Source organism: Malus domestica, chromosome 10 (assembly GCF_042453785.1).
Source record: "Malus domestica chromosome 10, GDT2T_hap1".
NCBI lineage: Eukaryota > Viridiplantae > Streptophyta > Magnoliopsida > Rosales > Rosaceae > Malus > Malus domestica.
This window is the reverse complement of record NC_091670.1, coordinates 35,059,122-35,127,691: the sequence shown is the minus strand read 5'-3', so window position 1 is coordinate 35,127,691 and position 68,570 is coordinate 35,059,122. Positions and strand designations below refer to the sequence as shown.

The window sequence follows — 68,570 nt, the reverse complement described above, 5'->3', positions numbered from 1 at the left end:
CTCCATTGATGAAGCTTTGTTGAATTTCCCTTGATGATGAAGCTTTGCCTCGATGGTTTGAGAATTGGAGTTGTCCTCCATTGATGAAGTTTTTGTTGGCACCATAATTGGTTTTGCTTCACACTGTCTTGATCAAGAGTGTGTGAAGCTTTTGAGAATTGTGGTTGCCCTCCATTGATGAAACTCTTGTTGGCACCATAAATTGGTTTTGCTTCACACTATCTTGATCAAGAGTGTGTGAAGCTTTTGAGAATTGTGGTTGTCCTCCATTGATGAAGCTCTTATTGGCACCATAAATTGGTTTTGTTTCACATTGTCTTGATCAAGAGTGTGAAGCTTTTAAGAATTGTGGTTGAACTTCTTTGATGAAGCTTTTGTTGGCACCATAAATTGGTTTTGCTTCACATTGTCTTGATCAAGAGTGTGTGAAGCTTTTGAGAATTGTGGTTGTCCTCCATTGATGAAGCTCTTGTTGGCACCAGAAATTGGTTTTGGTTCACACTGTCTTGATCAAGAGCGTGTGAAGCTTTTGAGAATTGTGGTTGCTCTCTATTGATGAAGCTATTGTTGGCATCATAAATTGGTTTTGCTTCACACTGTTGTGGATGCAAATTTTCTCCTCTTCGATCTTGGACGATTTTGCACCTACAAAACAACTAGCACCTTAGGTTAAGGCCAAAAGCCTCACGCGCCCACGATGAATGGGGGGGGCTTTGGCCAAAGAACCTCCGATGCCAAAGTTAGAAATTTAGAGAGAAATAGTGTTTAGAGTGTTTTGGAATTTTTGCAAGAGGTTTGGAATGAGTGTTTGGTAGAAATGGGTGACTATTTATAGGACCAAATTGGTCCACATTTTCAAGAAAAGGGCCGGCCCCTTTGTGTGCTTTTGGGTGAATTTTTGGTTTTATTAGCCACTTTATTGGCTAATAAAATACAATAGAAATAAATGGGAAGTTACTCAATTGAATGGTTATCATTATTTGGCTAATATAGTGGAAGAAATTTGAAAAGGTGTGGAGCAAAGAGAGGGAATGTGGCCGGTCTACTAGGTGGGATTTTAGGGTTTATTTTAGGTTTAATTAGCCAATTAATTGGCTAATTAAATATGAAAGGAAATGTTTTTGTGCTTTATGGTGTTAATTGGCTAATAAAAGGGAAGAGATGATGGAAAAGGTAGAAAAAAGGTGATGTATTAGGTTTTGAATGGGGTAGCCGGCCCTATTCTATTTTTTAGGTTTGAATGGATGTTTCAAATTGACAATTAAGGGATTGATTAGGTAATTAATTCCTTAATTAGTCAATTATTATGATTTTATGAAATATGAAAGGAATAAGTATATTATTTAGCTAATTGATTAGCTAAATAATGAAATGGGAAATATATGAATAAATTAGGCTTTAAGTTGATACCTATTTTGGGCACTTTTGACTTGGTTGAAAAAATGATTCTCTACTGCTCGCGTGTAGGAAATCCGGTATGCCTCGAGGGTATTTTTGTCCTCTTTTGTCCAAAAGTCCACGTGTCGCCTAGTGAATATTTTTGGCCCCACAAATGCCCCCACACCTGTTGGGCTGCTCGCAAAAAAGGGCAGCAGGTGTAGAGATCTTCTTGCTTTAGGAAACTTAAGACTGCTTCCTATTTTGATGTTGATTCTCTCTTTAATAGGAAATTAGATCCTTCTAGGAAAGGGAAATAAATTTCTCTCAAAGCCTATTTAAGTCCACCTTAAGTGGGTTATTAAATCAACTTTGGAGAGCGATTTATTCTACCCTACAAGAGAGAGATAGCTTAGAGGATATTTGTTCCCCCTCCTCTAGCAATCTTCTACATCTTGCCCGTGCAAAGGACCGTCTTTCGTTGCTTTCTTCGTCTTCTTCGTGCCGCACCGATGTAAGAAAAATTTAATTTTTCTTGCCTTATTCTTGGATAGTGCTATTGCGGGGCAGCCGTCGGGGTGGTGCGGCACATCGGCTGGCAGGGGCCAGGAGTTGGCTCGGCATGGGCCGAGGAGATGTTGTGGCAGGGACCACTGCTTGGGCAGCTTGGCTTGGCTTGAGCCAAAAGGCAGCTTGTGCAACTAGGGTCGCGGATTGTGGCGCTGGGGCGCAGTGCTAGGCGAGCCGCATGGCTCATGTCCTTTGGGCTCTTGGACCTGACTCGGGCCAGGCTGGTGATTGAGAGAAATAAGGAGATTGCGGGTCTCATGGGCTGCTGGAATGTTGGGCATGCAGGCCTCCTGCCTGTTGGAATGCTGGGTTGAGCTCCCCTGCTGAGTACCATGAATGTCGTTGGCTGCTTAGTCCTCTTTGCCGAAAGAAAGGTGGGCTGCTCCAGAAAGAGGAGGTAAAGAGGATCAAGGCGGATGCATTGGCTCGTCTGATCGCTGTCGTGGAGCTTACTATGAATGAAGATGGAAAGAAGAGATCTTCCCCGCCTGCTCATGAGATGCCAGTTAAGAAAAAACTGAAGACTTCTTCTGCTGCTCATGAGGGTCCGCTTGCTACCGAGAGGTATGTGATTGACATGATTTTCCAATGGGAAGAAATGTAAGGCTGCTAGATCTGAGCATGTGGCGTCTTCCATGTTGAGAATGGCTAGTTCAATTGTGGATAAGATTACTCAGCGTAAAGGTTTTATCATGCCCCCAGTGCCGAAGTCTGTACCAGGACGTTCTTTGGGAGCCAAGTCCGGTTCACCTTTGTAGAGACTTGCTATTATGAAGAGTGGTAAGGTGGACTCTGCTGCTAAAGTGGCGCCAAAGCCTGCTCCCTTTGCTGCTGAGATTGATTCGCCTCAGATTCAAGATCTTAAGCTTGCAATTTCTGAGCTTCGTTTCGCTACTTATGCTAAGAAGAGAGTGGATGAGCTTCTCTATTTCTCCGGAAGACTTGCTTGCTTTTACTTTTAAGGCTTCCATTGGTGAAGTAGTTGGAGAAGTTAGTGCCCAGACTGGGGCAGCCGGGGATGAAGCGCTGGATGATGCCGCTGCTAAGAGCGTTACGGCTGTTGAAGGTGTGGCGACTTAGTAGTCGTGGAATGTCCAAGCTGCTGTAGTGTAGTATTTTAGGTAGCCTTTAGGATTTTCTTTGTTTTTCCTTGTAGCTTTTGTTTTGCTTGAACTCCTTCAACCTTTGCTAGTTGTTTATAAACATGTTTTCCTTCGTTTTTCTTCATCTTCACTTCTTTTGTTCATGCCCTAACCTTTAGACTTGATAGACCAGTGGCAGGCATGCTACTTTTTTATAAGCAGACAAACTCGCGTAGCCTATGCAGCCGTAGGTGTTGGTGTAGAACTTTTGCAAAGTTGTTAGCCATAGGGTTGGCAGCCGGATGCCTTACTTACAGAAGCAGACAAGTCCGCGTAACCACTAGGCTGTTAACTTTGACTTTCTTCAATTCCGTAGGTTGCGTAGCAAGTATCACAACACTTTAGGACTTGGTGTAGGTTGTTCCGCGCTTGGTAGAGGTGAAGCTTATCGACTACGTAGCATGTCGGCAGTGGATAAAACTTCGTATATGCGCGCTAGCTTGTCTAACCTTTCACAAGAATGTGCGGTTGTATAAGTCTAGTGCGGCTTCACTGCTCGATGGGCAAGCCGTAGGCAGTCTTCCGGAATCCGTAGGCTACCTTAGTGCACTCGGTAGCAGCTTTAGGATTCCAGGGCAGCCGTCCATCGGATGTACTGCGTAATGTGCCCTCTCCGTCTCTAGGGCCCGGTTCCCCACGGATTAGGCCAAGAGACCCAAAATCCTTCAGTTAGCTAAACCTTGAAAAAGACCATTGCGGCTACTTCTAGGAATCCCGGCGCAAGCCATCGTGCATCTAGTTATACTAGGGCAGCCAGGCTCATCCACGTCTGGATATTCGGAGTGTAAAGTTTATCCTCCCGTCTTGGAGAGCTGACCCATATGGGTGTCGGAGAATTGGTTTACCCTCTCGCACTGGAGAGCATGGTTGGTCCCTCGGGGGGCGCAATTCCTACGATGAGTCCCTAAGAAGGGTGCAGTCTTCTTTTGAAGTGCAAGAGTGATTAGTTGTTGTAAGCATGCAGCCAAGCCAAGTTGTGATTACTTCTAAATTCCTCATTGAAAAACGAGTGAAACGAACGAAAACTTTAGCTGTAAGGTAGGAACTGCATAACAACTGGATAGTCCTCAGCTTGTGAGGTGGTGCCCGTCGAGCTTATTGAGTCTTCGGGTTTTGATGTAGCGGGAGGTCACACATGGTACTTCTTCAGATTGTAGGCTATCCATTTTTTTTTTTAATCTTTTTGCCGCTTCATGGTGGTGAGGGTGTAATTACTCTTGCTCCCTACTCTGCTGATCTTGTACGGACCTTCCCAGATGGGATCCATCTTTTTGGAGCCTTCTCTGCCGGCAGTGATGAAGGCTTTTCTACGCCGTCGACATGCAAATGCCAGAAGTCTCCATCGGGTGGAGTAGGCGCAGCTAGAGTGTGCTCGGCTACTTCTGAGGCATCGTTGGGCCGCTCTGTTGCGTCACCTAGGCTCGGCGTGAAGGCGCAGTAGGGAGCTGTGGAGATGGGGCCATGTTACACGCAACAGGAGATGCTCAACTGCCGGTATTGGGCCACTCTAGAGTTGAATCATTGAGCAAGGGTCGGCTAGGGCCGTGTGATGCGCAGCAAGAAATGGTACTCAACTGCCGTTACATGTTGCTCCTATGTAGAATCTTTCAGGGTGACGAGGACAAAACTTACTTTCAAGTGTGTCTTTCCAGTGTTACGTTCGTTAGAAAACTTTACATCCGCCAGGGTCTACGCCTTTATCGTCGCGCGTCTGGATTGGGCAGAATAGTACGTCATTAAGATGATTGCATGCGTTTGAAAGTAAAATTTATGTTTCTAGGTTGCAACAACTATCGCCAAAGTTAACTTTTGAATTTTTAATAACATCGATGAGAGCTTTTGAACTGTAGAATACAGGTAACTGTGGAATACAGGTAGTCGGGCCCCCATCTCTTCTCGCATGATGGTAGAGCTTATTGCTACTTTAGATAACGTCAAACATGTGAATAAGTCCTCCGCTGCTTCTAGGGAGGTGATGTCGGGTACTTCTTCAAGTCCTTGAATGTGCATTGGCGAGCCTCATCCCAAAGTGCATACTTCTCTGCCAAAGCAAAAGAGTCTGTCAGAGTTAGATCTTCTTTCATGATCAATTTTCCGAATAGCGGGTGGTCTGCTGGAAGTCCTTTTTGGAAGGCTGCTCTAGCTATCGAGTCGTTGCATCCGACTATTTTTGCCTTCTCTACTTTGAACCTCCTCACATAGTCGCGAAGCGACTCCTTTGGGTTCTTCTTGACGTTGAACAAATGATCAGACTTCTTTTTTATTGAGCGATAGGATGAATATTCTTTGGTGAAAACCAAAGAAAGTTCGTAGAAATCCCGGATGGATTGTGGCGGCAGGGTGTAGAACCAATCTTGCGCCTCGCCTTGTAGAGTGGTGGCGAATATCTTGCACATGAGCTCATCGTTGTTTCGATAAAGGATCATTGCGCTTCGGTAGCGCTTTAAGTGTCTCTCCGGGTCTTCATCCCCTTTGAAAGATGTGAAATGTGGCATGCTGAACTCTCGTGGAGGCTCTGCCTGCTCGATCTCGTCCGTGAAGGGTGACCTGCTTATGTTGGTCATGTTCCGTCGTAGTGCCTCGTTGGTGACCTCGTTGCGTTGGAAATCATGCAATCGCTTGGTCAAGAGTCTCTCTACTTCTTCCTGAATTTGCCTTTGTTGGGGTAGTGCAGCTCTCGGCTGCCCCCAGCCATGACTTGCTGGTCTAGGCTGCTCTTCCATGTGTTTGGCTCGTCTATGCCGCAGATGCAGTGCATATGGTGCATTCCTAGCAGGCGAGCGAGTTCTTCGCCGGCTGCTGGTTGAACTTGAGCTGGATTGAGTGACTGCTTCTCTCCGTCCGTCGTGCTGCCTACTCTGATGTGAGGTGGATGATGCTCCTTGTGGGCTTAGCCGCGATTGAACACTTTGTCTGGAAGGTTGCTCATGTTGACTATCGGAGTGTGACCCCAACCGTGAATGTATGCTCATCCGTGGGCCTAGTCGAGAGCACACGCTCCTCCGCGCGCTAAGACGGGAGTATACGCTATCTCGGGGGCCCAATCGGGAATGTACACTGCCTGAACGTTCAGCTCGTGGCTGGTCGAATGGCTGCTTGCTGGGATGCTGCTGGAAAGGTTCGTCTGCCCTTGTCCTACTTTGGGATACCTCATCCGGGGCACGTTGGATCCCGATGCGTTGCAAAAGTTGATTCACCAAAGTTGTCTGTTGTGCAAGGGTGCTCGTCAACTCTATGACTTGTCGAGACAAGTGTTGTTCGCCATTTGGATTGGAAGAGCTTGGAAGGAATGCGCCTCCTTGAGCAGTGGAAGGGTGGTAGACTCCGGGCGCGAGATTTAAGTTGGGAAATGTCAAATCCGCGAAAAAATGTGGTGAGAATGCCCCCGGCTCGATGGTAGGTCCAAATGGTTGAGATAGTTTTGGGCCGACTTGGGCTGCTTGGCAAGCCACGGGAGCAGTGTGGGCCTTGAGAGTGGGCTGCTCGTCGGGAGTGGGCTGCTCGTTGGGAGCAGGTTGGGTCACGAGAGCAGGCTGCTTGGCAGGAGCAGGTTGCTTGGCGGGAGCAGGCTGGGCCACGGAAGCAGGCTGCTTGGCAGGAGCAGGTTGCTTGGCGGGAGCAGGCTGGGCCACGGAAGTAGGCTGCTTGGCAGGAGCAGGCTGGGCCACGGGAGTGGGCTGCTTGGCAGGAGCAGGCTGGGCCACGGGAGTGGGTTGCTCGACGGGAGCAGGCTGGATCACGGGAGCAGGCTGCTCAATGCGCGGTGCATGTGAATGCGAGGCTTGGGCTTGGGTCCACGTGAACTTGGATGGCACGGCTTGGATCGTGGTCTTGGTACCGTGAGCCTTGGATGGCACGGCTCGGGCCGTGGTGAAGGCTCCATGGACCTCGCCACGAGTGGCTACCGAAGTAGCCATCGTGGTGGTTCCCATGGTGGCCGTGGTGAAGGCATCATGGACCTCGCCGTGGGTGGCTACCGAGGTAGCCACCACGGTGGTTCCCATGGTGGAAGCTCGTGGTGATGATGCCGCTCCCCTTATTGTCGCATTTTGCCTTACGGATCTCCGGGTCGTGGTGAAGGCTCCATGGACCTCGCCACGAGTGGCTACCGAAGTAGCCACCGCGGTGGTTCCCATGGTGGCCGTGGTGAAGGCACCATGGACCTCGCCGCGGGTAGCTACCGAAGTAGCCACCACGGTGGTTCCCATGGTGGAAGCTCGTGATGATGATGCCGCTCCCCTTATTGTCGCATTTAGCCTCACGGATCTCCGCAATCCCATTTCTTGAACATTAGAATTTTCACTTGTGGAATTTTCTAAATTTCTAGCCATTATATTTTGCTTATACGTTTTATCAAAGAACCTTTGCAAGTAAAAAATTCTAATAATAAGAACGTATGAAAAATATTCAAATGGACTAGAAAATAAAGAAAAAACCTTTTTTGTGCGAGAGTCTTCTACGAGTATGGATTTCAACTCTCAATGAAAGCACCAATTTGTGGATGCAAATTTTCTCCTCTTCGATCTTGGACGATTTTGCACCTACAAAACAACTAGCACCTTAGGTTAAGGCCAAAAGCCTCACGCGCCCACGATGAATGGGGGGGCTTTGGCCGAAGAACCTCCGATGCCAAAGTTAGAAATTTAGAGAGAAATAGTGTTTAGAGTGTTTTGGAATTTTTGCAAGAGGTTTGGAATGAGTGTTTGGTAGAAATGGGTGACTATTTATAGGACCAAATTGGTCCACATTTTCAAGAAAAGGGCCGGCCCCTTTGTGTGCTTTTGGGTGAATTTTTGGTTTTATTAGCCACTTTATTGGCTAATAAAATACAATAGAAATAAATGGGAAGTTACTCAATTGAATGGTTATCATTATTTGGCTAATATAGTGGAAGAAATTTGAAAAGGTGTGGAGCAAAGAGAGGGAATGTGGCCGGTCTACTAGGTGGGATTTTAGGGTTTATTTTAGGTTTAATTAGCCAATTAATTGGCTAATTAAATATGAAAGGAAATGTTTTTGTGCTTTATGGTGTTAATTGGCTAATAAAAGGGAAGAGATGATGGAAAAGGTAGAAAAAAGGTGATGTATTAGGTTTTGAATGGGGTAGCCGGCCCTATTCTATTTTTTAGGTTTGAATGGATGTTTCAAATTGACAATTAAGGGATTGATTAGGTAATTAATTCCTTAATTAGTCAATTATTATGATTTTATGAAATATGAAAGGAATAAGTATATTATTTAGCTAATTGATTAGCTAAATAATGAAATGGGAAATATATGAATAAATTAGGCTTTAAGTTGATACCTATTTTGGGCACTTTTGACTTGGTTGAAAAAATGATTCTCTACTGCTCGCGTGTAGGAAATCCGGTATGCCTCGAGGGTATTTTTGTCCTCTTTTGTCCAAAAGTCCACGTGTCGCCTAGTGAATATTTTTGGCCCCACAACTGTCTTGATCAAGAGTGTGTGAAGCTTTTGAGAATTGTGGTTGCCCTCCATTGATGAAGCTCTTGTTGACACTATAAATTGGTTTTGCTTTACACTGTTTTGATCAAGAGTGTGTGAAGTTTTTGAGAATTATGGTTGAACTCCTTTGATGAAGCTCTTGTTGGCACCATAAATTGGTTTTGATTCACACTGTCTTGATCAAGAGTGTGAAGTTTTCTACGAGTTGTAGTGTTTGCATTGTTACAGAGGGGAAATGTCTGAAGCAGATGCAAGAGGGCTGAATAGCTTGATCTTCGTATGCCATGCACTGAAGTTGTTGTTGACTTGCAATAAGACTTTGTTGGTGACTATAACTCTTGTTGGGCATAAGTGCTCCCCTAGTTGAGTTGTCAAGCTTGAAGGTTTTTTATTATTTGTGAATGCTAGGAGTTTACATGTACAAGTTGTACCACTCGTCTTCTGGTAGGTGAAATGAATGGTGAGTTGTTTTCATCACTTGGTTGGTGGTACGAAGGTGAGTTCCTTCATCACCTTTCATCACATTTCATCACCTGGTTGGTAGCACAAGGATGAGTTCCTTCTTCACCTGGTTGGTAGCATGAATGGCAAGTTGCCAAATGATATTAGAGTACGGGTTGTACATTTCATCACCTAGTTGGTGGCATGAAAATGAGTTCCTTTTTCACCTGGTTGGTGACATGAGTGGCAAGTTTCCAAATGATATTAGAGTACTGGTTGTACATTTCATTACCTAGTTGGTGGCATGAATGAGAGTACGGGTTGCACATTTCATCACCTAGTTTGTGGCATGAAGATGGGTTCCTTTTTCACCTGATTAGTGGTATGAGTGGCAAGTTGCCAAATGATATTAGAGTACGGGTTGTACATTTCATCACCTTGTTGGTGGCATGAAGGAGAGTACCTGTTGTACATTTCATCACATGGTTGGTGGCACGAAGATGAGTTCATTCTTCACCTGGTTGGTGGCATGAGTGGCAAGTTGCCAAATGATATTAGAGTACGGGTTGTACATTTCATCACCTAGTTGGTGGCATGAAGGAGAGTACGGGTTGTACATTTCATCACCTGGTTGGTGGCATGAAGATGAGTTCCTTCTTCACCTGGTTGGTGGCATGAGTGGCAAGTTGCCAAATGATATTAGAGTACGAGTTGTACATTTCATCACCTGGTTGGTGGCATGAAGGAGAGTGCGGGTTGTACATTTCATCACCTGGTTGGTGAGAATAAGGGCAAGATGTCGAGGCACATTGTAGCAAGTGTTGAAGACACAAAATATGTTGAACCCTTTCGAAGCACAGTTGGCTTATGTATGGATGCGTTGGAATGTATGATGTTTATGTATGAATGTGTTGGAATGTATGATATTTATGTATGAATGTGTTGGAATGTATAATGTTTATGTTGATTGATATGGGTGATGCTTATGAATGTTTTGCTATGCATGAAGGGATCCATGCTTTTGATATGTGAACCATGTTAGTTGTAACACTTAGTATCACATACTTTGTAACACTTCGTAAGCTTGTAACCCGATTGCCTCGGCATTGGCTTCGGTATCAGGTGTGCTATGCTGGGGTAAATGGCCACGCATGTGGTGTTCAAAGGTGTGTATGTCTCATACCTCGAGGTAGGGCCTGTCCTGACACGTGCTTGGCCCACTGTGTTGACTGCCTGGGGGCGGGCATTATCGTGGTGATTCCTTTGGTCATCGCAATAGTGTCTCTTACTTCTTTTACTAAAATGAGACTGGTGAGGATGTAAATCTTTCCTTTTGCTCTGAGATTGATATATCTGTTGACTTGGCGAAGTATTAAGTAAGGTAGAGGGAGGCACTGTTGCCCTTTGGAAGGTCTCGGTCTTCTCATTTGGTTAGATCTGGCTTCTACTCCCTACTTGCTAATAAGGGGTGGCTGTGGGGGGTTTCCCTTGGTATGTACTTGCCTCAACGAAAGCATGTTTATAAGTCTGGGCCATCACCTCAGAGTAAGTTTTCCATGTGTTGACTTTGATCATGTACTTAAAGAAACAGTCACGTAGCCCTGCCGTGAAGGCTTTGAGGGCAGTCTTGTCGTCTGCCTCAGCACAACGAGAATACTCATGGCTGAAGCGGCCATCATACATACGTAATGACTCATCTGGCTTCTAGCAAATAATGTACAAGTCATCCACGGAGTGCAAGCGATCGGTCTGGAAAATGTGTTGAGAAACAAACAGTTTCCTCAATTCCTCAAATGAGTCTACCATCTCAGGTGTAAGACGGCAATACTAGTTTAGGGCTCCACCAGAGAGGGTAGAGGGGAAGAGAAAACATCGCTCTTCGTCAGAGTGCATCCGGTATGCCATGGTGGACTCAAAAAGGTTAAGGTGTTCAATCGAGTCCTCATTTCCAGTATAGAGTTGCAAGCCAAGCTTCTGCTTTGTCTTTACTTAGAGGAGGTGTCGAGGATCCTCCTTGTAAGAGGGCCAGACCTAGGTTGGTTTCAATCAGGTATCTCAGCTTGTCGTTCGGCCTTTAACTTGTTTACTTCCTTAAGAAGCTGTAGGACAAGAAGGTCCTGAGTGGAGTCATGTACCACTTGAGCTTTATTTCGTAAATCTCCATCTCCTCTTGGAAGTATGAAGGTTTGATCAAGAGCATGTGATTTTTCCCTGGACTCGCCGTACTGACTTCCAAGGTATATCTGTCGGAACATCTCTGAGTCCCCTATACCTTCGTTTTTCTCTAGGACTTGTTGCCCATTCCCCAAATTGGTAGCCGGCCTGGCACATGGGAGGGGACCGAGTCTTTCAGAAACTCTTGGGTCATTGATCTTCGAGCTTATATGGATGGGATTGTCTAGACGTTACTTTAGGAAATCTCGACAGTCGCGAAAGACGGCTTTCGATCATTCCACTCCTTCTGTAAGGAGGTGTCTTCCTCCACTTCTCATGCTTCGGGTCGAAGCAGTTGAGTTGAGAGAAGTCTCATGTTGATCAATGTTTTAATGATTAGCTCGCTCCTCATCAAGGATACCCATGTCGAAGGAATGTGACCCTCCGTGTTGGGGGGCACCTAGAAGATGGTTGATGTCTACAGGGGTAACGAGCTCGCGTATTTGAGTACGTTTAGTTTCGTAGAGCGTCTCAAAGAGCTTCTCATACTGCTCATGGAGGACCTCATTCTTCATTGTTATCTTGTTGTTCTGAGCTTCTAGCTCATCGACTTTAGCTTGAAGAGCAACCATCTTTTCTTCCTTTTTTCATTGCCTCGCACCAAATGCAAGAGGGGTGTCATTCTGTGTGTTGTGTCTTCCTTAGCTCCCCATATTGGAGAGGGATGCTTGGTCAAAAGAGAGTGTACGAATGGTGGAAACCAGCTTGGCAAAGCTGAAGAGAGTGGGAATAAATGTCGTTCCTACAGACGGCGCCAAATGTTGATGCACAAAATCAGTAAGGACTTTGGTACAACAAAAAGTGTTAAGTTTGTGACCTTTGCTAGATTGCTTCAGTCACTAGTGTGGATAAGTATGTAAATGGATAGGGACATGGAAGCAAACACAAGATGTACGTAGTTTACCCAGATTGGCTACGTCTACGGAGTATAGGAGTTCTCATTAATTGTGAAGAGTTTACATAAGTACATAGGTTCAAGTTCTCCTTTAGTGAGTACTAGTGAATGATTTAGTACAAATGACATTCGGAAATATTGTAAGAGAATGATCTCTATTTATAGAAAAGAGTTTCTAGTTTCATTCTGACATTGACACGTGTCGTGTTGTGATTGGCTTCTGATGTTGACACGTGTCGCGCTATGATTGGCTTCTGATGTCGACACATGTCGCGCTGTGATTGGCCTCCTAGTTGGAGGGAAACTCTTCTGGGTCTTTGACGGTATAACGTTGACCGGTGCTCAATAATTTCGAGATTGGTTAAGTATGGTACAAACAAGATGTATTGTAGAAGCATTCATGGAATGCCCTTAGCAGAGCACCACTGTTCCTCCTAATTCAAACCATATTCTGTGAATTATAAATGAAAACTCAAACCATTATTTCTTTTCGAAAAAGTTCAAAAACAAAAGAATGGTGCATCAAATTTTTGTATTTACACAACTCGATTTTATATTACCCTAATTCTCCTTACATTATTTAATTTTCAAAAACTATAAGCATGAACTGTTTGAAAATAAAATAAAAACGCGTGTGAAAATTACTTCTCACCTCAAAGAAAAACAAATTATTTCCCACTCAAAAAAACAAAAATAAAAACCCACTAATAAAAAGCCAAACTTTCTTCCAATAGTTTAGGGTTCAGAAGAAAACCAACACCAAGATTCGACCTGTAAACCGCCAGCAAGCACGAATCCACCTCCCCAATCAACCACCGCCACCATGTCCCCAAAATCAAAATCCAAATCACGACGCAAAACCCCAAAACAAGATCAAACCCCAACACCCCCATTCCAAAACCCGACACCACCAGAGTTCCAATTCGCCATCGCCAGGATCGCGGTTTCTCAGATCACCCAATCGGTCGGATTCAAATCCACGAAGCCCTCCGCCCTCGATACCCTAACCCACATCGCCGTCAAGTACATCGGCGCCGTAGCCTCCGCCTCGGCCTCCTACGCAGCCATGACCAACCGCACCAAAACGAACGTCTTCGACCTCGCCAATGCCCTCCACGACTTGCAGTCGGTGCAGGGATTCCAGGGCGCCTCCGCCCTCCACGAAAGTGGATACTGCGTACTGGGTTCGAGTGTTTTGAGCGATCTCGCCGGCTTCGTGAGGCGGAATCAGGAAACCCCGTTCGCCAGACCGATTCCCCGGGGAGAGAAATTGGGTGCGGAGGAAGGTGGGACTGTGATTCCCATTCCGCGGGAATTGGATTCCCGGAGGGGTTTGCACGTGCCGAGATGGCTGCCGGCGTTGCCGGAGGTGAAGAAGGCGGTTGGGAAGAGAAGGAATGGGGAGGAGCTGTGGGAGAATGTGGCGGCCGGAAATGGTGGCGATGGCGGTGAAAGTGGGAGCGGGAATGGTAAGGGGATATGCTGGGAATCGGGGGTAAAAAGTAAGAGGGGGAGAGTGAGGTTTAGGATAGGAGGAGGGAAGGAGGAGGGAATGGGTGTGGATTTGAGGAGTGTGGTGCGTAGACGAAGGAAGAGGGTGTGATGGCTTCTCGACTCAAATAATCTTGTCTTCGTAGAATCATTTAGCCTAGGATGTATTTGACTTAGTAACTAGCTATTGGTCTTGGTGGGACTCTCTTCCAGATTTATAAAACAAATTTTAAGTTCGAATCTCGTGATTTTTCTCAAATAATGATTTGGAACAGAACCTTGATAACTAGCTCAAATACATTACTCTAGCCACTTGCAAAAACGTGTTGGTGGCCCAATGCTGCTTTCAATCGTGTCAGTCCAAATAGTGATATATATTCAGACCTCTAAATGGGTCTTGATTCAAATTTAGATTCATTTATAATTATATTAACAGATTTGATACTTATTTGGATCATCGGACATAACTTGTTGATTCAAATACTATTAGCATCAAATTTGGATAATCGGATTGAACCCTTATCGGATTTAATTTAAGACTTAAAAAAGATTAAAATATCATTAGTAACCTCATTCTTTGATTATATTTTTAGGAAAACTAATTAAAAACTTCATGTTGAACAATAAGAAAATAGGATAAAAGTTTATTTTTATTGTATAAAAATCTTAAACCACCATCACACAATCAGATTCAGATTAAATTCGAGTTAAAATCCAATCTATTGACAAGTCTATACATATGAGTTCATGTGGTGTCAAAAGAGATCTGCTATTCGTACGCGATAAAGGTTATTTCACACGCCTCCCTAACATATCCCTACCAAAAGTAGTGCAATCCATAGCCGCTCATGCGATTACGGCGCCTCGCATATGGATAGCAAGAAGGCGCTTATGCCCCAACGGTGCATAGCACGAATTCACCGTCACGTGGTGTCTCGTGCCAATACTGCAAGATCAATTGTTAGCTTTTTTCGACATTATCGGGTTCAAAGGTAGTAGGTTACAAGTTACAACCAATGAGTGAGCAAATAGAACTACGATCAGGAAACCAATGACTATCTGTTCACCCACTGCAAAGAAAATATCACTTCATTTATAAGCAACGCACTCATTTCTTATAACATAGTAACACAATATATGGAGTCCATTCGCACAAAAAATACGTCTTCCGACTCGTGCCACATCTGAAAATCACTACTTTTAACTAAGTACAGAGTTGCAACAGATATATGATCTTTCTCTTATAATGCTACAATATAATTGCAAAAGTTTGGTGACAAGGCGAAAATATTTTCTTAAGAACGGCAACGGGCTCATTTACCGCAGTTGAAACCGTGGCAGACAGACATGATTATGATAAGGATTAAGGCGATCAGGATTCCCAAAACAATCAGCTTCACCTTCATGTTCTGCAGCCACATCTTCCTCCGCATTTTAGTCCCCACAGTCCGAAAGTCCTGTGCCTGTAAGCAGGGAACACAGAATAACGATTCTTTCAACGTAAACAAATTCTTGAGAAGATGAATCAATTTAGAATGAGACACCACACATTGTACATTAGCAATGTGCTCGGACTTATGCGGGTGGCATGCTATCCAACTGGGAAACACTTTTACAAATAACTATTCAATTTATTAAACAAGGGCATGCCATTGTGAGAGAGAACGAGATATGACCTGTTGATGAAGGTTCTCAGTCTTATCGACTAAAAGCTCTATCTTTTCCCCCCTATCCAAAACCTGCATCAAAATGCAATACAAACATATGAGAAGAAAGATTATCCTACAGTGTGTATAGATCCAAGGTATGAAAAAGACACCGCGAGCAAACAAGTCGCAAGTATGACCTTTGTTCTATGTCTGTATGAGAATGGATGTATATATTATACACCCAAAATCAACGATGAATCAATGATCGAACATAGCCCATGTAAAATATAACACCTCAACAGACACATTGCTATTGGATACCACCAACATTATTATTATGAATTTATTCATATACACGAAGAATACAGAAAGTTGTGACCGGGAAAAAAGAGGGGCTCAACATTGAAACAAAGTTCAAATGAACCACTATCCTCAAGACTTATGCCACATCCCCTTCCCAAGTCCCAACTATCATTACTTGTTCCACATTGCCTGATCTGTTAGTAGTTTAGGTTCTAACAACACACACAAGATTGCACGTGCTCAATTAAGGACATGTGTCCGGATCTGTGTACAACTAAATGCTCAACAATTACTGAAGAGCATTTCTTCCTAAAGTCAGGGCGAAAACCCTCAATTCTATCTATATCCCATATTCGAAATAAATAAAATGGCCAAAAGACATAAACAATTAAGAAATAAATGGATGTGCGAAGCTCAGGCAGTTACTAACTAGAATCAATAATATTGTATCCCATCCATATCAACCAATCGTATACAAGCCAGGTGAGCGATACAGATAAACCAATGCTGTCTACCTTTTCGATATTCTCCATCATAACACCTTTAACTTCTGAAACCTGGGCCTTCACCTTTGCGAGCTTACTTATTTCTTCAGGATGATCAACACAGTATTGCATATGCTCCTTCAATTTTGACCTGCAATTAACGGAAGAACAAAATTAACAATGTCAACTAGATACAATTCAATCAGCCTGCATTTTACATGATCTGGTCGGGTATAATACCCAAATTCCTTGTTCAGGCTGTTGGCAGCAGCCGTAGCAGCCTTTCCACTGCCATATTTTGCAACAAAGTCATCCTTGACACGCTCCAGAAATGCGATAGGTACTTGTCGTCCACTTGATTCATCCGCAACCACACAGTATGCTGCAACAAGAAGAAACTTCTGTCGGTATGACAATTAAATAACGTAACTGCAACCTTCGAACCGACACTAAAAAGAAGTTAAAAACACTCCAGATTTTAGATACATAGGATTTCAAATATCCTAACAATTCCAGCATCCACGAAATCAAGGGATTGGAAATATTTTCGACATTCGAAATGCAATAAGATGTAACTACAATAACTACAGTAGAATCACATTTGATAATTGGACAAAATTGGAAGCAGATTTGAATTCACTAATTCACACTTCAAAATATTAGCCTAAGATCCAAGATCTAGAACTCCAACGCACAGAAACCGAAATTCAGCGCCGAAAACTCAAAATTTACAAAGCAAAACCAAAGAATCGAGATCAAGCGCAGATCTAGCAACAATTAGGCACATCAAACGGAGCACAAGCAAGCGAAACGAACAAATCAAACAATCAACGCAGCATAAAGGAGATTTTCCAGCATTTTCTCGGGAAACAAACGGAAAATAAAAGGAAAGGGAAAGTAGATTACTGTAGCCATTGTCGACGAGGTAATTGAAGGTGTGGCCATCGCAGTTGTAGGTGAACTTGTTGTTGGTAGCAGGAAGCTTCTGGAGGCACTGGAAGGCAATGGAGTTGAAATTGCCGCTGAATTCCGTGTACTCCGCGAGAACCACAGTCCCTCGCGCCACGAACGCGTAGATCAGCGCCTTCTGCCCCATTTTTCTCTGGAACCTTCCGCTCTCTCTGCTTACTGCTGTGCGTTTCGATTTTTTCGCTGTTTTTTGTTTCGAATTTAGGGGTTGGATTTTTTGGGTTTTTGATGTGTGAAGCGCACCTTTTGTTTCTCTCTCTATGATCTGTCCTCCCGCACTGGTTTTTGTTTTAGAGAGAGAAAGAGATAGAGAGAGAACGGAAGGTTAGGGGGTTTTAATGAGGTTTTAAAAAGTAGAGAGAGAAGTGTGGAAGAAGAAATGTGGGGGTTTAGAACTTTAAAATGTGGAGTTAATTTTAAACTAGAGTGATAGGGATTTTCTGGGGAAAGGTTGCTGTGAGGTAGGGATCATGAGAGGTTCATGAGGTCTTTCTTTTCTTTTCTTAATCAAGGTGATTATCTTTATCTCAATTTAAATGAATTTTTTGTACATTTTTATCATTTAATGTATGAACGTTAATCAGGTTGATCCTATTTGAGGAATTGAGGTTCACTCTAAAGTTTAAACACTCTGAAATTTATGCCGTTCAAGAGAGAGAGAGAAAGAGATATAGGCCGTTCAAGTTTTCTGAGTTCTATGAGGTGGGCTAGTGAGATAAGATAATAAAAACCGTATAATTAAAATTGAGTGATGGGTACTTAGGCTCCGAACATAAGATCGAATATGCATTTCATTCCCTATTTGGAGAGAGGATCCTCGTCGGATCCTCTTTGTGAGGATCACGGGAATCCTCCAATCATATTCGTTCATCGTGCATCATGCGGCCAGTTTTCGTCATTTACTGTTTATATTCAATTTTAAATAAAAAAATTTACAATAATTTCTGACCGTACGATATACGATGAACGGATGTGATTTGAGGATCCTGAGATCCTGACAAAAAGAATCCGACGAGGACCTCCCTCCCCTATTTGAGTAGGAAGTTTCATTCGGCCTCGTACACGTGGCAGAGTTCAGGTGGCCATGTGAGAACTGCTCTCCAACATGCGTTGTATGGAATAACAAACATTTCAGGTTTTTTATCCAAAAACAGAAGCGTAAACAAATAAAAAAGATGAAGAGAGGTAAAGCATCAATTTGCCTGCCTCACACGTCACCTCACCACTCACAATCACCGTCTCAGTCTCACACCCACAAGAAAGATATGAGAGTGATATAGAGAAATATAATAATTATTTCCTTTTTTGATATTCTTTTTTATATATTTATCTAAAAAAATAGAGTACAGATACATAAAAGAGGGAAAATAGAAAGAATGGTACGAGAAATAACCCATTTCGTCTTGAGTTTTGAGTTTTCATAACCATTTCGTTTATTATTTTCGTTTTTTTTTATTTCATTGCATATAAGCAAGAACTATTCACTCTGTACTATAAGGAGGTGGATTGTCTGCCCTCTTATTTTCATGCTCTTCTCATCCCTTCCTGTTTGTGTGATCACGATTAAGTCACGTCAATATTTTATATTAATTTTTTTATAAAAATAATAAAACAAAAAATAATAATAATAATATAAAATATTAACGTAATTTACCATGACCACACAAAATAGGAAAAGAAATGATGGAAACAGTATGGAAATGGAAGGTAGACAATCCACAAAAAAAACAAAAGTACAAATTTCAGTACGAGAGTATGTAAAATAAACTCAAATCACAAAATGAAAAACAAGTTTCAAAATACGTGTAGAATCTTAACATACAACTTAAGTACAGTTTCACATTCATTAATCTTCGATATTTCGATAGTTTACTCAGATGCCAGAGGTCACCTAGAATCATATTTCGACTTCAATGACTGATCATAGGCGGAAACAATATGAAAGACATTTTTCTTTTCAGTTTTTGGTGCATTGTGCCGTTGGTTCGAGTGCTCTATGCTCTTGACTGTCAAAACTAAACTAAGAAAAATCCATAACCCTTCAATGGTTGCATAAAATGATGACAGAATACATATGGGATAAATTTGTGCAGGCTCACCTTTAATCTCGTTTACCAGTGTCCACGCCTTCAAGTTCTGACAAAACAAGCCATAGTGCACGACCGCCTTCCTTATGCTTGAAATCAGGGGAGTTTGGCTTTACCTGTAAGGGAAACAATTATGTCAAAAGCTTTTACCGGTAAAATCAGTCAGATAACGAAGACATTCCAAGGAATCGTCACCAATCCATTGAGCTTCTTACTGCGGCAGTCCCACCACTGTTTTGGATTACTAAGAAGATCACTCCAAGAACCTAACGTACAGTCCCCATCATTCCTCAAGCTGGCTGCAAAACAATTCAGTACCTCCTTTTTCGTCGGTAACAAGACTATAATTAGTAAAAACACTTTAAACATTTATTTTATCAAGCCAACCCAGCATTAAAAAAAATGAAACGTCAAATCTTTTGATGACCAAGAAAATTACTTTCACGACTCTCTGGTATTGGTTTCTGACTCTCTGGTATAGGTTTTTTACCAAATGCCAATGAACCTGACTTATTTAGGATCAATTCAGGAGTTTTGTCATTAATCCAATGTGATTCTCCATTGTTCTTCCGTTCAAATGCTGCATCTTTTGGATCCTGGGCACAAATTATAAAATGTACGATTAACTATTTACAAAAAAAGAAAAAAAAGAATCCACATCCCCATTTATATAAAGCACGAGTGTGTAACAAAGAAAAGTCAAATGAAATAACCCATATAAAATTTGCTACCTCTTTCAAATCTTTCCATGCGAGAAGGTGTCTTTCTTCCATGACTGATCCATATCATCCTTGACAACTGCTACGACAAATGGTTCTAAATCGATAAACATAAACAATATATGGAGGAAGGTACAAGAAAAATGCACACAAACATCATACAAAGTTGCGAGCATGCCAAACATGAAAGGAACAGCATAAATGTTTTGAACAGATATAAACCATATATTTTGAATCAAAGTAATCACTAATTGAGTGTTGTAAATCTCAAATGCATGTTTGTACTTTCCTAGCATATTTTCTGGGGGACAAATGTTGTCTCGTGTTTCTTGAATTTCTAAGTTTACCAAAAGGTAAGCATACAACTCATTTGTTATGTTTTCTTTTGGTTAAACCTCCCCAGAAATGAAAATAAATGTACAACGCCAACTAAAGTACAGATTAATGAGATTAAATTCATGCACTTTAGTGTCAGTGAGTCAGCATGTCATATCTCCATTTTGCGATATTACATAGAAGGTAGCACTCGATCCTTCAGTGTGTGATTATTATTCAAGTACTATAAGGTGACAAAGTAGGAGCTGATAATCACTTGAACAAACTTACCGGTGTGATCGGTAGTCCTTTCTTCTTGTCTGTCAGCTTTAGAGCTTTTATTTAGTTGTGAAGATTCTTCAACAAAGTAGAGGGTATGCACCAAAACCTAACAAGGTTAGACCTTAGTTTTTAGATACATATAAACACACATAACTGTATACATAACCAATAAAAAGAAACGAGTTGGAAAGAAAGAAAGCATGATAGCAGAAAAATTCCACCTCCCACATTTACTAAATTAAAGTATGAGCAACTACACTAATATTGGCTTCTAAAACATGTCATATAAGCCTCAAAACTAGCAAGAAGACTGAAACTACGAAAAGCGCTATGTGAAAATTGACTAAGTTTGAATCAAAGCTAGTATTGCATTCTCTTTTACACAGAGAGATTACAGAGGCATAAAGGACATCCGACTGACTTCAAAATACAATTGTCAAACCAAATGAAACACTTAAAAGAGAAGAGTAATGAGTATACTATAAAATCGCTCAGATTAAACAAATGCATTATCTCAGTGAAATCGTATGAACCCACATTTCGAGTAACAACAGAAACCGGAAACTCGGCATAAAGGGTCCCCTAGAATTTACCTGGAGACGACCCTGGTCCTCCCCAGCATTCAAATGGTCCAAATCCGACCTCAAACTCCCAGCAACAAACACAAAGTCACTGTCTTTCAAATGCAAATCAGCAGTATTAGCCAAGTCGCCCTCAAAGACGATGGGAATCCTGAAAAAAACCCAACAAAAAAATTCAAAAATCTTGCATAATACCAATAGCAGAAACAGTGATCGAATTCGGAATTCAACATTTACCGGAGAGAATTAGCCGGAGAGGGAGAAGAGGAGGTGAGAACGGTGGCTACCAAGACTTTGCCATCAGGGGTACGGACGACGTGAAGAGGAGTGCGCACCGCATTGGCGACCTTTGGCTGGAAGGGGACTTGGGTCGGGCGCGGCAGCAAATCGGGGTTTGGCGGCGGCGGCTGCGGTGGTTTGGACTTGAAGCGGAGTCTAGTGACGGTGTGAGTGTTTGGGGTTTGGGGTTTAGCTGCGGTGGTGGAGAAGTGGGATTGGAGAAGAAGTAAGGCCATCTCCAACTCCAACCGTCTAGAGGGCCGAAAATAGCTCGAAAATCGTCTCCAACCCACGTAGGCCAAAGGCTCTGAAATCTGAGAGGCCCCATAGAATCGGGGAGGGCTGGAGGGCTGGCCAATTTTTTTTTTTGAAGTGTTGGATTTCTTGTCGGTTAGGCCATCTCCAATCGATGGCTTGCCAGATGACTCATTTTTGCCCTCCAGCTCTTCAAGATTCTCCAAGATATTAATATTTTAATGAACAGTACAGGGTCATATTTGCCTCCATCTCCAACCAAGGGCCAAATGGCTCGTTTTAGCCATTTCACAAAAAATTGTCTCCAACCGAGGGCCAAAGGGCCATAGAGGCCAAACATAATTTATTATTTAAAAACTACAACTTAAATTCAAATCCAACGGCTAAGTGCAAAAAAATGGCTTAATTTAATTTTGTATAACGGCTTAGGAAGTTATAGGAAAAAAATGAAACAAATTTTGTGAAATAGAAGTTATAGGAAAAAAAATATGAAACAAATTTTGTGAAATAGAAGTTATATGAAAAAAATGGAATTTAAAAAAAATATGAAATACATTTTGTGAAATATAAGTTATAGGAAAAAAATAGAAGTTATATGAAAAATTTTGTAAATAAAAAAAATAATAAAACTGTAAAAAAATTAAATTAAATGCAACAACTACTAGCCGTTGCATTTGAATTTTTTCTTAAGAAATCCTGTCAGTCATAACCGACAGGAATACATGTTATTAGTTAGTATAAATGTATTACTGTCGGTTATAATCGACAGAAATAACAAAACATTAAAAAAAAAATGGCCAGCCCTCTCAGATTTCGTGGGGCCCTCCCAGATTCCAGAGCCCTCTGGCCTAGCCCTCGGTTGGAGACGGTTTTCGTGCTATTTTCGGTCATCTGGCCCTCTGGACTCTTCGGTTGGAGATGACCTTAAAACCGACAGTAATTGTTCTTCAATATAATGAATTAAGGCTAACGGTTACTAGGATATTTATTAATTAGTATTAGTGTTGGTTATAATCGACACATATAGCTTGAAAAAATTTGAATACAACGGCTAGCTGACTGCAGCTAGCCGTTGTATTCAATTTTTTTTTTTTTTTGAATTTAAACCTTTTTTTACTTCTATAAATATGGTGAAGCTCTTTCAATTATTCACTTCATCTACAATCTTTCCTTCAATATATTTTTCAATTTATATTTAAGTTATTGTAGTTTTTAAAATTTAAATAAAAAATTATGTTTGGCCCTCGGTTGGCGACGGTTTTTTGTGACAGGGTTAAAACGAGCTCTATGGCCCTCGGTTGGAGACGGAGGCAAATATGACCATGTACTGTTCATTAAAATATTAATATCTTGGAGAATCTTGGAGGGCCAGAGGACTAAAACGAGCCATTTGACCAGCCATCGGTTGGAGATGGCCTAAGGGGCGCAAGAGAAGGCAAATTCTAGTGTGTATTGCTCTGCTTATTGCATTCATGGCGGAAACCAGTCTTCGGATTTTTTTATTCGTTTTCTTCGATTTTCAGGGACTGAGAGTAAGAGAGCAATAAACCCAAAACCCCAAAACACAAGCAAAAGTTTTAGAGGAACATCCAAAATTAGCACAGTTTGAAAAACCTATAGTAAAAATGTCACAACTTGAAAAATGTTCACAATGCCGTAAAACTATGTGGCTACTCACATAATTTGACTAAAAATGTAAGAATGAAAGTTAATATTATCCGCGAAGATTGTAAACTTAAATAGTATACATTTGGATTTTACTATTTTGATATGTAAAGTTTTCTTCATACATTTCAAAAGATGTCGGATCAAAACCTCTATTATAGAGATATGCTTGTATCTTCAAAACAATACACAAGATCAAAAGTAGAAAGTGATCATACCAATCTCCCTCCATTCTCTTTACCTGCATTCATTGTCTAGTACAGTTACGAAAATAAACATTGTGATACATTACTCATGCTCCACTTTAATCTCTAACAAAGATTCTCTCTCACTTTTGCCTATTCTTAACACACAAAACTAGTAGTTTTTGAGCTTGAGTGGGTTCAGTTTAGGTTATATTTTAAGTTGTAGACTTTACCTCAATATTTGGAGCGGCTCAGCTCTATAATGTTTTTATTTTCTTTTTCAGCAAGTGGTAGATTGTTCTGATGGTTGAAGTCTTTATTGTCAACTCAATACGTTTAAACTCTCCCCTCTTTTCTTTTATGTAAAATATAGTTTGTATTAAAAAAATAGGAACTTTAACGAAAAGTTTCCAGTACTATTTACTTTAACGAAAAATCATATTTTCACACTAAAAAGTCAATTATGATACTATTCACTTTACCCTTTATTTTGTCGTTATAGTTAGTTTTCAAACTCTTTTAATTAGTTTCTTTAAAAAAAAAAAATGCATTGTAACTTCAATTCCAATATAATAGGAGAAGACAATGGGAGGTGAATTTGAGGTGTTAGGGTTCCAAGCACTTTCTCAACGGTTGTTTGCGCGGGTTGCGTAGGTCAGACACTTCCAAACAAACAACACTGAGAGTTTCTTGTTTTTACAACAACAGCGCCTCTGCCTCTGCCTCTGCCGCCAACCCAAAACCTCAAAACTCCCGCACATTCAATCGCAGGGAAAGATAATCATGGAAGGCAATAGCAATAGCAACGCCAAAGACCAGAACCAAATCGTGGATGTCCGCTCGGTGGTCGAAGCCGTCTCCGCCGACGACTCCGACGCCCCCCTCTACCGAGTCGAAAGCCTCTGCATGCGCTGCGGCGAAAACGTACTCTCTCTCTCTCTCTATCTCCCTCTTAATTGCTTCTTAGGGCTTCTCTGTTTTAATTTTTATCATCCGATTTGTTAAGTTTATTGTTGATTTCAGGGTACTACCAGTTTTCTGCTGACTCTGATTCCACACTTCAGAAAGGTGTGCATCTAATTCTGATCAATTTCGCCAATTTCTTGTTCTTTCTGTTGTTGCTGTGTGTAAATGAAAGTGTTTGTTGGTGTGCAGATTTTGCTTTCGGCTTTCGAGTGCCCGCATTGCAATGAGAGGTAAAAGTTCAAACTATGTGATGATAGTTTGTTCAATTTTTTATTGCTGAGTGAAGTTTTTGATCTTGTATGTTTTGTTTTGCTGCAGGAATAATGAGGTTCAGTTTGCTGGTGAGCTCCAACCCAAAGGTTGCTGCTACCAGTTGGAGGTGCCTTCTGGCGACCCCAAGGTTAGACTAATCAAAATTTTGTTAATTGACATTATATGGATCATTTTATCTCTCATTTGTGTCTCAAATTTGCGGTATTTAGCTAAGTTCACAAGAAGTACTTATCGTATTGAAGGCACTAATAAGTTATACTCGCAAAATCCTTATCTTTATGTTTATTTTGCTTTTCGTGTTTGGGTCTGTGTGTGCATTTTTATGATAATCTCAAGTCACAACTAATAGTATGTGCTCTAGAAGTCTGGTTTGATTGAAGTAAGTGATCGGTAATGGAAATGGAGATTGAAATTATACTACACAATGCGATACATGATATTTTCGCTGAAGTGTATTGAGCATTCCCCCTCCTTCAGGATTGCAGAATTGATGAACTTTTTCTGTGCAGATGCTTAATCGACAAGTGGTGAAGTCTGAGTCTGCTACTATTAAGGTACTTGAGTATATCCTGCTTGAAGTTCAATGTATTAATTCTTTTCCATTTTACATTTCTGTAATGTACAGTTTCTTTAACATCTTCAATTATGTTGACTTTAATAAAATAACTTGTTTTTGTTGTCTTTATATTATCCGAGTTTAGCTGGAGAGCTTATTGGATTTGTTAGTTCAGAGTAACATAATCATTATTCATTATTGTTAAAAAAGTTCTAAATCTTGAATTGGTTGAATGCTGACTTACAGTTTCTAGTGGTAACTTTGATTTAATGTTGGTTAGTTAGCTAGTTTAGTGGTAAGGTTTTCACATTCTGGCTGGGGAGACTGGGGTTGGATCCCAGTAGTGGCCCATCGCTTTTTTCTTTGTGAGATAAATGAATCCTGTTGAGTTGAGTATATACTGTACATAAGTACTTCCAGATCTTAGCTAATTAGGTTATCAGGTGGTATAAAAAAAATATAAATTGTAGATTTTATCTGTTGTTTTTAAAAAAGAGCTGCAGATAAAAATTTTGACCTAGAGTTTCCAGTCTGCTATAATATATCCCTTTGTGGTGCTAATTGACACTAATAGAAATGATAATGTTTTTCGTATTTATTATTTTATAATTCCTCTTACTAGATGATCAAGAAGAACGATAATAAAAGGCTACAAAATTAGTCAAACTAAGATTAATTTTATTTGTTCTTATTGCTTGTGGGATTGTCTATAATATCTATTTCTATAAGTTAACAAAAATGTATTGAGTTGTGCATTCTCTTTCATTTGTGTCCACAGATTCCCGAATTGGATTTTGAGATTCCTCCGGAGTCTCAGCGTGGATCTCTGTCAACGGTATTGTTTTACTTCCCCCTCTTCTCTAGTAGAGTTGTACAAATTGCTGCTTAGTGGATTAGCTCCATTCACCTGGATTCCTTTCTCTTTTTTGGTAATTTTGTGGTTGGTAGTGATATCTCATTTTTTACTTGTATGACTTGTGGTCTGTATTCAACAGATTGTACATTGAAGCATTTTGAGTATAACAGATTTCTTTAAGTTCTCTGTTTTCCTTCAGTCAAGGCAATCATTTTCTTTTACCCCCTTTTGGGACTTGCGGACCGTTTCTGTAATAGTTGAAAGAGTAAAGGTTTGATTTAAATTTGTTTATATGCAAAAGGTGCTGACTGAAAGTAAATCTATTTGTCACTGGCTCTAGCCTTTGGCACATATTTTAGGCATATGTGCAAGGGTGATAGAAACTTCTTTTCGAACGACTCCACTCAAAGTTGTTCGGGAGCATATGCTCCTATCAACTTTACACGGGACACACAAAAGAAGTACTTTGATCCTATTAGACGGGGGAGGGTGAAGAAGCTAGGACAGAATGGTAGAGTTCAAGAGAGCAAAATGCGTTTAGGAACGTGGAATATAGGAACCTTAACGGGAAAATCTATGGAAGTAGTGGAAGTTATGGTGAGGAGAAGGATAAATATTATGTGCCTACAAGAAACTAAGTGGGTTGGTAGTAAGGCAAAGGATCTAGAAAACTCAGGGTTTAAACTTTGGTATTCGGGCACAAATAGAACGAGAAACGGTGTTGGCATCATCGTGGACAAGACCTTGACACAAGATGTTGTAGATGTCAAGAGGGTAGGAGATAGAATCATGGCAATCAAGATTGTAATAGGACAAGAACTTATCAATGTGATTAGTGCGTACGCACCTCAAGTAGGGTTGGATAAGAGTTCGAAGGAGAAATTTTGGGAAGACCTTGGAGACTTGGTGCAAGGAATTGCTCAGACGGAGAAGTTATTTATAGGAGGAGATTTAAATGGACACGTGGGCAGGGAGACAGGCAACTATGGAGGTTTTCATGGTGGCCATGGTTTTGGGGAGAGAAACGAGGATGGGGAAGCTATCTTGGATTTTGCAATGGCATATGATCTCTTCTTAGCCAACACCTTCTTTAAGAAGAGAGAAGAACATGTGATCACCTACAAGAGTGGGTCGTCAAAAACACAAATAGATTTTCTCCTAATGAGGAAAGGAGATCGTATAACTTGTAAGGATTGCAAAGTTATACCAGGAGAGAGCGTGGCTAATCAACATCGCTTGTTGGTGATGGATGTACATATCAAAAGAGTGAGACAAAAGAACAAGACTTGGAAGTGCCCAAGGACTAGATGGTGGAATCTAAAAGAAGAAAAACAAGTCATTTTCAAAGAGAAAGTAATCACCCAGTGTGTGTGGGATAGAGAGAGGGAAGCTAGCCAAATGTGGGATTCCATGGCTAGTTGTATTCGAAAAGTAGCAAAAGAGGTATTAGGAGAGTCCAAAGGTTTTGCCCCACACCAAAAGGAATCTTGGTGGTGGAATGAGGAGGTACAAACAAAGATGAAGGCTAAGAAGGAATGTTGTAAAGCCTTATACAAGGATAGGACCGATGAAAATGGTGAAAGGTATAGAAAAGCGAAGCAAGAAGCGAAGAAAGCTGTGAGAGAAGCTAAGTTAGCGGCTTATGACGATATGTATAAGCGACTAGATACCAAAGAAGGAGAGTTGGATATCTATAAATTAGCTAGAGCAAGGGAAAAGAAGACAAAGGACCTAAACCAAGTGAGGTGCATCAAGGATGAGGATGGAAAGGTTCTTGCTACAGAGAACGCGGTTAAAGACAGATGGAAATGTTATTTTCATAATCTTTTCAATGAAGGACATGAAAGGAGTGCTTCTTTAGGGGAGTTGAGTAACTCAGAAGAGTGTAGAAACTACTCTTTTTATCGTAGAATCCGGAAGGAAGAAGTGGTTGTAGCTTTGAAGAAGATGAAGCATAGAAAAGCAGTAGGCCCAGACGATATACCAATCGAAGTGTGGAAAGTTTTGGGAGAGACAGGTATAACATGGCTCACTGACCTTTTCAATAGGATTTTGAAAACGAAGAAGATGCCAAATGAGTGGCGAACGAGCACTTTGGTGCCTATCTACAAGAATAAGGGTGACGTACAAAATTGCATGAACTATAGGGGTATTAAGCTAATGAGTCATACAATGAAGCTTTGGGAGAGAGTCATTGAGCATAGATTGAGGCAAGAGACACGGGTTTCGGACAACCAATTCGGGTTCATGCCAGGGCGCTCAACCATGGAGGCAATCTATCTCTTACGAAGATTGATGGAAAGATATAGAGATGGGAAAAAGGATTTACACATGGTCTTTATAGATTTGGAAAAAGCGTATGATAGGGTCCCAAGAGACATTCTTTGGAGGATTTTAGAGAAGAAAGGAGTACGAGTAGCATATATCCAAGCTATAAAGGATATGTATGAAGGAGCAAAGACTGCCGTAAGAACTCATGAAGGACAAACCGAAAGCTTTCCCATAACTGTAGGATTACATCAAGGCTCATCCTTAAGTCCTTACCTTTTTGCGTTGGTAATGGATGAGTTAACAGGACATATTCAAGATGATATTCCTTGGTGTATGCTTTTCGCAGACGATATAGTGTTGATAGATGAAACTCAGGAAGGGGTAAATGCAAAGCTTAACCTTTGGAGAGAAGTGTTGGAATCTAAAGGTCTTCGCCTAAGCCGATCAAAGACAGAATATATGGAGTGCAAGTTCAGTGCAAATGGAGGCCAAAACGAGTTAGGGGTGAGGATCGGAGATCAAGAAATACCAAAGAGCGACCGTTTTCGTTACCTAGGATCTATCTTGCAAAAGAACGGAGAATTAGATGGAGATCTCAACCATAGAATACAAGCTGGATGGATGAAGTGGAAGAGTGCATCCGGCGTGTTGTGTGACCGCCGTATGCCACTGAAGCTCAAGGGAAAATTTTATAGGACGGCAATAAGGCCAGCGATGCTGTATGGCACAGAATGTTGGGCGGTGAAGCATCAACACATACACAAAATGGGTGTAGCGGAGATGAGGATGCTTCGTTGGATGTGTGGGCACACGAGAAAGGATAAGATTAAGAATGAGGATATCCGGGGTAAAGTAGGAGTAGCCGAAATTGAAGGCAAGATGAGAGAAAATCGGTTACGGTGGTTTGGACATGTGCAACGAAGGCCTACTGACGCTCCGATTAGAAGATGCGACTATGGGACAGAGGTTCAGGGCCGAAGGGGTAGAGGAAGACCTAGAAAAACTTTGGAAGAGACTCTAAGAAAAGACTTAGAGTACTTGGATCTAACGAAGGACATGACACAGGACCGAGCACAATGGCGTTCTAAGATTCATATAGCCGATCCCACTCAGTGACTTGGATTTTCCAAGTCTCCAATCGAGAAGTTTTCCTCACTCGGGAAATTAAGGGAACACTACCCCAACCTACATGCTCCACTCAGAAAGCTTCAACATACAAGCTTCAACAAAAGAAAATTCAAAGAACTTAGCGAAGAAGGTTTTGGTGTATTTAACACAATACGTTGAAATGAAGGAAAACTTATTTATTGATATCCCCGATAAGCTACAAATGTGTACATATACATGAGTCAAAATAAACAAACAAGAGGGAGCCTTCACAAGGGTTGCTTAGGAGAAGTCTCAGCAGTCGGTAGAGCCCCAGAAAGAGAAGGCACCGGAGGGGGATCATTCGGAACCTCAGTACTGGACAGAACCCTAGAAGGAGGAGGCATCAGAGGTTGATTATTTGGAGCTTCATTACGCGGTACAGCTCCAGAAGACGAAGGCAATAAATGCCTTTGGAACAAACCCACAAATCTCTGATGATCAAGTAAAACCTGACCATCAGTTTCCTTCATCTGGTCAAGCTTCCTCTTCATGTTTGTAGCATAGTCATGTGCGAGCCGGTGCAACTGTTTATTCTCATGCTTGAGCCCTCTAATCTCCTGTTTGAGACTCATCACCTCAGCCGCCAATGATTCAACTTGGCGGGTTCGAGCAAATAGGCGTTGGGCCATATTAGACACAGAACCTGCACACTGAACACTGAGAGCCAGCGAATCCTTAACAGCTAACTCATCAGACCGTTTGGAAAGTAGTCTGTTATCTTTGGGAGTGAGAAGGTTCCTGGCCACCACCGCAGCAGTCATATCATTCTTCATCACGGAATCCCCAACGGTAAGAGGACCAGTAGGGGAGACGAAGGATGGGCGCCATATGTTGTCTGGAGAAGGCGGGGTTGCCTCTTCAACAAGGTTCAAGTCAAAACGACGGTCGGAGGGGCCAGACATTTTCAAAGGTGTTGAAGAGAGAAGAGGTTGGACAAATCAAGATCTTAGAAGTGCAAGAATGGAACTTCTACTGGTGGAGATTCAAGTGTGCTTTGGAACTTAATGCCAGCCCCTATAAAAATCTGCACTCGACGGATCTTCAGAAATCGAAGAGGCGCCTGCTCAGAAATCGAAAAGGCGTTTGCTTTCTCAAAAGCTGGGCTGCTTAGAGACCACGAGGGTTGATCTCAGAAATCGAAGAGGCGTTTGCTTTCTCAAAAGTTAGGCTGCTCAAAGACCACGAAGGCCGATCTCAGAAATCGAAGAGGCGCTCGCTTTCTCAAAAGCTGGGCTCCTCAGAGACCACGAGGGCTGATCTCAGAAATCGAAGAGGCACCTACTTTTCCAGCCTTGTCAGCACCTGTCACACGCACACTCAGCTTTGCGGAAATTATGGGCATTCTGTCGAAGACTTCTGAGGAAGTATAAAACACATGAATCTTACTGTTCAATCACCCACTTCCCACACGCAACACTAGCTCATGGGTACCACAGATAACTTTGCCAAAGTTCTCTGCCAAAATTGAGCATGTAAAGCTTGCAGCTCCCACTACATCGCTCTGACCAAGAAAGGTAAAAGAATAGCAAAGAAACAGCACTAACAAAGTTTAGACCCATAAATTTTGAAGGTCTAGCTACCATATTATTACCCACAAGGGTAAAGGAACAGTACCACTGCTGGATAATTGGAAAGTCCCTGTGTCAACCTCTGTGCTTCGTGGCAAGGTAGACTAGCAAACATGCCCAACCTTTACTCACACTCGAGAAAACACTACCAATAAGATTGCTTGCTCCAAAATCGAAGAGGCACCGTCCTCCGAATCTCGAGAGCCAGACTCCTAACATGACTACTTTCTCAAAAATCAAAGAGAGGGTAAAGGAACAGTACCATTGCTGGATAATTGGAAAATCCCTGTGTGTCAACCTCTGTGCTTCGTGGCAAGGTAGACTAGCAAACATGCCCCACCTTTACTCACATTCGAGAAAACACTCCCAACAAGATTGCTTGCTCCAAAATCGAAGAGGCACCGCCCTCCGAATCTCGAGAGCCAGACTCCCAACATGATTACTTTCTCAAAAATCGAAGTGACACTGCTCTCCGAATCTCGAGAGCCAGACCCCCATCATGATTGCTTTCTTAAAAATCGAAGATGCATCGTTCTCCGAATCAATCGAAGAGACGCTCGCTTTCTCAAAAGCTGGGCTGCTCAGAGACCACGAGGGCCGATCTCAGAAATCGAAGAGGCCCCTACTTTTCTAGCCTTGTCAGCACCTGTCACACGCACACTCAGCTTTGCGGAAATTATGGGCATTCTGTCGAAGACTTCTCGAGAGCACAGACCACTTTTTCAAAGTGCTCTGACAGAGTTAAAACATGTGAAGCTGGCAGCTCCCACTACCGTGCTATGACCAAGCAGGGTAAAGGAATAGCATTACTACTTGTTGTTAGGGAGACTCCTATATATGTCGACCTCCATCCCCAACGGACAGGCAGACCTGCAAAAATGTTCAACCCTTCCTCATATTTGAGAGGGCACTCCCAACGAAGCCTTTCGAAATATTCAGCTTTCTTTCCCCCCGATAATACCTTTGCAAACAAGCTATACTAGAGCAAGAATATCTCATATCATCAGGGTTAAAAGCAAGAGTATCCCATATCATGCTTTTTCCCTGTCTTTTCCTTTGGCCTTGTTGTTACCTGCAAGACAAGGAGAAAGAGAGCAATCAGTCAGCACTTGGAATCAAGCTTCCAGCCAGGAACTGACTGCCTGGAACCCCTTACCTGATTACTTACCTGGCATTGCTCTCGAGTACTCATCTTCAACATCTTATGTTTCCAGGGAAGATACCGCATCTGCTTGAGGAACAGATAGGGCAAGTGCGAAGGATACAAGGAAGCATGTGGAGACAAGCGTAACAGCACACGTGCCGATACATCCATTACTCTGTCAAAAGCAAAAGTATCCCATATCAGCAGGGTCGAACGTACTCTAGATTTGATGGACTTGTTTTGACCCTCAAATTCTTCAGTCGGCTCTGGAGGAAACCAGAAAACCCTCCAGCTCAGTTCAAGAATAAGCCTGTGGAAAGTTACTTCTTCAAAAGCAAAAGTATCCCATATCATCTCTTCTCATCTTTCTTCTCTTTATCCTTCATGCTGCTGCAAGATGGGGAGAAGGTGAACAATCAGCCGGAGCTCTGATTGCTTACCTTGTCTGTCACCTCTTTCAGCAGATCCCCTAGCTCGGCGACTTGGGAGACTCCTACTACATGGTTTGTATCGCGCTTGACCAAGCCTGAAACTACAAGTAAGCTTCAAGTGAAATTGATACATTACCTTGTGCATCTCCACCAGTTAAAGATACCACCCCTGGATGGAGGAAGAGTACTTCCAGAGAAGATGCCACATCTACCTATGAGACAGATAAGGCAAGTCAAGACGATACCACACTCCGATACTTAGAAGTTTCGTTATTACGAGATCATTCTCTCACAATATTTCCTAATGTCATTTGTACTAAATCATTCACTTGTACTCACTAAAGGAGAGCTTGAACCTATGTACTTGTGTAAACCCTTCACAATTAATGAGAACTCTTCTATTCCGTGGACGTAGCCAATCTGGGTGAACCACGTACATCTTGTGTTTGCTCTCCTATCTCTATTCATTTATATACTTATCCACACTAATGACCGGAGCAATCTAGCGAAGATCACAAAAAGCGACCGTTTTTGCTGCCTAGGATCTATCTTGCAAGAGAACGGAGAATTAGATGGAGATCTCAACCATAGAATACGACCTGGACGGATGAAGTGTAAGAGTGCATCCGGCGTGTTATGTGACCGTCGTAGGCCACTGAAGCTCAAGGGAAAATTTTATAGGACGACAATAAGGCCAACGATGTTGTATGGCACAGAATGTTGGACGGTGAAGCATCAACACGTACACAAAATGGGTGTAGCGGAGATGAGGATGCTTCGTGGGATGTGTGGGCACACGAGAAAGGATAAGATTGGGCATGAGGATATCCGAGGTAAAGTAGGAGTAGCCGAAATTGAAGGAAAGATGAGAGAAAATCGGTTCCGGTGATTTGGACATGGGCAAAGAAGGCCGACTGACGCTCCGGTTCGAAGATGTGACTACGGGACAGAGGTTTAGGGCCGAAGGGGTAGAGGAAGACCTAGGAAAACTTTAGAAGAGACTCTAAGAAAAGACTTAGAGTACTTGGATCGAACGGAGGACATGACACAAAACCGAGCGCAATGGCGTTCTAGGATTCATATAGCCGACCCCACTTAGTGGGAAAAGACTTTGTTGTTGTTGTTGTTGTTGTGCAAGGGTGATAACTAGGAAAATTAAATTCCTTTTATTTATTATCTTTTAGGATGGGTAGGCTTAAGTGGTTGGTTCTCCCTGTATCACCTTTTTAATTATGTAGTTTTGTCTTTGGTGTATAATTTCTCATATATTTGTACCTTCAGTTCAGTTTTTTTCTTATATTTTTTTTCCAGAAGTACCTACCTTCCACCCCCACCCGAACCTCTCCCTTTCCAAACATCTTATATTTGTGTGATAATTTAGGTTGAGGGGATATTGTTACGAGCAGCAGATGAATTACAAGCACTTCAAGAAGAACGCAAGGTTCATATACGTCTTACAGTTATTGTTTAATAAGATAATATAGTTTTTTCTCAATATTTACTTGCTGTCTTTTGAGTTTTCAGAAAGTGGATCCTCAGACTGCTGAAGCCTTGGACCAGTTTTTGTTAAAGTTGAGAGCCTGTGCTACAGCAGACTTGTCCTTCACCTTCATTCTTGATGATCCAGCTGGAAACAGCTTTGTTGAGAACCTGTAAGAGATTCTCAATTTTGAAAAGAGAACCATTTTGTTATAACTTTGGTCCTTGGGGTCCGTTCTATCAATAATTCAATATACAGTTTAAGTTGGATTCACTTTTAAAAGGAATGCAGCTAATGTCTCATAAGAGACTTGCATTTGTGGTGGACTCAGAATTTTTCTTCATTGTTGCTATATTTTGACACTTAATGTTGCTTTCTGTTCGAACCTTTCACTGGCTGAGGGTATAAAATGTTATTTGTGCAGGTTTGCTCCATCCCCTGATCCATCATTGAGTATAAGGTTTTATGAGCGAACTCCAGAGCAACAAAAAACATTAGGGTATGTTGTTGATGCAGCATCAACAGAAGCGGTTAGCACTTCTGACCAAGTACAAAGAGTCCCACATGGCTCAATTGGAGCAGCAGCTGGTCATCGGGCCATTGCTCAGAGTAATAGTGCTGAAATTGCTGAATCTTTGTTTCGATACACAGCTCCAGAGGAGGTACACATTTATTAAGTGTTCTATGCACTACAAGTCTGTATCTTTTCAGCATTTATAGATTAGATTTTGAAATATTTAGTGAATATTTCCACTGTTTGACAGGTGATGACTTTCCCATCAACATGCGGAGGTTGTACTGCTAGGTGTGAAACTCGAATGTTTGTCACCCGTATCCCTTTGCATCTTTTACCAGTCTTCAGATATTTGAGTCAATAAGTTGCTTCTCTTTTATAGCTGATCAAATGGAACTGTTTTTAGTCTTGTGAAAATGGATTTTCCTCTTTAAACCAATGGCCTATCTGTAGATCCCACAATAACCGGAAAAGAACACATCCAAAGAGAGATTAAAACAATCCAGTTGGTTGCTAAAGAAATTTAGGATACCTTTAGAACTTCTTTTTGCAATATTTTTTTTCTTCTTAACCATTTACAGACATTCCATATTTTCAAGAGGTAATTGTCATGGCATCCACCTGTGACAATTGCGGTTACCGCAATTCTGAGGTTTGTACTGATCTGATTATTTTCTTTTTCTCTCTTCCATGCTTTGTTGTTAAATTAAGCTCTCTTGTGCAGTTGAAGCCTGGTGGACGAGTTCCTGAGAAAGGAAAGAAAATTATTCTTCGTGTGAAGAATGTTAAGGATCTTAGTCGTGATGTAATAAAGGTCTATTACCATGTGCTTATCATATCTCCTCTGTATCTTATGATGTCTATTACCATGTGCTTATCATATCTTGTCTTTATCTTATGATCTGTGCATATACTACTTCCATTTGCCCGTATACCAGTAACGTGTAGCACTTGACATTGCTTTCCCATGGTTGAGTTCTAATGGTTCCGATTAGAGTGGTTGTTGGCTGAATCTTTAGAGAATTTTGCTGCAATTTCTGCACAAGAATAAGGAACTTTAGATTTCCATCAGACAGAAAATTGTGGAAAAGATGGGAGAGTATGGACTGTTTTATTGGTTTATCAATGCTGTAAAAATAAAGGTTTTGTTTTGCCATTGCTTGTGGTACTAACTACTAAGTGATGTACAGATATATACTATAAGAATGTGACAAAAAGTGTATTACAAGATTTTTTTTCGTTTGCTCAGATTAGTTTGTTTATATGGTTATAGACATACATACAAGCATCCTGAATGTGGAGAATAACAATATCAACTTAAGATGTGATACATGTGTGTTGGTTTCGAGTCCATGAGATGTTAATACCTTTATTTTTAGTATGAAGTTGCAAACCGTCGTCTGACAAACTATCATGCTGGCTCAGTCAGATACTGCGAGCGTAATAATTCCAGAAATTGAGTTGGAGCTGGCTAGTGGCACTCTGGGAGGGGTTGTTACAACTATTGAAGGCTTGATAATGAAAATTAGTGAAAGTAAGTGCTGATATTTCTGTCTGTGCTGTCCGTGACATGCTGTGCTTTCTAGTTTATGATTCTTTTAATTCCTTATGAGTACCTTAAAGAGTGGAATTTAACTTTGGTATCTGTTCTAATTACCTGGAACTGATATGGCTCACCTGCGTTCTGGTTTTGAGAGAGTGACTTTATAATTTGTTTTGCAGGTCTTGAAAGAGTGCATGGATTTAGTTTTGGAGACAGTATTGATGAGAATAAGAAAAGCAAGTGGCTAAATTTTCACACAAGCCTGAAAAAGGTACTAGATGGCCTTTCACTGGAACATGTATAGAAAAGAAATATGCGGTCACAGCTTTTAATTTCTGTATTATTCTTTTTCATCAATGCATGGAACATACTAGATGGACTAAAATTTTTGTGCCAGAAATTTATTCGAACATTGTAAAGATGGCATAAATTTCTAATATGGATATGTTCTTTTTCGTAATGGCTGCGGAAAATTGGTTTGCTTTATTCTATCTTTTTTTGTAGTTGTCTTTTTATGTATAATTATGGTGGCTTTACTTTTTCCACAGACAATATCAGTTTTTCCCTTAACTTCTCTCCCTCTGCTGCAGCTTCTGTGTTTAGAAGAGCCTTGGACTTTAATTCTTGATGACGCATTGGCTAATTCTTTTATTGCACCAGCGACTGATGATATAAAAGATGACCATCAGTTGATGTGTAAGACTTCTTTCTTCCATCTCAAGTGTACTTTAAAAATTCAGGTTCCTCCTTAAAAAATGTCATAGTTAACACTTAACAATAGTAGAGGATGATTGCTGAGTCGCTGACAATCATATATGTGACATGCGAGAGAGAACTTTTTTTCCTTGGCTGGGTCAAGAGAGGGTTTTTTGTCTGTTCATTTAGATTCTGCAACGTCTATGTAATCGAGTTGTTTTTCTACATTGTCACTACATATACTTGCAAAAAGATTCTTAGAACTACATCAGTTGTGTGTCGCTGTATGCATCTCAAGTTGTGTGGTGTCTCACAAACCTAACCTGGTAGGCATCTAAGCAGTTTTAGCTCCCTTGTTCACCACCACCAATGAAATTGGTTATCTGTTTCTGGCGGATCTACAGTTTTCTTGCAGACAATCTTCAAGTGCGATAATGATTTAAGTCACGGTAGAACTTGGAGAACACTATTAAAAACTGATGTCAAGTCATATATCTCCGCCAAACGCTTGTGTGACAAGCAGACCTCATATGCTTACCAGTTTTTTCATTTGCATTTTATTTTAATTTTTCTTTCCGAGTTCCTTATATTGTACTGCTTGTTCGTTCGTTTAGCTGATTAAGACACCAGTCATTGTTTTCTTATGCTTGACATTGTTTTCTTTGGTGCCGGCTGACTCCAGTTGAGGATTATGAGAGGTCATGGGAGCAAAATGAAGAATTGGGTCTGAATGACATCGACACCTCTTCCGCTGATGCTGCTTACGATTTGAAAGATGGTGCTGTAACAGAGAAGTCGGCGGTGTAATTCTATTACCCTTTTCTCTTCCCATTTTTTCCGACGGGAAAGGAATGCTATGTACTAATTCGAGCTTGTGTAACTTTACTATGTATGAGCTCATGCTGCTATGTGAAATTTGCATGGAATATTAATGTCCATTTCTATGGTACTAAATGATCGAACTTGACAAGGGGCCAATGTTTTGGTCGGCAGAGGAAAGGGATCCGGAAATCCTCTTCGGATCCCTTCCACCAAGTTCATCAAGGTCACAAATCCAGATCTTTGAACTTTGATCCAACGGCTAAAATTATTATATTTTTTTAAGTAGGCCTTTGTTTGTAGTTGTTGAATCAAATTTTAAAGACCCGGATTTGTTGTCTTGGTGGACTTGGTAGAAGGGATCCGGAGAGAATCGCTTTCCCACTAATAGTTCCTTATATAGCTTTATGTAGGCAATAAAATATTAAAAATTTGATTTCGTAATAATAATTTTAGTTTAGCTCATCCATCAAATAATTTATGGTTACGTTATTGCTTATTTAATGGAGATTTTTTACACGATGACTAAAATGTTTGATGATGGACAAACTTAACCATCACTTTTATCGATTTCAAATATCAAGAATCAAAGTAGAAGGTTATGCCATCATTTTTAAAGCTAAAATGCCACCAAATATGTGAATACTAAACCGAAACTTTTATTGGGGTCTTCACACACGTAACCCTTTCAATGAAGTAAGCAACAAGAAGAAGAAAAATGTTGAAACGGTTGGGGTGGCAAGGTTTTACTATTTCTAGGAACACGGTCGCAGTATTACGGAGGCTGAAGCAACTCCGTAGAGAGCGAAGGCAAAAGGCAAACGCAGAGATCAGTAGAAAATGGAGAGCAGCGAAGAAGAAGAAGACTTCCCATCGATCGAGAGCATCACTTCCCAGTCCAAAGTCGACTCTCTTTACCAATCCCACACTGAAAAGGTTCTTCTTCTTCTTCCCTCTTCAACTGATGTCAAATTGTTCGATATGAACAAATAAATGCTCTTTTTGCCCTCCCACCTCTGTTTCTATGCAAGTTTCAACATTTGATTTCGCACCTTTTCTTTTGTTTTTGTTTTTGTTTTTGTTTTTTTTGTCAATCAATTTATTTGGACCCCATTTTCTATCTCTCTGAGTTGTTTGAGAGTTGCCCATTTCAAATTAATCAATAATTTTGAGAGTAATTATGATTTTTCACACATTATTAGCTGAATCTGTTACATTTTTTTTATCTGGGTTTTCACTTTCTTAAGTACAATTTGAGGGAACAGTTGGATTTTCCATCTGGGTTGTCTATTTGATGCTGTAAAAGAGCGAAACTGCAAAAAGTTAGTGAATGACCCAGCGATTTCATTGGCATTGTGACGATTTTGCGTTATTGATCGGTGCATTTGGACCTAGTGACTGGATTGCTCCTTGACCATCCAGCACCGAAGGGCTCATCTTTCTTCTAATAGTTAACAATTGCATAGAAAAATGACTAGGTTTACTGAAAAGATTACTCCAATTGATTTTCTGTTATCGGTTGGTGCATTTGTACTTGGTGTTTGCTTTCCGAATGCATTCTCGTAGGCCTTAAGTTTACGAGCCCTTAAGGGTTTTAAGTTAAGGTGGTTAACAATTAGAGTTTGGTTACAATAGTATTAATATCTGGCAGTTGGAATGGCTCACTGCAATTTGTTTAGAATATATACTGTTATGAAAAAGTGTAATAGTATAGTGGCATTGTCCATCCGCGTGGTATATCTACCTTTTAATGGAGGCATATGACGTGAGAGTCACAATGCTCATTACAAGCGAATCATATGTAAATATAAATGATGAATGTATGCTCTTCTTCGGAACATGTAGTAATGCATTCTGTTTTCTGTAAGCTTGTTTGGGGTAAAGATTTATGGACTTTGCCACCATCAGGACAGGGAGTTGCTGTCTCAGGTTAGCAGCTGCAAGTATTGCATTACTGTAGAGATTCATATAAGCTTTGTTGATGATGCTTCTGTTGTATTCTTTCAGTGAGCAGTTTGTTGTGGTAATTGTATGTATATCTATTTATGTGTTATGGACAATAATGACATTCCCGTCACCTATACGTATATGTTGTTTATGCAGGGAATTAGAAAGCTATGCTGTGAGCTGTTAGATTTAAAAGATGCAGTGGAGAACTTATGTGGGAATATGCGAACAAAGTATTTGGCTTTTTTGAGGTAAATCAATAACACTGAATCAGTTGTATTTTGTTGAAACAATAAAGCAATATACGTATATATATACGATTAGTATTTTACTTGAAAAGGAAAATCTGTACAAAGTTGTCCATGCAAGAAGTTCACAAGTTTGAAATAGTTCATGCTTACGATCTAACTATTTTGAGCTTGGGGGCACAGTGGAAGAGAATATAGGAAAAAGCTTTAAGGAACAGAGTCTGCCACATAAATATTTCTTTGTATTATACTCGACAAGAACATTGCTCAGTGATCCTATATACAAGAGTGTACTCTAGTTACAGATTTTTAGGATCTCAACAAAATAAAAAGTTCCAAAATTTCAGGATCATATTTGGTTCAAATCACATCAAGGGCCTCTTATCTTATGTGGAGAGATTTTCCAGTATTAAAATTTTTATAGGTGACATCATGAGGATTTCGTAAAGACTAAATCAGTAATAGAAATATATTAACTACATATAAGAAAAACTTTATGTGAAGCAAAACTACTTAGTTTGATATGATTCTATTATTATGTAACTAGTCCAACAAGATTGGCAACTTGAAGTAATGGTTGTCATGAAGGGGATGTGAAAGCTCAACTGTTAGATTTATAACCTGAAACCTAGAAAATTACTACACATATGGCATTGAAAAATTCGCTCATAATGGTAAGATTGTGTTTTGAGCCATTTTGTGACCATTATTCCATTTTGGCATGATTCTTCGGCAGGGGGATGCTAGCCTAGTTTAATTTAACTGGAAGTTTGTCTCAATGTCTGTGTTTGCATGTGTGTGCCTTATTAACTGAAAAAAAAGTTAACATGCATCCCAACCTTTTTCCCTTCCGATAATCACACGCCGTGTGTGAGAGCTTCTCCAACATAGCCCTGAAGGGTTTTACAGGACTGATCAAGTCTCCCACCTCAATTTTCTTGGAGACAGATTGTTTTGGAACCCCAGAAGGGCATGGACGATTCATATTAGCCTCTATATTTTCATTTCTCAAAACTATGCATCTTTGATATCTCTCCTATGGCTCGTTGATTATCTCTAAATTCTCTGCATCTCTATATCAAGAACAACATATTTTGAGGCCTATTTGGGCTTGCCATCCAGAACCCTGAAACATGGTCCCAAAATGGCCCAAAGCTGTTTTGCTTTCTTAGTAGGTCTAAATTGTTTTGATTTTCAGTTAATTTCAATAAGTTCATTAATCCTGCTTATCCATGCATGTATGATCTAATCTTACTGCTAATTGCAGGATATCTGAGGAGGCTGTAGAAATGGAGCATGAGTTGGTTGAGCTCCGAAAGCATATTTCAACTCAAGGGATTCTTGTGCAGGATTTGATGACTGGTGTATGCCATCAATTGGAAGAATGGAATCGGTCTAGTATTGAAGTCCAGCCAAACCCTGATAATCATGAACTTCAAGAACCATTGCCAATTGAAACGGACCATGACAAGAGTTTTTTGGAGAAAGTTGATGTTCTCTTAGCTGAACATAAAGTAGAAGAAGCATTAGAGGCTTTAGATGCTGAAGAGAGAAACTCTCCAGAGCTGAAAAGCTCGGGAGATACTTCAACAACTGAAGGATCCTCATACAGATCCGTTTTCTTGAAAAGAAAAGCACTGCTTGAAGATCAGCTAGTTGAGATTACTGGACAACCTTTTATTAATTTTGTTGAGTTGAAGAAGGCCTTAAGTGGGCTAATCAAGCTTGGAAAAGGGCCTTTGGCACACCAGTTACTGCTGAAGTTCTATGGGTCCCATCTTGAGAAGAGCATTGAAGCTCTCTTTCCTTCTTCTTCTGTCTGTCCAAAGACATATCCAGCAACGTTGTCGAAACTTGTTTTTTCTACAATCTCACTGGCAGCGACGAAGTCCGGTATAATATTTGGTGATAATCCTGTTTATACAAACAGAGTAGTCCAATGGGCAGAGTGGGAAATCGAATACTTTGTACGGTTGGTGAAAGAGAATGCACCATCTTCTGATACAGTGTCTGCTTTACATGGAGCTAGCATTTGTGTTCAGGCTAGTCTCAACTACTCCTTGATGCTGGAACGACAAGGGCTGAAACTGTCAAAATTGATTTTGGTGCTGTTGCGGCCTTTTATTGAAGAAGTTTTAGAGTTGAACTTTAGACGAGCAAGAAAAGGTGTCCTTGACTTGATGGAAACTGATGAGTGCATGTCATTTTCACCTCGCTTTGCACCTCCGCTGTCTGCATTCACAACATCATCACATAGCTTGATTGCTGATAGTGGGATAAGATTTATGTGCATTGTTGAAGTAAGTTAGTCCCATACTAATCTTTCTTCATATAATTTTTATTTCCATGTCTTTGTACTGATACAAGCATTATATTAACTTATGCTGGTCTTTTTAGGTTTTATGTTGAGGATTGAACTTGAGGAATTAAGATGGTGGCAAAATTTCAGACCTAATGACACATGAAAAAAAAAAATTCTTATGATTTTTAGGAAAATGCTATAGAATGCTTAATTTTATATTTAGGTGATTTAACAAAGCCTTCATCCGAACTACTCTGAGGATGAAAATTTTGGAATTCTTCAAATTATTTCTTCATTATTTTCAGGAAAGGCTTGCTTGCCCTCACTTGGTGCGATGGCAAGTGCCTTCGCCCATGAGCGGTAGGTCTCGGGTTCGAGACTTGGGAGCAGCCTCTCCATAAATGGGGGTAAGGCTAGCCGACATTCACCTCTCCCAGACCCTGCGTAAAGCGGGAGCCTTGTGCACTGGGTACGACCTTTTTATACACTCACTTCCTATGTAATTAAGTATGCAGGTACCTTCTACTATTTTGTGCGTACTTGCATGTGGGCACATCTGATTTGTGCGTGTAAACATAATTTTTATAAGGATGCAATTTGTTCTTGTCTGTCTGTGCATATGCATTTGAATTGGTATTGTTCACTAGTAATGCCAAGTTCATCGATGCATTACTAATTTGCAAGTAATGACTCAACTATCAGTTCATAATATTGGTAAAAAATTTCGCAGGATATATTGGAACAGTTGACCCCTTTGACCGTTTTGCATTTTGGTGGAAACATACTGAGTAGGATTGGACAACTTTTTGATAAATACATGGATGCTTTAATTAAAGCCCTACCAGGACCATCTGATGATGACAATCTCACAGAGCTGAAGGAGTTTGTATCTTTTAGAGCTGAAACAGATTCAGAACAGCTTGCCGTTTTGGGAGTTGCATTTACCATCTTGGATGAACTACTGCCAAATGCTGTAATGACCCTCTGGAAGCTGCAGAGTGAAAGTTGGGAACCAAAAAGTGGACTTGCTGAAAATGTCACACCTATTCCAAGCACTTCTACAGAGTTAAAGGATTGGAGGCGCCATCTTCAGCATTCATTTGACAAGCTAAGGGACCATTTCTGTAGGCAATATGTCTTGAGCTTCATTTATTCAAGAGAAGGACAGACACGATTGGATGCCCAAATATATTTAAATGAGAATGGTGATGATTTGTACTTGGACTCAGCCCCTTTGCCATCGCTTCCATTTCAGGTCTTGTTTCTTCCTCTATTATGCTTTCCATATACACGGTTTCTATGTAATCATATTATTTACTTTTATTTTTATATGGTCTCCCCTTTTCTCCAAATTGCTTGTTTTTGTATATCCAGATATTGCTTTATTGTGTCATTTTTAATAGGGGTTATTTGGCTGTTTGTGGTACAAGTAATGAGATTGCCCTACTGTTGCAGGCATTATTCGCAAAGCTGCAGCAGTTAGCAACCGTGGCTGGAGATGTGTTACTTGGAAAAGAGAAAATACAGAAAATTTTGCTTGCTCGGTTAACAGAGACAGTTGTAATGTGGTTGTCCGATGAACAAGAGTTTTGGGGTGTGTTCGAAGATGATACAGGTCCTCTTCAGCCACTTGGGTTGCAGCAGGTACTTATATCATTCCATACTGTCCATTTTAGAGTTTTCCTAGTTATTGTGGGGTGAACTTAGATTATTTATCTTTCAATCTTAAAGTTATTGTATATTCGCAATTTAGCTTCGCAGTTAGCTGATAATCAACTTTGTTATTGCAGTTAATTCTTGATATGCACTTCACTGTTGAAATTGCACGTTTTGGTGGTTACCCATCCAGGCATGTGCACCAGATCGCGTCAGCCATAATTGCTCGTGCTATCAGGGCTTTTGCTGCTAGAGGCATAGAAGTACAAAGGTCAGTTGTGTGCATGTGGGCGTATATATTTTCCCGTTTTTATCCTCCTAACACAACCCGAAACTAAAATTCTTGTGTTTTATTAGTGCACTCCCCGAGGACGAGTGGTTTGTAGAAACTGCAAAGTCAGCGATAAGCAAACTACTTATAGGAGCAGAGTGGTCAGAGACATCCGAAATTGATGAAGATAACATTGCTCTTCACGATCACATCGTATTGGATTCAGATGATTCTGTCTCTTCCCTTTCGAGCGTAGATTCTTCCGAGTCTTTTGCTTCTGCAAGCATGGGTGAACTTGACAGCCCCAAGCATTTCGACGATTCAGAGGGTTGAAAATTTTTGCCCTCCCATCAAAAGGAAACAAGAACAAAAGAAGTTTTTGTTTGTAGGAAGTATGTTGACAATATTCTCGTAGCGTTATGAAATTTTAATCAGTGTGAGTTGTAGTATTGTTATATGAAAAGCAGGACACAGACTCACAAGTATATGTCACTCTCTCTGAGTGTTGTATTTATAGATTTGTTTCTGCTTTTCATGTCTCTAAGTCCGTTGTTTGGGTTCCTCCCTCCGAGGATAGCTTTAGTATTTGACAAGGGGAGAGATGAAGAGAGAAAGGGGATCTAGAGGAGAGACGGTAGAGGGAAGGAGACGGAATGTTTTATGCGAGAATTTTTTTTTTAATTTAATCATTTTGTAGAATTATTATGTTTCGGTATAATATGAATTAAATAAGTTGATAGCTTAATCTACTCTAAGATTAATCTGGAATTTTCCTATGACCTCATAATAAGGATGTTAGGAGAGCATTTTTATGAACGATAAAATTATATTACGGTAGATTATTATATGACGTAACCAAAAATTAAATGAAATAATCAAAGTCACAAAAATTACGGCCTAGTAATATTATTATGGACAAGACCTTGACACAAGATGTTGTAGATGTCAAGAGGGTAGGAGATAGAATCATGGCAATTAAGATTGTAATAGGACAAGAACTTATCAATGTGATTAGTGCGTACGCACCTCAAGTAGGGTTGGATACGAGTTCGAAGGAGAAATTTTGGGAAGACCTTGGAGACTTGGTGCAAGGAATTGCTCAGACGGAGAAGTTATTTATAGGAGGAGATTTAAATGGACACGTGGGCAGGGAGACAGGCAACTATGGAGGTTTTCATGGTGGCCATGGTTTTGGGGAGAGAAACGAGGATGGGGAAGCTATCTTGGATTTTGCAATGGCATATGATCTCTTCTTAGCCAACACCTTCTTTAAGAAGCGGGAAGAACATGTGATCACCTACAAGAGTGGGTCGTCAAAAATACAAATAGATTTTCTTCTAATGAGGAAAAGGGATCGTATAACTTGTAAGGATTGCAAAGTTATACCAGGAGAGAGCGTGGCTAATCAACATCGCTTGTTGGTGATGGATGTACATATCAAAAGAGTGAGAAAAAAGAACAAGACTTGGAAGTGCCCAAGGACTAGATGGTGGAATCTAAAAGAAGAAAAACAAGTCATTTTCAAAGAGAAAATAACCACCCAGTGTGTGTGGGATAGAGAGGGGGAAGCTAACCAAATGTGGGATTCCATGGCTAGTTGTATCCGAAAAGTAGCAAAAGAGGTATTAGGAGAGTCCAAGGGCTTTGCCCCACACCAAAAGGAATCGTGGTGATGGAATGAGGAGGTACAAACAAAGGTGAAGGCTAAGAAGGAATGTTGTAAAGCCTTATACAAGGATAGGACCGATGAAAATGGTGAAAGGTATAGAAAAGCGAAGCAAGAGGCGAAGAAAGCTGTGAGAGAAGCTAAGTTAGCGGCTTATGACGATATGTATAAACGACTAGATACCAAAGAAGGAGAGTTGGATATCTATAAACTAGCTAGAGCAAGGGAAAAGAAGACAAGGGACCTAAACCAAGTGAGGTGCATCAAGGATGAGGATGGAAAGGTTCTTGCTACAGAGAACGCGGTTAAAGACAGATAGAAAGGTTATTTTCATAATCTTTTCAATGAAGGACATGAAAGGAGTGCTTCTTTAGGGGAGTTGAGTAACTCAGAAGAGTGTAGAAACTACTCTTTTTATCGTAGAATCCGGAAGGAAGAAGTGGTTGTAGCTTTGAAGAAGATGAAGCATAGAAAAGCAGTAGGCCCAGACGATATACCAATCGAAGTGTGGAAAGTTTTGGGAGAGACGGGTATAACATGGCTCACTGACCTTTTCAATAGGATTTTGAAAACGAAGAAGATGCCAAATGAGTGGCGAACGAGCACTTTGGTGCCTATCTACAAGAATAAGGGCGATGTACAAAATTGCATGAACTATAGGGGTATTAAGCTAATGAGTCATACAATGAAGCTCTGGGAGAGAGTCATTGAGCATAGATTGAGGCAAGAGACACGGGTTTCGGACAACCAATTCGGGTTCATGCCAGGGCGCTCAACCATGGAGGCAATCTATCTCTTACGAAGATTGATGGAAAGATATAGAGATGGGAAAAAGGATTTACACATGGTCTTTATAGATTTGGAAAAAGCGTATGATAGGGTCCCAAGAGACATTCTTTGGAGGATTTTAGAGAAGAAAGGAGTACGAGTAGCATATATCCAAGCTATACAGGATATGTATGAAGGAGCAAAGACTGCCGTAAGAACTCATGAAGGACAAACCGAAAGCTTTCCCATAACTGTAGGATTACATCAAGGCTCATCCTTAAGTCCTTACCTCTTTGCGTTGGTAATGGATGAGTTAACAGGACATATTCAAGATGATATTCCTTGGTGTATGCTTTTCGCAGACGATATAGTGTTGATAGATGAAACTCAAGAAGGGGTAAATGCAAAGCTTAACCTTTGGAGAGAAGTGTTGGAATCTAAAGGTCTTCGCCTAAGCCGATCAAAGACAGAATATATGGAGTGCAAGTTCAGTGCAAATGGAGGCCAAAACGAGTTAGGGGTGAGGATCGGAGATCAAGAAATACCAAAGAGCGACCGTTTTCGTTACCTAGGATCTATCTTGCAAAAGAACGGAGAATTAGATGGAGATCTCAACCATAGAATACAAGCTGGATGGATGAAGTGGAAGAGTGCATCCGGCGTGTTGTGTGACCGCCGTATGCCACTGAAGCTCAAGGGAAAATTTTATAGGACGGCAATAAGGCCGGCGATGCTGTATGGCACAGAATGTTGGGCGGTGAAGCATCAACACGTACACAAAATGGGTGTAGCGGAGATGAGGATGCTTCGTTGGATGTGTGGGCACACGAGAAAGGATAAGATTAGGAATGAGGATATCCGGGGTAAAGTAGGAGTAGCCGAAATTGAAGGAAAGATGAGAGAAAATCGGTTACGGTGGTTTGGACATGTGCAAAGAAGGCCTACTGACGCTCCGATTAGAAGATGCGACTATGGGACAGAGGTTCAGGGCCGAAGGGGTAGAGGAAGACCCAGGAAAACTTTGAGAGAGACCCTAAGAAAAGACTTAGAGTACTTGGATCTAACGGAGGACATGACACAGGACAGAACACAATGGCGTTCTAAGATTCATATAGCCGATCCCACTCAGTGACTTGGATTTTCCAAGTCTCCAACCGAGAAGTTGTCCTCGTTCGGGAAATTAAGGGAACACTACCTCAACCTACATGCTCCACTCACAAAGCTCCAACATACAAGCTTCAACAAAAGAAAATTCAAAGAACTTAGCGAAGAAGGCTTTGGTGATTTAACACAATACGTTGAAATGAAGGAAAGCTTATTTATTGATATCTTGATAAATTACAAATATGTACATATACTTGAGTCAAAATAAACAAACAAGAGGGAGCCTTCAGAAAGGTTGCTTAGGAGAAGTCTCGGCAGTGGGTAGAGCCCCAGAAAGAGAAGGCACCGGAGGGGGATCATGCGGAGCCTCAGTACTGGACAGAACCCTAGAAGGAGGAGGCATCAGAGGTTGATCATTTGGAGCTTCATTACGCGGTACAGCCCCAGAAGACGAAGGCAATAAATGCCTTTGGAACAAACCCACAAATCTCTGATGATCAAGTAAAACTTGATCATCAGATTCCTTCATCTGGTCAAGCTTCCTCTTCATGTTTGTAGCATAGTCATGTGCGAGCCGGTGCAACTGTTTATTCTCATGCTTGAGCCCTCTAATCTCCTGTTTGAGACTCATCACTTCAGCCGCCAATGATTCAACTTGGCGGGTTCGAGCAAATAGGCGTTGTGCCATATTAGACACAGAACCTGCACACTGAACACTAAGAGCCAGAGAATCCTTAACAGCCAACTCATCAGACCGTTTGGAAAGTAGTCTGTTATCTTTGGGAGTGAGAAGGTTCCTGGCCACTACCGCAGCGGTCATATCATTCTTCATCATGGAATCCCCAACGGTAAGAGGACCAGTAGGGGAGACGAAGGATGGGCGCCATATGTTGTCTGGAGAAGGCGGGGCTGCCTCTTCAACAAGGTTCAAGTCAAAACGACGGTCGGAGGGGCCAGACATTTTCAAAGGTGTAGAAGAGAGAAGAGGTCGGACAAATCAAGTTCTTAGAAGTGCAAGAATGGAGCTTCTACAAGTGGATATTCAAGTGTGCTTTGGAACTTAATGTTAGCCTCTATAAAAATCTGCACTCGACGAAGCTTCAGAAATCGAAGAGGCGTTTGCTTTCTCAAAAGCTGGGCTGCTCAGAGACCACGAGGGTCGATCTCAGAAATCGAAGAGGCGTTTGCTTTCTCAAAAGCTGGGCTGCTCAAAGACCACGAAGGCCGATCTCAGAAATCGAAGAGGTTTGCTTTCTCAAAAGCTGGGCTGCTCAGAGACCACGAGGGCCGATCTCAGAAATCGAAGAGGTTTGCTTTCTCAAAAGCTGGGCTGCTCAGAGACCACGAGGGCCGATCTCAGAAATCGAAGAGGTTTGCTTTCTCAAAAGCTGGGCTGCTCAGAGACCACGAGGGTCGATCTCAGAAATCGAAGAGGCACCTACTTTTCCAGCCTTGTCAGCACCTGTCACACGCACACTCAGCTTTGCGGAAATTATGGGCATTCTGTCGAAGATTTCTGGCGAAGTAGAAAGCACATGAATCGTACTGTTCAATCACCCACTTCCCACACGCAACAGTAGCTCATGGGTACCACATATAACTTTGCCAAAGTTCTCTGACAAAGTTGAGACTACTTTTCCAGCCTTGTCAGCACCTGTCACACGCACACTCAGCTTTGCGGAAATTATGGGCATTCTGTCGAAGATTTCTGGCGAAGTAGAAAGCACATGAATCGTACTGTTCAATCACCCACTTCCCACACGCAACAGTAGCTCATGGGTACCACATATAACTTTGCCAAAGTTCTCTGACAAAGTCGAGACACGTGAAGCTTGCAACTCTCACTACATCGCCCTGACCAAGAAGGGTAAAAGAATAGCAAAGAAACAACACTAACAAAGTTTAGACACATAAATTTTGACGGCCTAGCTACCTTATTATTACCCACAAGGGTAAAGGAACAGTACCACTGCTGGATAATTGGAAAGTCCCGGTGTGTCAACCTCTGTGCTTCATGGCAAGGTAGACTAGCAAACATGCCCAACCTTTACTCACATTCGAGAAAACACTCCCAACAAAATTGCTTGCCCCAAAATCGAAGAGGCATCGCCCTCCGAATCTCGAGAGCCAGACTCCCAACATGATTACTTTCTCAAAAATCGAATAGAGGGTAAAGGAACAGTACCACTGCTGGATAATTTGAAAGTCCCTGTGTGTCATCCTCTGTGCTTCGTGGCAAGGTAGACTAGCAAACATGCCCAACCTTTACTCACATTCGAGAAAACACCCCCAACAAGATTGCTTGCTCCAAAATCGAAGAGGCACCGCCCTCCGAATCTCGAGAGCCAGACTCCTAACATGATTACTTTCTCAAAAATCGAAGAGAGGGTAAAGGAACAGTACCACTGCTGGATAATTGGAAAGTCCCTGTGTGTCAACCTCTGTGCTTCGTGGCAAGGTAGACTAGCAAACATGCCCAACCTTTACTCATATTCGAGAAAACACTCCCAACTCCCAACATGATTACTTTCTCAAAAATCGAAGACACCGCTCTCCGAATCTCGAGAGCCAGACCCCCAGCATGATTGCTTTCTCAAAAATCGAAGACACCGCTCTCCGAATCTCGAGAGCCAGACCCCCAGCATGATTGCTTTCTCAAAAATCGAAGAGGCATCGTTCTCCGAGTCTCGAGAGCCAGATCCCCGACAGGATTGCTTGTTCGAAAACCGAAGAGGCACCACTTTCCCAACTTCAAGAGCCGGATCTCCTTGGATAAAGCTTGTCTGTAATCTTCACACGCAACATCAGCTTTCCAGATACCACAGACCACTTTTTCAAAGTGCTCTGACAGAGTTAAAACTTGTGAAGCTGGCAGCTTCCACTACCGTGCTATGACCAAGCAGGGTAAAGGAATAGCATTATTACTTGATGTTAGGGAGACTCCTATATATGGCGACCTCCATCCCCAACGGACAGGCAGACCTGCAAAAATGCTCAACCCTTCCTCTTATCTGAGAGGGCACTCCCAACGAAGCCTTTCAAAATATTCAGCTTTCTTTCCCCCCGATAATACCTCTGTAAACAAGCTATACTAGAGCAAGAATATCTCATATCATCAGGGTTAAAAGCAAGAGTATCCCATATCATGCTTTTTCCCTGTCTTTTCCTTTGGCCTTGTTCTTACCTGCAAGACAAGGAGAAAGAGAGCAATCAGTCAGCACTTGGAATCAAGCTTCCAGCCAGGAACTGACTGCCTGGAACCCCTTACCCTGGCATTGCTCTCGAGTACTCATCTTCAACATCTTATGCTTCCAAGGAAGATACCGCATCTGCCTGAGGATAAGGCAAGTGAGAAGGATACAAGGAAGCATGTGGAGACAAGCGTAACAGCACACGTGCCGATATATCCACTACTCTGTCAAAAGCAAAAGTATCCCATATCAGCAGGGGCGAACGTACTCTAGATTTGATGGACTTGTTTTGACCCTCAAATTCTTCAGTCGGCCTTATACTTTGGAGGAAACCAGAAAACCCTCCAGCCCAGTTCAAGAATAAGCCTGTGGAAAGTTACTTCTTCAAAAGCAAAAGTATCCCATATCATCTCTTCTCATTTTTCTTCTCTTTATCCTTCATGCTGCCTGCAAGATAGGGAGAATGTGAACAATCAGCCAGAGCTCTGATTGCTTACCTTGTCTGTTACCTCTTTCAGCAGATCCCCTAGCTCGGCGACTTGGGGGACTCCTACTACATGGTTTGTATCGCGCTTGACCAAGCCTGAAACTACAAGTAAGCTTCAAGTGACATTGATACATTACCTTGTGCATCTCCACCAGTTACAGATACCACCCCTGGATGGAGGAAGAGTACTTCTAGAGAAGATTCCACATCTACCTATGAGACAGATAAGGAAAGTCAAGCCGATACCACACTCCGGGACTTAGAAGTTTCGTGGTTACGAGATCATTCTCCCACAATATTTCCTAATGTCATTTGTACTAAATCATTCACTTGTACTCCCTAAAGGAGAGCTTGAACCTATGTACTTGTGTAAACCCTTCACAATTAATGAGAACTCCTCTATTCCGTGGACGTAGCCAATCTGGGTGAATCACGTACATCTTGTGTTTGCTTTCCTATCTCTATCCATTTATATACTTATCCACACTAATGACCGGAGCAATCTAGCGAAGATCACAAAAAGTTACCGTTTTCGCTACCTAGGATCTATCTTGCAAGAGAACGAAGAATTAGATGGAGATCTCAACCATAGAATACAAGCTGGATGGATGAAGTGTAAGAGTGTATCCGGCGTGTTGTGTGATCGTCGTAGGCCACTGAAGCTCAAGGGAAAATTTTATAGGACGGCAATAAGGCCAACGATGTTGTATGGCACAGAATGTTGGGCGGTGAAGCATCAACATGTACACAAAATGGGTGTAGCGGAGATGAGGATGCTTCGTGGGATGTATGGGCACACGAGAAAGGATAAGTTGGGAATGAGGATATCCAAGGTAAAGTAAGAATAGCCAAAATTGAAGGAAATATGAGAGAAAATCGGTTCCGGTGGTTTGGACATGTGCAAAGAAGGCCTACTGACGCTCCGGTTCGAAAATGTGACTACGGGACAGAAGTTCAGGGCCGAAGGGGTAGAGGAAGACCTAGGAAAACTTTGGAAGAGACCCTAAGAAAAGACTTGATTACTTGGATCTAACGGAGGACATGACACAAAACCGAGCGCAATGGCGTTCTAGGATTCATATAGCCGACCCCACTTAGTGGGAAAAGGCTTTGTTGTTGTTGTTGTTGTTGTTGATAATTTGAAAATCTAATGTTTGCTGTTCAGTCTGAACAGAATAATATTCCCATATTACCCCCGTATATAACTATAAACGAGAAAAATCAGAAGGACAAGAAATTGATAGCGACGCCCCGCCCCCCGCCACCAGAAGCAGAGAGCAGAGAAACAGAGAGACCAGAGAGAGAAGCAAAAATGGGGAAGATAAGCTACAAGAAGCTAACCGGAAGCCAAAACCTAAGACAGCGACTCGTACTGGCGGCGCTTGCGTCCACACCGGTTCTTATCGAGGACATTCGCGCAGAGGAGACATGGCCCGGCCTCCGCCCCCACGAGGTCTCCTTCCTCCGCCTCCTCGAGAAGGTCTCCGATGACTGCGTCGTCGAAATCAACGAGACTGGTACTCTTACTAGTTGATTCCAATCACAAAGAACATGTTTTTTTTCGAATTTAGCGAAAAGTTGAGGTTCCAATTTTGTTTCGGGGTTTAGGGTTTTAGGGTTTTTGAGAATTTGTGTTTGGGTTTGTGGGCAGGTACGAAATTGAAGTTCAAGCCGGGGATAGTGATGGGTGGGAGGAATTTGTTGCACGACTGCGGGCTCAGTCGGGCGATTGGGTATTTCTTGGAGCCATTGATTGTGCTTGGTCTCTTTGCCAAAAAGCCGCTTACCATTACGCTTAAAGGTAACTGCTTTCGTTGTTGCGAATCTTCTCTGCGTTTTTGTTTACTTTTGTGTGCAGCTTTTTTATTGGTGTTGTAGAATTAATGCCCCAATCAAGGTTCTGGTTTTGGTCAAAGTAAGGAACATGAATTTTAGAACATTTTCATGCTTTAACATCATGTTTTTCTGTTATGAATGATCTCCCGGTACTGCCAGTTATCTAATTTTTAAAGACAATCCCTTGAGGTTTTTGTTACTGTTTTAATATTGAGTCACAGACCAAGGTTCTGGTTTTGGTCCAAGTAAGGAACATGAATTTTAGAACATTTTCATGATCTAACGTCATGTTTTTCTTTTATGAATGATCTCCCGATACTGCCAGTTATCTATTTTTTCAAGACAATTCCTTGAGGTTTTTGGTACTGGCCTTAATATTGAGTCAAGATCAATATGGGAACAGAAAAGCTAATTTCTGATAGTTTTAAAATCTCTCTATTCTGTTTTGTATATTGACTATTTACGTTTCTACTTATAAACGAATGACTTGACCCCAATCAGTAACCGAAAAAAGGGTTCCCCTGACCATATGCTAGTAGATAGAGCACAGTACATCTTTTGTGGTTGTTGATTTGAGCTTTAAGAAGGTTCTGCCACTTTATGTGAGTCTCATAATTTTTTTTTAGGAATTACAAATGATCCCAAGGACCCATCTGTTGATACATTCCGGTCCACTACCTTACCCATGTTAAAACACTTTGGAGTTCCCTCAGAAGGGCTAGACCTTAAAATACAGAGTCGTGGATCTGCTCCTCAAGGTGGCGGTGAAGTGTTTTTGTCAATCCCAATTGTTCAAAGTCTAACTGTGAGTTTCTGATACTTATGAGATACTATATATGTTTTTCACCAGTTTTTCGGGTTTTGGATTTGTTATTGTTTATGTGTTTTGCTCTACAGGCAGTAAACTGGACTGATGAGGGGATGGTTAAGAGGATTAGAGGGGTTACGTTCTCAACAAGAGTGTCCACACAGTTTGAAAATACCATGGTGTATGCTGCTCGTGGAATCTTTAATCTCTTACTCCCAGATGTTCACATATTTACTGACCATAGAAGTGGCGCACAAGCTGGACTGTATATTCTCATTTTTTACTAAATATCATTATATTTTTTCCATAGGAGATACATTTTAGAAGTTTGAAGTATTTCTTTATTTTGTTATGAGGTTTGGTTATATTTAAGTGTTAGCAACACTTAGGCTCATGTAGACAATAATGATCTTATGGCAGTTCACCTGGTTATGGAATTTCACTGGTTGCGGAAACAACTTCTGGTTGCTGTATCTCTGCTGATACAGCAATTTCTTATTCTCGAGGGGAAGAAACAGTTGAACTTGAAGATGAGGAGAAGAAAGATCTTATGCCTCCAGAGGATGTTGGTGTGAAAATGGCTAATGTTCTGCTTGGGGAGATTGAGCAGGGTGGAGTGGTAGATTCAACACATCAGGTTCGTGGTTTGATGTATTGTACTTCTTCCATACCGGCTGAGTTTGCTTTCAATTTTTATTGATCTTAGATTGTTAGTGCATGCTCATTAATATTCAGCCATATCGTAAATTTAATCAAATTTATATTGAAGACATTTTCTGTCAATATATGTGTGTGTCTGTACCGATTATCATGATGTTCATCCTCTGTCTCTGATCTTTAATCATGTTGCTTTTATTCACAATTTGACATGGAATTCTTTTCCGTAAAACAGGAAAAGGAAAATTGGGTCTTGTTTATAGATGAATTTTGTGATGTTGATCCATATAGTATTCCCAAAATACAATTTAATGTTGATCTAAAGGTAGTCCTAAAATCAAATGATGCAAGTATGATAATTTTGTTTTGTTTCCAGCTTGTTCCATGACAGTGGTAAAATTACTAAAAGGCATTCTTATAACAAATAGGGTGCGCCCTAAGGCCCTTATAAGAAATTCATACGGTATTCGATTGCAGGTTCCCTTTTTGCTCCTTTGTGAATTCTGTCGATCCCTGATAGTTTGCTGTCATTTTGGCTTGTAGGGCTTGTTGTTTCTTCTCTGTGCACTATGTCCACAAGATGTTTCAAAGGTTCGTGTTGGAAAGCTCTCTCCTTATGGGATAGAAACACTCAGAAACATCAAAGACTTTCTCGGTGTTAAATTTGTCATTAAGCCCGACCCATCCACAGGGACTGTTATACTTAAATGCGTTGGCTCTGGGTTAAGGAACCTGTCGAGAAGGATCTCATGATTGTCACAATACGAGGTGTACGTATTTCTAAGGTATTGGTGAGTGTTTCTTGGATGGAAATAGCAGTCGGGACTCCGGGAGGCATTTCAGGCATCCACACTGTGGAGGAGGAAAATAATCTAATGGATTTGCAGGAAGAAGTTTTGGAAATTTTTGACCATGTACTCAGATTTTGATGTTGTAAACACCAGTTTTTATTTTCTTTTCGATCACCAATATCTATGCTCGCAGTACATTGTGATACAAATGGGAACGTTTTCTTTTGATGTGCTGATATAAAGGCCTTTTAGCCAAAATAGTCTTTGAGATTGACACAACTTTTTACTTTGGTCGTTGACAATGCAAATTGACATAAGTGGTCTCCTAGTTTGTTCATCATAAATTATTTTGGTCATTTCATGAAAAATTTATCAATATGTTTGTTAATTGAAGGAGTTGGTTTGATAATAATTACCCTTAAAAAGACGGTCACGTGATCGTTCACGTGACAATTTAATGAAGATATTGACAGTGGACAAACTTAGGGATGTCTCTCTCTATGGGTTAAGGTTTCTTTGATAAACCTGTTATATTGAACCTACTAAGTTGAGAATCTTGTCTCCGAAATCTTCCTTGTGCGAAAAACAGGTAAAAGAAAACAGTGTTATACATGTGTGAGAGAGACAGAGAGAAGATGTATAACTAGCTTAAAGGATCACAACCTTAATGGGTGAAAGAGTCTCTCAAAGATAGAGAGCTACGATTAAATTAGAATATCACTTGAATAAAAATAAATAATTAAATCACTTCACTTGAGGCTGTGAGAGGTATTTTTGGCAGTTTCTTATTTAATTTTGGGTGTCCGAAAACTAGCACTAGCATAGACGCCAAAGAGAAACAAGGGTGTCTAGAAAAAAATTTGGTGTAATCAAAATTACTAGGTTTAGCTCAAGTCAAGACTTAAGAGCATTTATCTCTGTACTTAAAGTCTTATGTTAGATTCTCCCTCCGTTCCGCTATTGCTTGCATAAGGCCAACTCCAAACCTGGGCTAAAAGCCAAATTGTTAGCCCAAAATTCCCCCCAAACACCCCCCAACCCAAGCTAAAATATTGGGCTAAAAGGGGAATGCTAAAGTTGGGCCAAATTCCCCCCCAAACTCGTGGACTTGCCCCGTTTTGGGCCACTCTCGGCCCGTGGACTCGCGCACGCGCTCCACGCGGGCAAGTTGCAACCGAAGCCCGACAAGAAGGGGGCCCAGTGTCAGGGCCTTGTCAGCCACTCACCCGAGCCCAACGGCTCTTTTCAAAATCAAATGGCCAACATTTAAGGACTGTTGGTTGATCCAATGGTCCAGATTCAAATTTCATTTTTAAAAAATATGTTATTTTAAAATACATTGAATCCAACGGTTGAGATTAAATATAATCAAATCTAACGGTAAAAAAAAGATCTAACGGCCCAAATTTAAATCCAACGGCTAAAATAATTAAAAAAAATTATTTAACTCAAAATTCACCCAAAAACTCTATAAATACCTATGTATTTGTTCAAACATCCACACAAAACTCAATTTTCTCCTATAATTCTTCCAATTTATCTTTCTACCATTTCTTTCCATTTCCAAATTGTTCAACATGGCAAGAGAGCATGTTAGAGGTCCTAATTGGACTTGTGAGGAAGATGTTGCTTTATGCTTGGCATGGGTTTCTGTTAGCGAAGATGGTGCAGTTGGCACAAATCAAAATAAAAAGGTTTTGTGGGATAAAATCATTGCAAAGTTTCAAGAAAACTGCAACGGCGGAGGGCGGGACGGTGGTGGTGTTTATGATCGGTGGAAGACTATCAACAAAGCATGCACTTTATGGAAGGGAAGCTTGGAGAGAGCCATGATTGACATGCCTAGTGGAAGGAGCGCCATAGAAATTGTGAGTTTTTTTCTTGATATTTTATTTGTCATGTACATAATATTATTTTGCAACTAATTATTTTTATGTATTTTTTGCATAGGGTGACAAAGCAATGGAAATTTACAAGACAAGAGTAACACCAAAAAATCAAGTTTTTAAGTTGCAACATGCTTGGGACGTCCTCAAGGATTGTCCGAGGTGGGCAACCGATGCAAACCAACAATGGGGAAGATTATTTCAACGTGAAGCCGCACCGAGAAATGAAGGTGTCGATGAAGGTGTCGATGAAATGACCCTATCTCCTTCTTTACCAAGGCCCCTAGGAAGAGATAAGCAAAAGGAAGCAAAGAGAAAAGGGAAGTCCCAAGATTCGACGAGTGGAGACTTTGCTACCGGAATTGCAAAATTGCACGGAACTCATAGCGCTCGCCAAGAAGAAGCGGCCCGAATGCATTTGCAAATGAAGGAAATCTCGGATAGGGAGGAAAATAGGTTTGAAATTGAATTCATGATGAATGACCTCAGCAAATACACTCCAGAAAGGAAGAAGTTCTTACATGATAAGCAAAAGGAAATTATGCGAAAGTCTGCCTCAAGGAGTATGTTTCAAGATGATGAATCCTCTGAACTCTATATCCCAACATTTCAACAAAGTCCATCACCAAGCGAAGATGGTGAATATGATTGTTAAGTTTATGTAGTGTATGAATTATGTTAATTAAATTTATTAATTGTTGTTTGTATTAAGTTTATGTTGTTTATTATGTGGTTTATGTACTTTATTAAATTTATGTCTTATTAATTATTGTTTCTATTTAATCTAGATGTCTTCAATAATTATTGTACTTATTATTCCACACTTTGTGAAAAATTTAATGATTTTTCAATATTTATCGGAATTTAAATTTTTTTTTAGATTAAAATGTTCATAAAATTAATTTACAATAGTCTACATATTTATTTAAAAAAAAATGATTTAAGAAAAAAATTAGCCTAAGTTCATTTTTTAATAATTCTGGGCTAAAATTTTAAGCCAGAAGAGTTGGAGCAGAAAAGATGTTTCTGGGCTAAAAGCCAAATTTTCCGGGCTAAAAAATTTGGCTTTTAGCCCAAGGGTTGGAGATGGTCTAACAAAATAAGATATAAAAAAGAAGAATTCCTACTTAAAAAAATGAACTTAATAGCCCTACATTATATGTCACTTAGTCCTACGGTCTAGTGATATTTCTCTTCACTAGTAAGTGAGAGGTCTTATGTTTGATTCTCATAAAAGGTGAATTTGAACCACATTATTTGCTAGTTTATTGTAAAACTTAATCTACTCCTCCATTCATTTAGTATAAATAATATCATTTGTTAAAAAAAAAATAAAAACCTAGATATATAAAAACCCAAGACATGGGGTTGCGCTGGGCCTAATTATAATCACTTTGGACCAAATCGTAACCCAAGATTGAAAAAGCGCGGGAAAGGTGGCCCATGTGTGGCCAAATTTTGAAGAAAGCAAAACTAGAGAGACTGAAACACTGATACAGAAATTAGGGTTTTATCTGAACAAATTTGGGGGCAAATCAAATGGAGCAGGGCACCCAAGGCAGCATAGTTCTGAGAAGAAATGGAAACGGAGAGTCACAGGGAGAAGAAGAAAGAGTGGTGGACTTGAGTGGTCAGGTGCACCTCCTCCCCTGCTCCATCAAATTCAATGGCCCTTCCTCCGTCTCCCAATACTTCAAACCCAAATCAACTGGTAAAGAATCTTCCCTCTTTTTCTTACATACAATTTACATGGCATAACTGAGTAATGGGTTTTTTATTGGAGCTGAAGGAATCGAATCAGAGGGTTTAAGAACACAGGAAGCTTATTTCAGAGGAAGGAAGTTGCAAGGAGCCTCGATTCCGATTCCAGATGGGTATTCCGGTATGTCAATGTAGTTCAGTCAGTAAATTCAGTACCTTTTTATTGTAGTGTATGAAATGTGGTTGTTGTGGCCCCTTATCTTAATCGATTTCTTCCATCATTTTTCGGCTTATTTAGACCTCGGTGCTTCTGTATTGATGTTTAGAGTTGGGACTTTTATGGTGGCAAGTAAAGACTCTAACTTTGGGTCTGAGTTCGTCAAATAAGCAACTTGTTTTAAATTGTAAACATTACCCTCGTTAATTGGTGAACCCAAATTTCATCCACTTTCCTCGTCAATGATAAATTTTGCTTCTCTCATAATTTCTTGGTGCTGTAATCTCTCTGTTACTTGCTTTTAGGCCTTACAATCGGTTATTACTATGCGTTTATTATAAATAATTTTCGTTGTTCAGCGTTATGTTTGAAACACCATGGACAAACCTTTTCCTTTTGTACACAAGTTTATAGTGTATTCTGTCATTTGAGCGGAAGTTGTTGGGTTCTGCCGGCACCTTTACTGTGGAGCAAAGGTGAACCTGATGTTTTCATGGTATCGAATCGAGCGTGGGAATGAGAATTGAGACCCGGAAAGAAAATCGTGTGGTAAATTAGTAGGAGGAATAGACAGTGCTCGAGTTTGTGTTTGTATGTTATCATGGAAACATTTGATGTTAGTGTTGGTGGATGGAATGAATAGTGCTCGTTTGACGGAAATTGTCTTGTGCCATATGATACGTTAGAATCTTGAAATCTTGAGGCTAGGGCCTGTATTACAAGGCAGTGGTGGCAGATTGGTGTTGCAGCTGTTGCTATATTGATTTGCTTTCTGTAGTCTCTCAAAACCAGAGGCAGTGAGGATGTGCTAACATTTAGATATGGTAGCAAAAAGCAGTTGAATATGAAGTTATGTACAGGCATTTTAGAAATGAAGAAGAAACTAGAGAAAATGGGAGTAAAGACTAGGCCCCAAAGAAAACACTCCAGCGAATCCACAGGCCAATAACCAAATCATGGCCGTCTAACCATTTGATATTTTGAGCTAACCTGTGGGACTTTTATATAACAGAGAAAATGACGAGCAATTGTTTCTTGTCTTGCTAGTGCCTAGTGGTGACTATTGTTGTGTCTTATAACTTATCCCACCCATTGAGCTGTATGTCAGTGGTTACCACCTCCCTCTACCATACTCTTTCTTCAGCAAAAATGAAATAGAGTTCTTAGGGACTTGGAGACGGGTGTGGTCGGGAGAGGCTACTATCGGGAGATGTCTATCCTCAAGAGCTAACGGCTTAGCCTCTATTTTCATGGGTTGCAAAATGAGCATAATGATTTGGAGCTTTAATGGGAAGGGGGAAACCCTTGTTAGTTCAAGATGGAGTTTGTTGTATATATCATGGAAATTTCATTTTTTGTAATTTTTCCCCTTCAAATGTTAAGCCCCTCTTTTATGTATAATATATGTACTTTGTTTCAACACATTTACAAGTGTACTGCACCTAAACATGGATGCCATAGACACAAATATGTGTGACAACAAAAGAGTTCTCTTTATATATTGCTTCCAAATGGTGTAAATGACTAAATTCTCTTTCAGTTTTCAAAGAATTCCAGTTTACTAATATTTTCTTTTGCAGGATTTGTTCTAGGGAAGAAGAGTCTTGGCAAGAGAAAAGCTTCCAATAATTCAGATGGGAGCTCAAACTGTTGGGAGATGAATGCGAAATACAAAAGCATCACATATTGGAATCACGACAGCCTTCCTTCACAGGATGATGCATTCTTGCGTTGTTTTCACTGGCTTTCTGTAGCAAAATCTGTAAGTTTGTTCCCCACAATATGGTGGTTCATGAATCTTTGTTACATTAATCTATGGCCATGTGTGTTGTCTGTTGGTTTCGGTTTCGTGTATTATTGTTTCTCTGTCATCTGTCAGTACATATTTAATCTGGAACTGTCATGATTAGCTTCCAATATTTACGTTCCATGAAGTCTTTGCTTTTTAGGAAACTGAAATCTTCCTGCCACTTTACACCAGATATTTGTTTATGGCTGCAGATGCACGAACCAGCAACACCCGGAGATTTGGTTTCTGCATCAGCTGCATTGGAAAAGATGAACTGATTAAAGAAATGCAGGAAGCATTGTATCTCTTCCCCCGCGTTTTCTTGTACTAAAAAAGACAGGAATGTCAAAGTACTTAATACCTCTTTGGTAGAAATTAGCATTTTTGTATTTTGAATGCTTGTAAGGTTGTAACATTAACATATAGACTTGTATTATATATACTGGCAATAGAATCTAATTTAGAAAAAATACCAATTTGGGAACACTTGGGAGTTCCTTTTTTGGGTTTGAACAAACCTCATTTGAGTTGAGTACCAAGGCTTCATGAACAGCTTTGTTCTTCTGCAGTTTGGGATGCAAGGTCTAAAAAGATCAGAACTTTGCTATTTTTGTAACAGCCCAGCTCTTCTGAGGCTCTATTTTGTCAAACATTTGGGTGACAAATGATAGATTTTAGCACAACAACTAGACACCATCTATAAAGTTAAGTTGTCACCTTACTTAAAGCAAATCTTCACTTGAAGTAAGCTGTCACCTCTTGACAAGCAAACCATAACTAAAGTAACCTTCTACCACCTGCCTAAAGAAAGCTATCTCCTTTTTAGTGCCAGCTTTTGCTTCTCTTAGCGCAATTTGCTTATTTTAGAACCAAAACTAAGAGGTTAGAGTTTGTGAGAGATTTGTTTTAAGCTTAGGAATTCAGCTGTTTGATTTCATGGTTTCAAGCTTAGTGAAGCTGGAAGTATCCGTATGTTGTTTGCTTTGTTTCTATGTTTCTAAATCTCTGAGCTGCTTTGATATTGACCTTTGTTTCAGTTAGGTTGCATCTGATATTTGAACCTCGTTTTGATGATTGATTCAGATACCATTGCCTTGTTTCATTGCTCTAAGTGTTTGTAATCGAACATCAAATAGCATCACATGTTGATTCAGTTCGTCTGAATCGTAGTGTTTGTGCCTTCTCTGTGACGGTGTCTGGACCTCAGATCAGTTGGTATAAAGACACATGTGCCCACCTGGGAATAAGTTCTCATTGGATTTACTAGTGAGGAATTACATAGGCTATTTGTATTGTTATTAATTCATTGAATTCTTGTGTTCATTGTGTTGCCACTCTTGCATCCAAATCCTTTGATTGTGCATTCGAATCATTGCGCTTCAGATATCGTTACTTACTAGGCTTTATAGCTCACTCTTTTACCCTTCCCTTTCAGATCAGCTTGGGTGAGAAGTTGACATGTTTTGGATGTATTTGAAGAACTTTTGATGATTTTGGTTCATTTTGGAAGACATTAGATGTTTTAGTAGCTGCTTTGACAACACTTGTGTACATTAAATGCTTTTTAATTACCTTTATTCTGGATTTTGGAACCTTTGCAATATTCATTGAGGTTGTAAGGAATGAATTTGCTTATATTTCAGTTTTGCAGACTTGAATTTTTAGTAAGGTTAAATGTTAAAAAAGAACTCTAAAAAATAAAATTAAAAACAAACTGCTCGTTTTCTTCCTTCATCCCTGCTATGGTTCCGTAAACGCCAATATTTAGGGGGTGTAGTCAAACTAAGATTTTAAAGGATTTTAATAGGGATAGATTTGATAGGATTTAAGAGGATTAAAAACTCCTACAAAATTCATATGGATTTTTAAAGAATTTGAATGGATTGTGGTGGATTGTGGGGGAAGGATTCGAAATCCTAGGGGGTGAGGTTGGATTCTTTTTAGTCTTGGTTATATATACTTTTGGCTTTCAAATCCCACAAAATTCACAACTTATTAAAATCCTCCAAAATCTTAATTTTTTGAATACATTTAGATTTGGATGGATTTTAAAATTCTTTAAAATTTTTTAATTGACTACACCTAGATTTTAAAGATTCTAAAATCCTTTAATTGACTACAACTAGATTTGAATGAATTCTAAAATCCTTTAAAATCTTTTAATTGACTACACTAGAATTTTAATATCTTACTCTGCGAATTTTGAAAAATCATAAGGGAATATGATCCCCTTCTAGGTGGGCGTAGATACATATAACCACAGTGAAATCCAAATTGCATATTGGATTCCAATTTGACCAATGGACCTTTATGGAATGTCACTAACGTATGCATGAACTTTCCTGTTACTTTAATTGATATGCGAAATCGAAAGGTGTATTTTGTCAACTTGTTTTGGTTTACAAGTTTACAATTGGGATCTAGTGATGGTCCTATTCCATTAACTCCGGATGCGTTTGGCACCTAGATAGTGATATTCGAGGGGATCCATATATCGAAATGCGTTGCGTCACCAAACGTGTGAGTTGCAAAATATATAATATACCCTTGGAAAAGAAACCAATAGGCAGCAGCCCTAGGGGATTCATGCATCTAACAGTTTCTCTTCTGTCACAATTATGTGTTTGATGGTAAACTTATATATGATTTGTGTTAAACTCCACCCCCATATTTTCATTCTATTTCTATTTTCTCCTAGAACATATTTGTTTTCTATCAATTTAGTCCCTTATTCTCTTTTAATCCTAACCCTTGATCTAGAAAGGCTATTGATCTTAAACTGCCATGTGGCAGCTCTCAGATCCCTCTTTCCTTTCATCTCTGCCCGAAACACATCTCAGAATCTCACAGCTCTCTTTCTTTCGGTTTCTTCTCTCTCTTTCTCACACTCTCTAAGCTCCGAGAGCTTCTCTCTAACTTTCACCTCATTTCCTTCACAAATCAAACCCCAAAAACCATATATTTGGAATCCTTGAGACCTAACGAACTCAATGGTACCCTTGCATGCGCCATCTGAGCACCGTGGGTTTTTATACCATTGAAGCCGAGAGCTTCAAAGCTCTAAAACTCGAACCCAGGTAAAGATTGTGTTCCTTCTTCAAATTTCTGGGTTATGCTTGTTGGTTTTATGACAAAACTCAAGGGTTTTGATCTCAGTTTTTCTCTGTGTCAATAATCTAGCTCTGACGATGAACTCCGACGAGTTCGAGGTCCATCTCTTCCCAAAACCTGCTGCAGTGCGTCTAGGTGAGTTCTTGGGTATATTTGTGAAGTTTTAGAACCCTTTATTCAAGCCCTAACCCTTGCCATCCCATGTGCATGCATGTCCGGTTCCGACGACGAACTCCGGCGAGTTCGTGAGTGTGTGTTTGTGCAGTGTGTACGTGGTGCAGGTGTGTGGGTGTGTGTGCGTGAACTGTGTGTGTGTGTGCAAGTATGCTGTGCGTGTGTGTGTGTTTACATATGTGTGTATATATATATATATATATATATATATATATATATATATATATATGCATGTGTGTGTGTGCAAGTATACTGTGCGTGTGTGTGTGTGTTTATATATATATATATATATATATATATATATGTGCATGTGTGGGGTGCAGCGCATGCTAATGCATGCTGTGTGTGTGCGCGTGTTTATATATGTATTTATATATATGCAAATATGTGTGTGCAGTGCATGCTTATGCATACCGTGTGTGTGTGTGTGTTCATATATGTATATGTATATGCAAGTGTGTGCGCGCATGCGTGGGAGTGTGTGTGTGTGTGCTGGTGTGTAAGTATATGTATGTGTGTCCGTGTGTGAGTGTGTGTGTAGGTGTGAGTGTGTGTATGTAGGTTTGGGCCCGAGCCCAAACCACCCTTTTACCCTAAACCCTTAGGACCCAAAACCCAATAGGTCCTAACGTTATTTAACTTAAACTTAAACCTTAATCCGGATCCAAACCCAAGACCCATTTCCATTCCCTAAAATTCTATCTTTTGGGTAGTTTACTAAATGTACATTTTCGTGCTTAGGTGAAGTTGCTAGTGGAGACTTCCTTAATCTTTTTCCGCACAATTCTGCTGCTTCGGAGTATCTGTGAGTGGACCACCTTCGAAAATTGCATGTTTTATTGATAGAATTGCATAATTTAATAGCATGCCTTGCAGAATTATTGATTTGAGGAATACTTTACAGGAAGCATGATGATTTGATTATACGTGATTATATATATATGTTTTGAATTATTTCCATTATATCGTATTTTCTATAGAACCCTCATTCTGGTAGACTATCTGATCGATGACGATAGGATGCTAAGAATGTGTTTCAAATGACTTTCGAACACCTCTTCGTAGTATAGAGGATCGATGAATTTAGGCTACGAAGTTGTATTTTAGAGATGAATTATGTTTTGTGCGTACCTAGTGAACACTATGCCGCCTGGGGCGAGGATCTGGTGTTGGCATTGAGGCCGGGAGAAATAATCCCTAGCGAAAGGCTGAGGGACACGGAGACAGGCATTGGGCCGGGAGGGAGTTAGTATGTTCATAACTATTTTCGTACTATGTATGTATATAAACTTGGTCCACTCACCCTTGTTTTGTGCCCCCATTCAGGTCTTAGGAATGCGGCATAGAATCCCGGCATCAAGGTACTTCCGTAGTGGCATCTTCGAGCTCTCTCGGGGTAGGACCCACTCATTTGTTCATTCAATCTTATCTTAATTCCTGTTAGTGACTAGGTTTAGTTGTATGCTCTGAATAAAGAATATTGTCTTTGATAACTTATCATTCCACTCCGCTGCTGAAATGGCAGCATGGTTTATATACAGTTTACATACAAGCATGCAATAAACAACAATAAAGGTGGCAGTACAAGCATGCAATAAACAACAATAAAGGTGGCAGAAAACATGTGATTGTCTGGCTGGGAGTATTCCTTCTGTCGTCCAGGTTGTACAACAGCTAGTGGGAGTATTCCTTCTGTTGTCCAGGTTGTACAACAACTAGTGCGATTATTAGTGGACAGCCAACATGTTTTGTTCGAGCATGGAACCCGGGATTAGATGCCAATGCAATGGAGCTTGTGTTATCACACCAAATTAAAGGAGTCGAAATACGGATGCAAAGCTCCTGCAGCAGTTGTTGGATCCAAACGAGTTCAGTTGCCGTGATGGCCAACTGCCGATATTCGGATTCGGTACTTGAACGAGCAACTGTGCGTTGCTTTTTGGAGCTCCAAGATATTAAATTTGGACCAAAATATACGCAAAAACCACCAGTGGAGCGTCTAGTATCTGGATCCCCGGCATAGTCCGAGTCTGAAAATCCAACCAAATTAGTACCACCGCGACTAAACTGAAGCCCATCCTCAGGTGTGCCTTTTAAGTAACGAAGGATGCGTTTTACTGCAATCCAATGAACTGAGGTGGGCTGGTGCATATGCTGACATACCTGATTGACTGCATACGTGATGTCAGGTCTGGTGATGGTTAAGTATTGCAGAGCGCCAACCACACTGCGGTAGCTGGTAGGATTAGGCAAGGGAACACCATCAAGAGAATGAAGTGGGGAGCTAGATTGAGCTGGAGTAGCACAAGGCTTGGCGTCCAACATATCTACACGCTGCAACAAATCGAGAACATATTTTGTCTGCTTTAGATGTAACCCATCAGCTCCACGAGTTGCTTCAAGACCTAAGAAAAAATGGAGGGGTCCCAAATCTTTCATAGAAAAACTCTGACCAAGTGCATGGATAAGGGAGTCAACATGAGAGCATTGATTGCCTGTGATAAGGATGTCGTCAACATAGATTAGAAGAATCAAATACACTCCATGATTATTAAAAATGAAGAGAGAATGATCTGCTTGTGATGCCACAAAACCCAAATCAAGAAGATATTCAGAAAAACGATGAAACCATGCTCTTGGGGCTTGTTTTAAGCCATATAAGGACTTGCGTAAACGACAAACATGATGAGGATACTCGGGGTCTTCAAAACCATGTGGTTGTTTCATGAAAACTTCTTCAGAGAGATTCCCGTGCAAAAACGCATTTTGGACATCAAGTTGGCGTATAGGCCAATTATAAGAAACTGCAAGGGCAAGAACCAGACGAATGGTAACATGCTTAACCACCGGACTAAACGTCTCCGTGTAATCAACACCCATCGTTTGATGAAATCCATTGGCGACAAGACGAGCTTTATATCGCTCCACTGTACCGTCAGATTTCCTCTTTGTGCGATAAACCCACTTGCAAGGAAGAACATGAGTAGCAGTTGAAGAAGGTACCAATTCCCATGTACCAGCAGCTTTCAAGGCCTTAAACTCCAATGTCATTGCATCACGCCAATGAGATAATTGATTTGCCTCGCGAAACGAGGTTGGTTCAGAATCAGGAGCTTGTAATGATGTCAATAAAGCATATTTGGGGTTTGGTTTTCGAATGCCAGATTTAGACCGAGTTAGCATGGGATGGGGAGCAAAAGCGGAGGAAGGTGGAGGAGCCTCATTAATGGAAATCAAACTGTCAGAGCTATCAGGAGCAGGTTGAGAATGAGGTGGCGAGGAAAGTGAAGGTGTAGACAATGGTGAACTTGAGGAAGGTTGCAATGGGAAAAGAGGTGCTGCACTAGAAGAGGATGTTAGAGTATGAGGAATAGAAATATGAGATGATGAAGGTACCTGAGGGATTGGTGGTAAGGGAGAATGAGTGATAACCACGGGAGAGTAAGCTTCTGACGGCAGGACTGAGGAGAATTGTGTAGGGTTGTCGAAAGGAAAAGTTTCCTCATCAAAAACCACATGACGTGACAAATAAACTCGTCCATTTGACATATCATAACAGCGATAGCCTTGATGATGAAGTGAGTAACCAATGAAAACACATTGTTTTGAACGAAATTCCAATTTATTTTTATTATAAGGGCGTAAATAGGGAAAGCAAGCGCAACCAAAAACACGAAGACATAAATAAGAGGGCTTGCGACTAAACAATTTTTCATAAGGCGAAACATAATTCAATTGGCGTGCTGGAAGACGGTTAATTAAATAAACTGAGGTGTTGAAAGCATCCACCCAAAAAGAAGAAGGCATTTTAGCAGTGGCAAGTAAAGTAAGACCCATGTCAACAATATGGCGTTGTTTCCGTTCAGCAGCACCATTTTGTTCAGGAGTATGAGGGCATGTTAACCGGTGCTCAATACCATTATTAATTAAAAATTGTTGAAATTCCTTACTCATAAATTCACCCCCGCCATCAGTTTGGAAAGATTTTATCTTATAAACAGTATGAATAGATAGAAGATTTTCAACAAGCAATTTAAATATTTGAAAATAAGAAAAAGCTTCATGTTTAAATCTCATAGGAAATATCCAAGTATAACGAGAGTAATCATCAAGAAATATTATAAAATACTTGGAACCCTTAACAGAGACAATTGGTGAAGTCCAAACATCACAATGAATCAATTGAAGAGGACAGACTGAAACTGATGGAGACAAAGCAAAAGGTAATTTAGTGCTTTTGCCCAATGGGCAAGAAGAGCAAAAACGAGGGAACTTAGAATCCTTAATAGGAATAGAGGACATAATTTTTGTAAAAATTGCAGGA

The 68,570-nt window shown here is 40.7% G+C and overlaps 7 protein-coding genes and 1 long non-coding RNA gene across 12 annotated transcripts; 6 read left to right on the top strand and 2 right to left on the bottom strand.

Moving 5' to 3' along the window:
* The first annotated feature begins 12,101 nt into the window (after nucleotides 1–12,101).
* LOC103446140 (transcription initiation factor TFIID subunit 8) lies at nucleotides 12,102–13,836 on the top strand. The gene has a single exon (XM_008385217.4). It carries the CDS (start codon nucleotides 12,929–12,931, stop codon nucleotides 13,706–13,708), a length of 780 nt encoding a protein of 259 aa, XP_008383439.1. The 5' UTR covers nucleotides 12,102–12,928; the 3' UTR covers nucleotides 13,709–13,836.
* Nucleotides 13,837–14,667: 831 nt separating this feature from the next.
* On the bottom strand, nucleotides 14,668–17,669 carry LOC103446044 (vesicle-associated membrane protein 721-like). The gene is made up of 5 exons (XM_008385099.4): nucleotides 16,940–17,669; nucleotides 16,274–16,415; nucleotides 16,064–16,184; nucleotides 15,273–15,335; nucleotides 14,668–15,059 (listed from the first exon to the last, which is right to left on the bottom strand). The coding sequence occupies exons 1-5, from the start codon at nucleotides 17,127–17,129 to the stop codon at nucleotides 14,910–14,912; spliced, it is 666 nt and encodes a 221-aa protein (XP_008383321.1). The 5' UTR covers nucleotides 17,130–17,669; the 3' UTR covers nucleotides 14,668–14,909.
* Nucleotides 17,670–18,762: 1,093 nt separating this feature from the next.
* Nucleotides 18,763–21,556, bottom strand: LOC103446141 (protein OSB4, chloroplastic-like). The gene is made up of 7 exons (XM_008385218.4): nucleotides 21,224–21,556; nucleotides 20,999–21,137; nucleotides 20,415–20,511; nucleotides 19,821–19,887; nucleotides 19,529–19,685; nucleotides 19,285–19,410; nucleotides 18,763–19,205 (listed from the first exon to the last, which is right to left on the bottom strand). The coding sequence occupies exons 1-4, from the start codon at nucleotides 21,499–21,501 to the stop codon at nucleotides 19,826–19,828; spliced, it is 576 nt and encodes a 191-aa protein (XP_008383440.1). The 5' UTR covers nucleotides 21,502–21,556; the 3' UTR covers nucleotides 18,763–19,205; nucleotides 19,285–19,410; nucleotides 19,529–19,685; nucleotides 19,821–19,825.
* Nucleotides 21,557–23,932: 2,376 nt separating this feature from the next.
* On the top strand, nucleotides 23,933–37,771 carry LOC103413869 (uncharacterized). Its single transcript, XM_029110170.2, has 16 exons — nucleotides 23,933–24,294; nucleotides 24,394–24,438; nucleotides 24,526–24,566; nucleotides 24,655–24,736; nucleotides 25,119–25,163; nucleotides 25,944–26,000; nucleotides 33,966–34,025; nucleotides 34,109–34,236; nucleotides 34,489–34,726; nucleotides 34,829–34,895; nucleotides 35,160–35,230; nucleotides 35,303–35,392; nucleotides 36,004–36,112; nucleotides 36,301–36,392; nucleotides 36,712–36,817; nucleotides 37,500–37,771. The coding sequence occupies exons 1-16, from the start codon at nucleotides 24,154–24,156 to the stop codon at nucleotides 37,622–37,624; spliced, it is 1,497 nt and encodes a 498-aa protein (XP_028966003.1). The 5' UTR covers nucleotides 23,933–24,153; the 3' UTR covers nucleotides 37,625–37,771.
* Nucleotides 37,772–38,300: 529 nt separating this feature from the next.
* On the top strand, nucleotides 38,301–44,604 carry LOC103413839 (exocyst complex component EXO84C-like). Its single transcript, XM_008352280.4, has 7 exons — nucleotides 38,301–38,572; nucleotides 39,740–39,834; nucleotides 41,099–42,131; nucleotides 42,864–43,388; nucleotides 43,589–43,777; nucleotides 43,924–44,060; nucleotides 44,147–44,604. Exons 1-7 carry the CDS (start codon nucleotides 38,477–38,479, stop codon nucleotides 44,391–44,393), a joined length of 2,322 nt encoding a protein of 773 aa, XP_008350502.1. The 5' UTR covers nucleotides 38,301–38,476; the 3' UTR covers nucleotides 44,394–44,604.
* Nucleotides 44,605–52,411: 7,807 nt separating this feature from the next.
* Nucleotides 52,412–55,626, top strand: LOC103404650 (probable RNA 3'-terminal phosphate cyclase-like protein). Its single transcript, XM_008343582.4, has 6 exons — nucleotides 52,412–52,793; nucleotides 52,928–53,077; nucleotides 53,739–53,917; nucleotides 54,010–54,185; nucleotides 54,341–54,557; nucleotides 55,121–55,626. The coding sequence occupies exons 1-6, from the start codon at nucleotides 52,427–52,429 to the stop codon at nucleotides 55,328–55,330; spliced, it is 1,299 nt and encodes a 432-aa protein (XP_008341804.3). The 5' UTR covers nucleotides 52,412–52,426; the 3' UTR covers nucleotides 55,331–55,626.
* Nucleotides 55,627–58,672: 3,046 nt separating this feature from the next.
* LOC103446136 (uncharacterized) lies at nucleotides 58,673–61,478 on the top strand. Of its 4 annotated transcripts, none has more exons than XM_029110167.2 (4): nucleotides 58,673–58,965; nucleotides 59,044–59,136; nucleotides 60,753–60,934; nucleotides 61,174–61,478. In XM_029110167.2, exons 1-4 carry the CDS (start codon nucleotides 58,794–58,796, stop codon nucleotides 61,237–61,239), a joined length of 513 nt encoding a protein of 170 aa, XP_028966000.1. In that variant the 5' UTR covers nucleotides 58,673–58,793; the 3' UTR covers nucleotides 61,240–61,478. The 4 variants fall into 4 exon arrangements, with proteins under 4 accessions (XP_028966000.1, XP_028965997.1, XP_028965999.1 ...); XM_029110164.2 differs by having other exon boundaries at nucleotides 58,678–58,965; nucleotides 59,038–59,136; nucleotides 61,154–61,478; XM_029110166.2 differs by having other exon boundaries at nucleotides 58,690–58,965; nucleotides 59,038–59,136.
* Nucleotides 61,479–63,654: 2,176 nt separating this feature from the next.
* LOC108174389 (uncharacterized) lies at nucleotides 63,655–65,713 on the top strand. Of its 2 annotated transcripts, XR_011571690.1 has the most exons (4): nucleotides 63,655–64,038; nucleotides 64,142–64,207; nucleotides 64,988–65,051; nucleotides 65,573–65,713. It is a non-coding gene; the product is annotated as an uncharacterized lncRNA (long non-coding RNA). The 2 variants fall into 2 exon arrangements; XR_003776492.2 differs by lacking the exon at nucleotides 65,573–65,713 and having other exon boundaries at nucleotides 64,988–65,486.
* Nucleotides 65,714–68,570: the final 2,857 nt, after the last annotated feature.

Excerpts from the sequence above, each read along its gene's own strand:
- LOC103413839 (XM_008352280.4), top strand. The coding sequence starts at position 38,477 with ATGGAGAGCAGCGAAGAAGAAGAAGACTTCCCATCGATCGAGAGCATC. Across the intron at positions 38,573-39,739 it reads ACCAATCCCACACTGAAAAG|GGAATTAGAAAGCTATGCTG; the intron begins GTTCTTCTTCTT and ends TTGTTTATGCAG. Across the intron at positions 43,778-43,923 it reads AGCCACTTGGGTTGCAGCAG|TTAATTCTTGATATGCACTT; the intron begins GTACTTATATCA and ends TTGTTATTGCAG.
- LOC103413869 (XM_029110170.2), top strand. The coding sequence starts at position 24,154 with ATGGAAGGCAATAGCAATAGCAACGCCAAAGACCAGAACCAAATCGTG. Across the intron at positions 35,231-35,302 it reads GCGGTTACCGCAATTCTGAG|TTGAAGCCTGGTGGACGAGT; the intron begins GTTTGTACTGAT and ends TCTCTTGTGCAG. Across the intron at positions 36,393-36,711 it reads TTCACACAAGCCTGAAAAAG|CTTCTGTGTTTAGAAGAGCC; the intron begins GTACTAGATGGC and ends CCTCTGCTGCAG.
- LOC103446136 (XM_029110164.2), top strand. The coding sequence starts at position 58,794 with ATGGAGCAGGGCACCCAAGGCAGCATAGTTCTGAGAAGAAATGGAAAC. Across the intron at positions 59,137-60,752 it reads GATTCCAGATGGGTATTCCG|GATTTGTTCTAGGGAAGAAG; the intron begins GTATGTCAATGT and ends TTTCTTTTGCAG. Across the intron at positions 60,935-61,153 it reads GGCTTTCTGTAGCAAAATCT|ATATTTGTTTATGGCTGCAG; the intron begins GTAAGTTTGTTC and ends ACTTTACACCAG.
- LOC103446044 (XM_008385099.4), bottom strand. The coding sequence starts at position 17,129 with ATGGGGCAGAAGGCGCTGATCTACGCGTTCGTGGCGCGAGGGACTGTG. Across the intron at positions 15,336-16,063 it reads TGATGGAGAATATCGAAAAG|GTTTTGGATAGGGGGGAAAA; the intron begins GTAGACAGCATT and ends ATTTTGATGCAG. Across the intron at positions 15,060-15,272 it reads CTGAGAACCTTCATCAACAG|GCACAGGACTTTCGGACTGT; the intron begins GTCATATCTCGT and ends CCCTGCTTACAG.
- LOC103446140 (XM_008385217.4), top strand. The coding sequence starts at position 12,929 with ATGTCCCCAAAATCAAAATCCAAATCACGACGCAAAACCCCAAAACAA.
- LOC103446141 (XM_008385218.4), bottom strand. The coding sequence starts at position 21,501 with ATGGCCTTACTTCTTCTCCAATCCCACTTCTCCACCACCGCAGCTAAA. Across the intron at positions 21,138-21,223 it reads TCTCCGGCTAATTCTCTCCG|GATTCCCATCGTCTTTGAGG; the intron begins GTAAATGTTGAA and ends GGTTTTTTTCAG. Across the intron at positions 20,512-20,998 it reads AGGACCAGGGTCGTCTCCAG|GTTTTGGTGCATACCCTCTA; the intron begins GTAAATTCTAGG and ends TAACCTTGTTAG.
- LOC103404650 (XM_008343582.4), top strand. The coding sequence starts at position 52,427 with ATGTTTGCTGTTCAGTCTGAACAGAATAATATTCCCATATTACCCCCG. Across the intron at positions 52,794-52,927 it reads CGTCGAAATCAACGAGACTG|GTACGAAATTGAAGTTCAAG; the intron begins GTACTCTTACTA and ends GTTTGTGGGCAG. Across the intron at positions 53,918-54,009 it reads CAATTGTTCAAAGTCTAACT|GCAGTAAACTGGACTGATGA; the intron begins GTGAGTTTCTGA and ends TTTGCTCTACAG.